The sequence below is a fragment of the Esox lucius genome, chromosome 22 (genome assembly GCF_011004845.1).
Source record: "Esox lucius isolate fEsoLuc1 chromosome 22, fEsoLuc1.pri, whole genome shotgun sequence".
Lineage (NCBI taxonomy): Eukaryota > Metazoa > Chordata > Actinopteri > Esociformes > Esocidae > Esox > Esox lucius.
Genome location: NC_047590.1, coordinates 16,350,441 through 16,414,261, shown reverse-complemented (window position 1 = coordinate 16,414,261; position 63,821 = coordinate 16,350,441). Strand labels below are relative to the sequence as shown.

Here is a 63,821-nt window from a genome sequence, read left to right as displayed (position 1 = left end):
GACATCCGAGACGGATCTCGTCAATCCCCGGAGCTTTGCCACTGTGGAGTTGTATGACTACCTCAGTGACTTCTGCCATGGAGATTGACGATGCTTCCCCATCAGCCTCCAGCTCTGCCTCCACTAAAGAGGGTGTGTTAGTGGGATTTAGGAGTTCCTCAAAGTGTTCCTTCCATCGCCCAATTACCTCCTCAGTTGAGGTCAACAGTGTCCCATCCTTACTGTACACAGCTTGGATAGTTCCCCGTTTTCCCCTCCTTTTCCAGGAATACCTTGGTGCTGACCGAAAGTCCTTCTCCATGGCTTCCCCAAACTCCTCCCACACCCGCTGTTTTGCCTCTTTCACAGCAGAGGTTGCAGCCCTTCGGGTCTGTCGGTACACTGCAACCGTCTCCGGAGTCCTCCGGGATAACATATCCCGGAAAGCCTCCTTCTTCAGTCAGACGGCTTCCCTGATCACCGGTGTCCACCAGGGTGTTCGAGGGTTACCGCCCATTGATGCACCTAAGACCTTTAGACCACAGCTCCCCGCCACAGCACCCCCTGACCCAACTCACCACCAGATGGTGATCGGTTGACAGCTCCGCCCCTCTCTTTACCCAAGTGTCCAAAACATGCGGTCTCAGATCTGATGACACGATCACAAAATCAATCATCGACCTTCGGCCAAGGGTGCTCTGGTACTACGTACACTTATGAGCATCCTTATGTTCGAACATGGTGTTCATTATAGATAATCCATGACTAGCACAGAAATCTAACAACAAACGACCACTCGAGTTCAGATCAGGGAGGACATTCCTCCCTATCACACCTCTCCAGGTGTCTCCACCATTGCCCACGTGTGCGTTGAAGTCCCCCAGCAGAATTATGGAGTCTCCTACTGGTGCCCCAGACAGGACTCCATTCAGGGTCTCCAAGAAGGCCAAGTACTCTGAACTGCTGTTCGGGGCAAATGCACAAACAACAGTCAGAGATTCCCCCCCCACAACCCGTAGGCGTAGGGAGGCGACCCTCTCATCCACTGGGGTAAACTCCAACATAGCGGCACTCAGCCGGGTGCTTGTGAGTATCCTAATCCCCGCCCGGCGCCTCACACCCTGGGAAACTCCAGAGAAGAATAAAGTCCATCCCCTATCTAGGAGTACGGTTCCAGAACCGAGACTGTGAGTGGATGTAAGCCCCACCAGATCTAACTGATAGTGCTCCACCAAGTTCCGGCTCCTTCCCCCACAGAGAGGTGACGTTCCATGTCCCCAGAGCCAGCCCCTGCCGCCCAGGTCTGGGCCGTCGAGGCCCATGGCCTTCACTGCCACCCATATGGCTGGAGAGGGGGGTGCCACGTTGCTTTTTCGGGCTATGCCCGACCAGGCTCCGTGGCAAACCCGGCCACCAGGCGCTCGCTGGCGAGCCCTCCCTCTGGGCCTGGCTCCAGACGGGGGCCCCGGGCTTCCTCCGGGCAGGGTATCTCCTCCTCTTCCTTGTTTAAACATGGAGTATTTTTGAACCATTCTTAGTGTGGCTCCTCCCCTGAGACCACTTTGCCATGGGAAACCCTACCAGGAGCACTAAGGCCCGGACAACACAGCCCTCAGGTTCATAGGAACACACAAACCTCTCCACCACGATAAGGTAATGGCTCCCAGAGAGGTACTGTTTTCTCATATAAGCTAATTGATATTAAAACAGGCAATCCATTTAATCTTTGCTTATTGGAAACAATGCCTTAATTCCTAAAACCTGTAATTAGCAATCCTAAATGTATTCAGTATTCAATGGCTACTGTTGTTAAAATGGGAAGTTCACTATAACATTTGCTTGCTCACCATGCTTGGTAAATAGGGATCTTTCTGCCTGTCTACTATATTGTACAGTGCTGCTTAAAAGTATGTTATCCCTGGAGAGATGGTCATTATCTTTGTATATACAGATGTGCCCATAAGTTTGCATACCCTGGCAGAAATTGTGAAATTTTGGCACTGATTTTGAAAATATGTTTTATTCAATGTTTGTTACAGACACACAAGGTGACACACACAGGTGAAAATGGCAATTAAAGATGAATTTCCCACACCTGTGGCTGTTTCAATTGCAATTAGCGTCTGTGTATAAATAGGCAATGAGTTTGTTAGCTCTCATGTGGATACTGAGCCATGGGGTGCAGAAAATAATTGCCAAAAGACCTGATTAACAAGGTAATGGAACTTGGGAAAGATGGGAAAGGATATAAAATGATATCCAAAGCCTTGCAAATGCCAGTCAGCACTGTTCAATCACTTATTAAGAAGTGGAAAATTTGGGAATCTCTAGATACCAAGCCAAGATCAGGTAGACCAAGAAAGATTTCAGCCAACACTGCCAGAAGAATTGTTCGGGATACAAAGAAAAACCCACAGGTAACCTCAGGAGAAATACAGCCTGCTCTGGAAAAAGACGGTGTGGTTGTTTCAAGGAACACTATACAATGATACTTGAACAAATATTAGCTGCATGATTGAGTTGCCAGAAAGAAGCCTTTACTGCGCCAATGCCACAAAAAGCCTGGTTACAATTATGCCTGACAACACCTTGACACGCCTCACAGTACACTGTAATTTGGAGTGATGTGACCAAAATAGAGCTTTATGGTCACAACCATAAGCGCTATGTTTGGAGGGGGGTCAAGGCCTATAGTGAACAGAATACCATCCCCAATGTGAAGCATGGTGGTGGATCACCAATGTTTTGAGGGTGTGTGAGCTCTAAAGGCATGGGGATTCTTGTGAAAATGTATGGCAAGATGAATGCAGCATGTTATCAGAAAGTACTGGCAGATAATTTGCATTCTTCTGCACGAAAGCTGCGCATGGGACGCTCTTGGATTGTCCAGCACGACAATGAGCCTAAGCACAAGGCCAAGTTGACCCTCCAGTGGTTAAAGCAGAAAAAGGTGAAGGTTCTGGAGTGGCCATCACAATCTCCTGACCTTAATATCATCGAGCCACTCAGGGGAGATCTCAAATGTGCGGCTCATGCAAGACAACCAAAGACTTTGCATAACCTGGAGGCATTTTGATGACTGGGTAGCTATACCACCAGCAAGATTTCGGGGCCTCATAGACAACTATTACAAAAGACTGCAAGCTGTCATTGATGTTAAAGGGGGCAATGAACAGTATTCAGAACTAAGGGCATACCAGACTTTTGAACAGGGGTCAGTTAATTGTTTTCTCTGTTGCCGTTTTGTTTCATGATAGTGCCATTCTGTTATGACCGACAGTTGAATGTGAATCCCATAAGAAATAAAATGTTTTGCCTGCTCATTCATATTGTATTTAATGGTACACATATTACCAATTCTCCAAGGGTATGTAAACAGTTTTTTATATATATATATATATAGGTAATGTAGGGGAAATACTTTCGAGCACAAGTCCCTATGTCATGTATGTGCCAATGGCTATCATTCAGTATTCAGTATCCAATGGCTATCATTCAGTATTCAGTATCCAATGGCTATCATTCAGTATTTTATGACTTACTGAGATGTAATAGTACTTCCACTTACAGCTCAGTTATGTGCAGCATTTTATACTTTTCTTCGTCAAATTTCTTCATTTAGAACTGGATTACACTATTATTAGCTACAGTAGCTACAGAAAGCAAAAAAAATAGCAAGGACATTTTTATATATATATACATTTTATATACACATAAAAGGAACAATACCTCTTTTTTATTATTGAAAAATAGATACAGGAATACAAGTACGTATAAAAACAAACAACAGTACAGTTTCATGTTACACACATTTTCCATAAAAAATAAGCATAAAAACAATGCAAGCGGAGCCGCCATCAAGAGGTATACTCTGTCCCCAGGCCATGGGGTTTCCTGAAGGTGGGCCTGTCTGCAAGCACAATAAGCCACGGGGATTTCTGTACAAAACTAAGAAATTATTCAACAGTACTCTCTCTGTACTATTTCTTAGGGCTACTAATAAAAAAATAGGTTGTCCCTCTTATTTTCGAAAATGATATATGAACAATATACTAGTACATTAAAATTGTATCAAAGGTTGTGAAACAGTACCAGAGGAACACTGTACAGTATGAACGGTCAGTTGCTTTTAGTTTCGTTAGTTGAAAAAATAATTTCTCTTCATATACATATAAATACATTTCTGCTGTGCAAATTGCAAGGGTGAAGGCCTCCCACGTGTAGCCACCTAATATATTAGGGCTAAGGAAGGAGAAATATCATTTTGCTACATGATGTCCTGTGTGTGAATGAGGTTGTCTTTGTTTATTTCTGTGTGCTTAGTTTTTCATGCTTGTTTTGGGTATCGTGAATATAAGATGGGAAAATTAAGGAGCACAAAACACCATAATTTGGTCAACATTCATACAATGAACATTATAGGATGTGTAAAAGAGTGGAATGTTTATATAATATATACAATATTATCTTCTCTGAATGTGTAATATGAACAAAAACTGAAACATTTTCTATGTAAAAATAATTGCACCATGAATTGGTCACTACCGATGAGACCATGAAATTCCAACTGTTCGTTTGATACTCTAGAACTCTTAATGTACAGCAGAAGCATTGCATTACAACTCATTTCCTAGAACTTAGATAATGGCATCAAACACTTTGATAAATAATATTATACACATTATCAAAATAAGTTTCAGGGAGCCAGCTTCCCCTATTTAAACAAAAAAACTAATTTATGTTAGTTACCTCACACTGTAGTGAGCAACAAATATCTCAATGTATCTAATTTCTCTTTTCATTAGTTTGCCCTTTGTATGTTTGATAAATAAGATGAGATGAGGCATTTGGCTATTACAAATCGACATAATATGCACTCAATAAAATTCCCTGACAAGTAAATCCTTTACAATTTTTTTTTACATAGCTGGGATTTAGAGGTGGATGGATGGAGGATTTAAAGAATCCAGAGGCTGATGGGATGCACGGAAAGACCCCTTCTGCCACCTTCCCAGCCGGTTTGATATTTATATTCTTCAGGCTTCTCCACACACAACTGTAGGTGGTTTCTACCATTTGCCAGGAATGGGCGTTCCACACTCGTACCATGACACATATGTAACGTGAGAGTTTCCTCCTATCTGACCAAAGTTGACAGGCTCTTGTCTCATGGCTCTGTAATACCCTGTACGCGACAAAGAAAATTAAGTGAGGGACTGAATTTGTAGTCCTTTAGGAGACATTAGGAGCATGTTTTATTTCAATGGCTAGTAAGCATACTCTTAACTGGTATAAATATCAAAATTTCATAACTAGATACTCATTACTATTGCTCTTACCTTCTCTTGCTGGAAGCTGATCAGCCCTGACTTGGTTTCCTGTCCTTCCATCAAGGAACGAGTCTACAAATTGGCAGTGGTCCTCACCATGACCAGTCTGATCTCCGATGTTATAAAATTTACCTGTAATGTTGCGAGGGAAAGAATGTGTCAGACGACACTGGCATTTTAATGTAGAAATTGACTAGCAGGAGCAGAACTGACCGTTGAGAGAGTCACTCAGATAGATCTTGTACCGAAGGGAGTTGCAGAGCTGAATGCCCACAAACTTGCGATACCAGGTCCTCTTTACGTATTGCTTCCCATTGCACTCTGAGTGAGAGTCTGTCTTGAAGGGAAACTGTGTCCAGATAGCATCTTTTCCTTGAAAATGTATATCAAAAGCATGAAACACCGGACAAATATAACACTTAGAGCCCAATAATATGTGTAAAATCCCCCAAAGCATATTTCCAAATAGTGATATTTTTTATTCTTAATTGTTAATTGGCCCTTTATTACCACAAATCGGCTGAAATGAAAAGAAAAAGAAAATCTCTGTTCATTTAGCTGTAAAAATGTTTGGTCTGGCATTGAGTTGGGTGTGGAAGAAGTGAACTCATAGGTATTGGATGGGGAGCAGTGCGCTGCTTCACTGGGGTAATGCCAAGCTAGCCAGGCCAGACCTTCATTAGATCGTCCATTCATTCAGCCTGGTGGAATGTGTCACCTGGGACAGAGATCTCAGACCAGCTAGAGGAGCTTACCTGAAACATTCTCGCTCACACGTGGGTCCGCTGCAGATAAGAAAGATCAAGAAAAAGAAAGAGGAACAGATGACAAAATCAGTTAGTTTGTCCTTATAGTAGCTCCTATTCTCAGAAAATACAATCTATAAAAAAAAAGTTTGAAATGTGTCAGTTATTGCCCTAAACCAAAGACCGCAAAACCCCTTCTTATGGAAAAGCCACCCAAAATGTACGGCAAGTAGTTTACTTGAGCTGATTGTGAATCTTGGGCACTGGGAATCCAGTCTAATGCAGACTCAGAGACCCAAAAGGCAATTCCTCTGCTTTCAGACTCATCCTCTATACAGGGTAAAGCCCCTGTGGGTCGGCGAGTATCAGCTGTGAGAGTCTTGCTATAAACGCTGTGCTGTTTTGTTGAGTTTGGTTACGTGTCCTGTGAGCTGCAAAGCAAGATGAGGAATAGCTGGTTCTAGAAAGCCACCCCCTTAAGCCCAACCCCCACACACACACACTCACACACACACACAGAGAGGCAGCAGCCAAGGTTATGACAAATGTGGGCCCATGCTGATATCATTAAGTTAATACTGCTAGTAAATCAAGGACCCCTCCAAAGGTAAGTGGGGGATTGCCAGACAAGACTGGACCTGGCAGACGTTGCTTGTGTGTTTTGTATGTTTGCAAATGCCTATGCTAGCGGATGGTTTGTTGTTTGTTGTATGCCATATGCATGACCTAGTCGACAGGTACGCCCAGATCAAAAGCCAGATGTGGCTCGTGAACTTTTAACTGGCTACCTAACAGGTAATTATTTAAGTCAACGATATCAACTCATGTTCCTTTCTAATGAAGTGTATTGGTACTGTGCCAGATCAAAGTGAGGTTCCAAGTGGTACCTGATTCAGTGTTGAAGGACACCGGCTCACTGGGTGGCCCCGCTCCAAGTTCATTCTTGGGTTTCACTTTAAACTCATAGCTGTGAGGTAAATGCAAAGACAAAGTCAATATCAAATAATCTCACCAACGTTCATTCTACGCAAATGCTCCAAATGTACATTTTCGCTCTAATTTCAATTGCTAGCAACCATTCCCACTTAATTTCTTCTAATCCTCACAACATTTAAGTGGACACAGTATCTCAGGGTATTTTGTTTGGCCTTGTTGCTACAGCAAGGAGACATTATGCTCTTGCATTTCCTCCCCATCCCCATAACAGTGACCCGCATGTGATCTATTTAGTGTGTTCTCCAGGCCATTCCAAGTGCCATTGCCTTAATCTCCTCCATATCAGATACTCAGAAGCAGGAATTAGTCCAAATTCTTCACTTTTTACAGCCAAAAGTCCCATATTCTGTGCATGTCCCCCTCTGCTTTCAGCCCACCTCAGAGGATCACAGGTCTGGAGCGTAACCAGACAAAGCTTGCTAATCAGTTCAATAGAACTAATAATACAAGAATAACAATTATTTCCATGAACTAGGGGTTTCTGAATGCTCTGAAAAAAGCTTCTGCCTAAGGACTGAGAGAATATGTAAAAGAATGCAATCTAAAATAAAAAATACATTATTTACCTGCTTTCTGGTTTGAGGTTCTCCACTGCAGTGTGAGTCTGGTTGGTGGTCAGGATGGAGACCTGGGTACCATCTGGTCCTTCCGTCGTGGAGATTACCTCATATTCTACAAGACAAACAAAAGATCTTGAATATGCAAGAATCCAGCAAGCATCACAAGTGTCCCATATTACAATGTATGTCGCAATGCCGTCCTTGACTTGGACTAAGAGATGTCCTGTACTCATATGTATAGAGTATATAGTATCTGTAAAATATTAGTGGACTTCCAAATGATTTGCCTTTGAATCTGTTTTAAGTCGGATTGCATGCTATAACCGTAATGGTCGCCCTAGCCAACTGCCTAATTCATAGTTGTTTCCATGGCTACAGAGGAGTCTACAGGCATCACAATCTTTCCATCTACACATCCCTGTGTCATTGTCAGAATGTACAACCAATCAGCTGGGACGACTAGCTGGAAAGTAATTTCTATATAAATTACACAGTGCAAGAGAGTTTAGATGTTGCTTACCTGTGGTGTCGTTATCAGTCTTCTCCCAGTCTAAAATGACAAAGGAAGGGCATCCCTCCACCGTTACCACAGTGAGGTTGGAGGGTGGAGATTTGGGTGGGGCTGTAACATTTGTTTCCGCGCCCTCATCCTCCGGGAAGTAGTTGAGAGAAGTGGTGATTGAGCAAGGCTCATGGGGTTTCTTGTCCGTCTTATAGACCACATGGGGTGCTAAGGACATGTAGAGATCATATTTAAAATGGATCCATACACTGCTGCATCAAAATGACAATTTAGTGACATGGTTCTCTCTACTGGGGAAAACAACGTGTTGGTATTAGTGTTTTTATAATTTGTTTTCTTACCAATGAAACGTTTTTTCCCCAATGCGTCCACTTCAGAGGCTGGCTGGGAGCTAAACAATGAAGAGTTCTCCCATGTTTCAAACCGACTTTCTATGAGAGAATAATAACAGACAAAGAGATGCTTGAGAGCAATATAAAATACTGTACTCACAATAGTTTTTTAGGTTGTCTTTAATTTGTTCTTTAGCTCTGAATAATGATCAGTCCTACCATTGACTGATGGCGCAGTGGTAGTAGTCTGTCTACGATCTTGCTTGGCAGGCTTAGCAGTCACTGAGGTAAACTTCAGAATGGAGGCCTTGTCTGTTAGCTTTAGGTCATTTACCTTATCTGTAGACAGAGAACGTTTGGCAAAGCACATTGTTTAAAACATGTTGTATACAAATTATTTATAACAATTAATTTGTCTGGGTTCATTCTCATTCAACTCCAGGAAAAGTGTATTTTGAGGGTATAAACATAAATTCAGCCAAATGATAAACCTTCTGATGAGAAAATACCTTTTCGCTAACAGCCTATTAATAAAGGAGGTTTGGAACTAGTGTATACAACACCATTTCAGCCAGTAAGGATATAGAAAACAACTGAATGTTGAAACATACTTTTTCTTGAGGGTATTATAAAAATCAAGCAGGTCTTACCAATATCGCCAGGTTTGCCAACCAAGTTGGTCTTTTTGTTGACAGGTATGGAAGGACGAGATCCTGTAAATAGCAAAGGGAACAACATTCCATCAGCTACTTACTAAACATACATCATTTCTAAGAGGACCATTTATTTGTCTCTCTGAACGTATGCTTTGGAGAGGTTGTCTTACTAAGAAAACAGTGGAACACTTTTCCCACCACATGCAGAATAATCCAAATACCTTGACCCTATTTAAAGCATAATAACAACCAATATCTACAGAACATCTAACAGCAGGATTTTATCAAGTTTCTGCCATCTGTCATATACTGATGACCATGAGAGGTATATTATTATTTTGGCATCTTTAAGCCTGGGAGAAACACTATATGGTCTGTATAAATAAACAGATGGCAAAATCCCATACCATATTCCCCTACGCTCAATGAACCTTTAAACATGAACAATCCCATGTAATTCCTTGAGGTTTTACGCATATTCCCAAAGTTACCCAGAACTAAATACTAAACCTGTTGCCAATTAGCTCTCTGTTACACTGATGCCAAATTCTTCACAATCAAGGAATTGTTCTCGATCCAGAAGAAAATATGCTAAATGCAAAGCCCCAGACCAAGCTGGTGTAGTTCTGAAGTATTTTCGCTTGTAATATAAAACAATTCCTTTCAATCAATTATGGGTAAATATCCATTATCCATGTTTGAAACATTGCCAGTTTTGCAGCTAGCACTGCCTTTTACAGTTTCTAGAAACATGTTTCTACTTAAAAAGAAGAAAGGCTTTCCTTACTTTTTTATTCTCTCATTCAGTAGAGATAATGTTATATGTACATTTATAAAACTGTCAGTCTAATGAAATCATAGTCAGCAAAGTTATTCTTGTGCCAGTGTTCTTCATAATCTTGAAACATTTAATTTTCTTGTCACGTGAAACTATCACAGAGAATCATGTTCAGCGGGGTTAATGCAATAAAGCATGATGAACTGACAAGCAACCAAGCGCAGTTGTTATTAATAGCTGACGCTGTGCCATTGCACAATGGTCTATCGATTTAACTAAAACGTTTGGTCTACTAAGTCTATTTTTATACAACACACATCTATATCTGAAAGTAAACATCGAATTCCAAAGATGATGAAAAAGCCATGCTCTGCTGATTGCATGATAGGTACTGTAGACATTGGCACCCCGTCAGTGATGCACATGCCTGTGAAGCTTTTCGTTCTTCTTAAGTCAGTACTTGCAATCAAAGGCAGAAGCAAACAGGTTTAAGCATGTGGACCTTACCCAGGAAAATAGATTAAAATAACATTTGTTGCCCTCAAATCAAAAGTTAATTACACGACGGCATGGCTATTACGGAACACTTTGTTCCTTGCGTCTCGTTGTGAGAAAGTGCAAAGCTTGGTGAGGAACACGCCAAAAAAGATTTTTAAAAATACGCTAACGACTTGGAGACGCAATACTTTCCAAAAAAGAAAGTATTTTCCAAAGGCTCGGCTGAGCTGAGGCATTTAGTGAAGTACACAGTAACTGCCGACCTGAGTTTCGATTGGAACATCTTTTTTTTTTTTTTAACATCCAACATCGCCGACTCATGCAGTCTGAGAAAAAATTATATTGATGGAAGCTTGCGCAAGTCACTGTGGGCGGGACTAGCTGGGTGCCGTTAACCTGGATTCATGCCTTTTTACCATAGGACTGGTCTTCAGTGGAAGGGGGGCCTGAACGGCCCAAAACACCAGGGATTATGTCCTCCAGAAGTGAGTTGTTTGTTTTTGCTGCAGGAAAAGTACTAATGTTAAAACTTTCTACACCTGAAGATATTAAAACTGTTTGAAGTTATCGATGCATCTCTTTATAAAAAACTACCTAATGTATTCCATTGTGTTGCATGATAATTTACTTTGGTTCAGAGACGCATTCATTAAAGTACATACATAGCCAGCTAACCATAACCAATGGATGATACACAATGAATAATGACAATAGACCAACAAACCACAGCTCATGCTCACTGAAGACATTAGAGAACTGACATGCATACAGTCATGCAGAGGGTGAACCCCAACCAAAAGCTATGCAAAAAACCTTGGATTCTCTAAAAAAGACAGGGTTTACTATAGCTCTACATTGATTTAACTTTGTTCATTTTTATAAACGATGCATTTGCCATTTGTGACTGAAAAACAGCACTGATGTAGTATTTTTTGTTATTGTTTTAGAGCCTGAACTCTCTAAAACTGCTCCAGTGTCTGTTTGGAAAATATCAACCAAGATTCTCCACCACCATACTTGCGCCACCTTACTTCCCAAAGAGAGTGATTGGTTAATGAACAGCAAATATAAGCATTTCAAGCCTGCAACACCAGTGTATCTGCAGAAGCTTGCATTAACACCAAACACGTTTGCCACAGATAACCAGACCGACAGATTGATGAATGGATTGATGGAGACAAACACAATAATGACAAACGAAATGAATGGAAGAAGGACACCAACACGGGTGGATAATGTCACCACAGCAGCGACAGACTCGATGGGTTAATGGGCGAGAGACACAGAGGAGAAATATCAGCTCTCTTTACCCATTCTCAGTCTGTTCCAAACAACTGGTTTGGGAAGGGCGAGTCCCTTGTGATGTTCGCCGTTGACTGTGGAGAAGAAGAGGGACTGTTATGGAAAAAGCAGCTAGCACTGTTAGTTTAGACTTCATTTCTCTAGGGAAGAACAGATCGGATATTAATCTCCCAGTAGGCCTTGTAGGGATGAAATTAGGGAAAGAAATGTGATTTTTGCGTGGAAAAGTAGGTAGTTATATGTAATGGGTCACTGTTAAGTCCGTTTAGCTTCTGAGCCTGGAGTGAGCACCTGTTTCCCAAAAGACACAAAGCTCTCTTTAACATGGCTGACCATGTTTAGCACAATAAAAAATGATGACATAACGCCAGTGTTTGACAGATTTTTCTGTGTCTTTCTTAGATGCTAAGAAAGACGGACAGATTGGATAGCCTTGACAAACCGCGACAGTGGAGCTGACAAGCTACATGTCGAAGCATGACCGATCAAGCTCCACATGCAGCACAACTCAGGTTAACACTAGGCACTCAAACCAAACAAATGCTGCAATCTTTTCCTAAACACAATCTCTGCCAGGTCATAACAAAGTTTGTAGTTTGTTTGGAGTAAAAAATGCACCCTGGTTACACAGGCTGTATGTAGGTATAGTGGATTTCCAATAAACCAAAAGATCAGATATGGAAGAAGAAGAACTAAGAGATTCAATTACCCCCTAGTGTCCCCAATGTCTGGGACGAGTTACTGGCCCTATGAAGAAGGGATGAAGAGGAGGAGAAGGAGGAGGACGAGGAGGACGAGGAATCTTGTCTCAAGCCATTAGTGGGGGGAAAGAGAGAGTTTCTGGCAGATGACTTCATTGTCCTGGCTATCACTGTGACGGCTGGGCCATGGGGCTGCACATTTTGCTGGCTGCCTTGACCTAGAAGACCACAAAAACAATTTAAACCTGTTACTGAGTAGTCTTAATGTCTGCTGTTGTGAATTCTGTTATGCCATTCAGGTGTGAAGGGAGTGACGGCAGAAGCCCAGAAGAATAGGGGGGTTAGTGATGACAGTTTAATCAACAGTCTCTCAAATGGTCTGCAGCGTTCAACAACGTAGTTTGATTGAGTGCATCTACTGTACTTTCCTAACATGAGCTGGTCGGAGCTCATGTTAGCCTTGTTGCTATTAGTGTTGATTGGTCTTTTCATTATCATTATCTTTTAATTAGTTTGTTTACTTAATATTTACTACCAAATTTTTGTAGCATTTTTCATCCTGAAACTTTCACAATCTTGAGAAATCCAGTCATGGAAGCTGATGAGGCGCAGCACTACGACATAACCATGACTTTTCGATTGTGGTTGTCAAGCAGATCTGAGTTATCCAGATAATGTGGTTGCTAAAGTGTTGAATGGTGCAAAAAAAAAAGGGCATTCATTCCAGCTCCTGAACAAGACCTGTGGACGAGAGGGGCCTGCATTAAAGCTTAGAACACTGAGGCTGTGGACAGTGTTGACGGTGACAGACGTGGCAAAGCGGACAGACAGTGGAGTGGAGTTGGACAGCCCAGGATGTGAAGCATGACCCAGGTCGGGGCATTCAGATGATGAAGTCATCGTTACCCAGGTTATTAGCATTGGCTGTGTCCCTGACCCGAGTGGGTTTCAGCAGTGATGTTCCTTCCCATGGTTCAATCAGAGCTGTGTGGGAAAGAATGCTTTTATCCGTTTTTGGAGGATTGGGTTACAGTAGTGTAAATAGAGACTGAAGAGAGTGCCTATCATTAATCAACAGCACGCGTAGACTTCCCATTAGAGTAAAGGTAAAGAAAAAATACCCCTAACATTTCATAGTATGTATAAATATGAAAATACAATATGAATATATGTGTGCAATTCATTGAAAAATGCTTAACACTGTTATTTCTTTTGGACGTGGTTAAAACATTTTAATAGTTTGGAGCATCAGAATTATCTCTAGTGCAGATGCAACTTCAGTTTCTTTTGCTTGTTTGTCAACACATAGCTGACGCATGCAGTGTGAATCCACAAACCATTATGCATGCATCCTCTGCGTTTGTGCGCAACAGAAGTCCAAATGTCTTGCATTGCTACCATTTCTGCTAAGACAATTCCCAGTACAACCTACGTTGTCTATGAGGTGCATGCAATAGTAAATCCAGTGCATGCAGCACACAGAAATTAACTTCCGATGTAACTAAGTGCATTGATGCTATAGGTGTGATCAGAAGGATAGCTTTGCAGTAAATCATTAAGGTGCATCCAGCTAATGGAATAGATAATAGTTAACCAACTTAACCAGCTAGCCAGCTAACCCTGTTTCCCCCAGTTGCTTAAAGCAAAAGCTAATCTCGTTCCAGCAGCTAACTACAGTAGCCTCTTTATGCCTGCGTTGCAAACAGTCCGGGTACAAACAAAACTATCACCAAAAACAGTCTTTTAAATTAGGAGTTAAAAGTTGTTAAAAATATGAAATGATATTAAAGCACAATATGTCAAGTTTGAGCACATTCTGATTAACGGCAATTAACCACAGACGATAATGCCATTAATCACAGTTCATTATTTTAATTATTTGACATGTATACATACTGTATAAATGTTTTATATTCTATACAGTATATACAGTGCCGTGAAACATATTTTGCCACTGAATGTTTCAAGATTTTCAACTAGAACCTAATATTAAATAAAAAGAACCTGACCTAACAGAAGATCCACATACTTGCATGCACAAATAATGTTTCATTGCACTTTATGCTATATATACACTGAACAAAATTGTAAATGCAACACTTTTGTTTTTGCCCCCATTTATCATGAGCTGAACTCAAAGATCTAAGACTTTCTCTATGTACACAAACGCATTCTTTAGAAATGTTGGCCCATATTTATAGGATAGCATCTTGCAGTTGATAGAGATTTGTGGGATGCACATCCAGGGCACGAAGCTCCCGTTCCACCACATCCCAAAGATGCTCTATTGGGTTGAGATCTGGTGACTGTGGGGGCCATTTCAGTACAGTGAACTCATTGTCATGTTCAAGAAACCAATTTGAAATTATTCGAGCTTTGTGACATGGTGCATTATCATGCTGGACGTAGCCATCAGAGGATGGGTACATGGTGGTCATAAAGGGATGGACATGGTCAGAAACAATGCTCAGGTAGGCCGTGGCATTTAAACGATGCCCAATTGGCACTAAGGGGCCTAAAGTGTGCCAAGAAAACATCCCCCACACCATTACACCACCACCAGCAGCCTGCACAGTGGTAACAAGGCATGATGGATCCATGTTCTCATTCTGTTTACGCCAAATTCTGACTCTACCATCTGAATGTCTGAACAGAAATCCAGACTAATCAGACCAGGCAACATTCTTCCAGTCTTCAACTGTCCAATTTTGGTGAGCTTGTGCAAATTGTAGCCTCTTTTTCCTATTTGTAGTGGAGTGGTACCCGGTGGGGTCTTCTGCTGTTGTAGCCCATCCGCCTCAAGGTTGTGCGTGTTGTTGCTTCACAAATGCTTTGCTTCATACCTCGGTTGTAACAAGTGGTTATTTCAGTCAAAGTTGCTCTTCTATCAGCTTGAATCAGTCGGCCCATTCTCCTCTGACCTCTAGCATCAACAAGGCATTTTCGCCCACAGGACTGCCGAATACTGGAGGTTTTGCATTAATTGCATTAATGGGAAATTGAACAGGTATTCCTAATAATCCTTTAGGTGAGTGTAAATCTGTGTTAGTGAGCACTTCTCCTTTGCTGAGATAATCTGTCCACTTCACAGGTGTGGCATATCAAGATGCTGATCAGACAGCACGATTATTGCACAGGTGTGCCTTAGGCTGGCCACAATAAAAGGCCACTCTAAAATGTGCAGTTTCATCACACAGCACAATGCCACAAATGTTGCAAGTTTTGAGGGAGCGTGCAATTGGCATGCTGACTGCAGGAATGTCCACCAGAGCTGTTGCCCATTAATTGAATTTTCATTTCTCTACCATAAATAATCTCCAAAGGCATTTCAGAGAATTTGGCAGTACATCCAACCGGCCTCACAACCGCAGATCATTTGTAACCACACCAGCCCAGGACCTCCACATCCAGCATCTTCACCTCCAAGATCGTCTGAGACCAGCCACCCGGGCAGCTGCTGCAACAATCGGTTTGCATAACCAAAGAATTTCTGCACAAACTGTCAGAAACCGTCTCAGGGAAGCTCATCTGCATGCTCGTCGCCCTCATCGGGGTCTCGACCTGACTGCAGTTTGTCGTCGTATCCGACTTGAGTGGGCAAATGCTCACATTCGATGGACTCTGGCACTTTGGAGAGGTGTTCTCTTCATGGATGAATCACGGTTTTCACTGTACAGGGCAGATGGCAGACAGCGTGTATGGCGTCGTGTGGGTGAGTGGTTTGCTGATGTCAACGTTGTGGATAGAGTGGTCCTTGGTGGCGGTAGGGTTATGGTATGGGCAGGTGTGTGTTATGGACAACGGACACAGGTGCATTTTATTGATGGCATTTTCAATGCACAGAGATACCGTGATCAGATCCTGAGGCCCATTGTTGTGCCATTCATCCACGATAATCACCTCATGTCGCAGCATGATAATGCATGGCCCCATGTTGCAAGGATCTGTACACAATTCCTGGAAGCTGAAAACATCCCAGTTCTTGCATGGCCAGCATAATCAACGGACATGTCACCGATTGAGCATGTTTGGGATGCTCTGCATCGACATATACGACAGCGTGTTCCAGGTCCTGCCAATATCCAGCAACTTCGCACAGCCATTGAAGAGGAGTGGCCCAACATTCCACAGCCCACAATCAACAACCTGATCAACTCTATGCGAAGGAGATGCGTTGCACTGCGTGAGGCAAATGGTGGTCACACCAGATACTGACTGGTTTTCGGACCCCCCCGGACCCCCCCAATACAGTAAAACTGCACATTTTAGAGTGGCCTTTTATTGTGGCCAGCCTAAGGAATAACTGTGCAATAATGCTGTCTGATCAGCATCTTGATATGCCACACCTGTGAGGTGGATGGATTATCTCGGCAAAGGAGAAGTGCTCACTAACACAGATTTAGACAGATTTGTGAAAAATATTTGAGAGAAATAGGCCTTTCGTGTACATAGAGCAAGTATTAGACCTTTGAGTTCAGCTCATGATAAACGGGGGCTAAAATTAAAGTGTTGCATTTATAATGTTGTACAGTGTATATCACATTGCAGGCACTGCTAAGAAGGGAGTGGTTAAAGAGAGCTGAAATATAAAAATTACCAGAAGAAGAGTATTGTGGCTTCTCTGTGGCACTAGAAGGTACCACGGGGCTGGTCTTTCCTTGATGATTTTCACCACCACGAGGAGGTGGTTTGTTAGGTACAGGGGTGGTAATGGAGGCAGGGGGGGTTTTAGTGGGCAAGACTTGGGGGGAGGCAGGAGGAAAGTCCACGAGATGAGAGGAAGAATTTCTAATATTGTTTCCTCCATCTGGATGAGAGACAACATGGAGGCACATTTTGATAATGGGAGCTAGAAACTATGTAGTCACTTGAGTATATACTTTATGGAGTGTTGTGTTGCCCAACAGTTGTGTTCTGTAACTACAGTTCATAGACAAGCATTCAGATCCATCTCTTTGTTTCTGAGATGAATGTCTTAGAATGTCTGTCATTGAACTTTCAAAATGTGTCATTTGTTGATTCAGATTGATTTAACCTAGTCCCATCATCTAGTTTTACCTCAATGAAATACACTTAGAAAGTCTTGAAATTAATCAAACAGAGTTTTCAGAGGAACGGTAGAAGTACAAAGGGACTGTGTGCTGCCTTTCCCTAATGGGAAATGCAAACACGTCTGCGTCGTTTACATGCAGTGTTGTCATGCAGACTGTTTAAACCCAGCTTTGCCATTTGCCTGAGCAACAGCTCGAAAATAATTGAATTCAGACGGATGAAGAACGAAGAGGGATGACTGTCAAGAAAGTGTGGACAGAAAAATACGAAATAATGAATTCTGGTGAAAATGAATGGAGTGAGAGATGGAGGCAGGGAGGGGGAAAGGGACAGAGATTAATAAAGTCTTTGTGGACAAACATGGATTACAAACGCATAATAAAAATCGGATGGGTGAGGTTTGGGTGAGAAGAAAACACCAAAGAGAAAATGGAAGATAAAACTGAACTAATACAATATGGTGGGCAAGGATGCGAAACAGGCAGCCAATCTTCTCGCAACGCTTGAGGTTTTAGCTCAGAGATGTGGGTACAAACGCAAAGACAATCGAGCCACCATGCGTGCCCTCACGTTTGATCTGGCAGAAACTTACGCACATACTTCCAACACTGTGGTTGCACCGTCCAGGGACTTTCTAACTCTTAGTGAACTCAAGGCATGCCAACATGCAACCAAACACAACCAACAGCTGCCGTTGAGTTCTTCCAGCCCGACCCATTCCTGCCCGCGGAGCAGGGTGGTAGAGATAGCCAAGCCATGACAGACTGAAAATAATCCTTGACTCATTTGTATGTCTCTGTTTACCCAATGGGGACTGTGGCCACTGAGGCTCATTTGAACTGGGGTCAGGTCTAGATTCCGGGTGAGTTTCTGGTGGCGCTGTAGAAAATAACATCAGTTTTTATAAGTCTGAAAAAGGAAAGATGTGCAAAGACAGCTTGTTGGAAAGAAAAGGTGTTTGACCCCAGGAAATGTATGTCTGAAAAGTTTTTTGTTTTTGGTCACAGGAATACTCATGCTGCCTTAAGTAATATAATATTAAAACTAAAGTGCTTTAGAATGAGAGTGAAGAGAGAGTAGTCACCAAACGATGTCTTTGGAGCTCCTGGGAAAACTTGTTTTTTGGTCACAGGAGAGGGTCTGGACTGAGTCTTGTTGTGAATAGCTGAGGGGGAAAGGGAATCAATGATGGATTACTGAGGTGATAGGCAGTTTTCCACAGCCTTATTACATAGCTGAAACGTATTCATATTATGTGAGGATGAATATGAATATCTGGGGATGCTGTGAACAGACACTTTACATTACATAGGCCCTATACAAAACTGTAAAAGACTCTGCAGCTAACGCCTCAGAAAACTGGTGTAATAGGGTAGGTAGTTTAGCTGTGTTGACTTATACACCTGGAACAAGATAATTACATACAGTGGAATATTTCTTATGTAATGGAAGCGCAGGCTGTGAACATATACAGTCGTGGACTAAAGTACTGGCACAATTATCTCTAGAAATACGTTGAGATTGGCCGAAGGATTTGGTCTCAAATTCTTTATTTCACTGTTAATGTTACAGAACACTTGGTTTTGTAATGTATCCTTTTGAATAAAAAACTGAACATAAATGACATTGACAAAATTATTGACACCCTATTTTGTAGCACAGCCTATGACAGATATCTGCACACAAGCACTTCATAGTCATGGATAAGTTTCCTGAAGCTCTGTCCTAGCAGTTTGGCCCACTGTTCTTGTGAACACAATTCTGAATGGTGCCTCCCAACTGCTGTTTTTAGGACTCCCCTTTTTTCCATTCAAACTGGTTGAATAAGTTATATTCACAGTGCAGTTAAGGACAATAACTGGGTAAAAATGTATAGTAGGGAGAACAAGTATTTGATACACTTTTGCAGGTTTTCCCATTTACAAAGCATGTAGAAGTCTGTCATTTTTATCATAGGTACTCTTCAACTGTGAGTGACGGAATCTAAAACAAAAATCCAGAAGATCACATTGTAGAAAATCACATTAGAAGCAGAACTTAATATTTGGTACAGAAACCTTTGTTTGAAATTACAGAGATCATACGTTACCTGTAGTTCTTGACCAGATTTGCACAAACTGGAGCAAGGATTTTGGCCCACTCCTCCATACAGACCTTCTCCAGATCCTTCAGGTTTTGGGGCTGTCGCTGGGCAATACAGACTTTCAGCTCTTTCCAAAGATTTTCTATTGGGTTCAGGTCTGGAGACTGGCTAAGCCACTCCAGGACCTTGAGATGCTTCTTACGGAGCCACTTCTTAGTTGCCCTGTCTGTGTGTTTCGGATCGTTGTCATGCTGGAAGACCCAGCCACAACCTCTTACTGAGGGAAGGAGGTTGTTAGCCAAGATCTCGCGATACATGGCCCCGTCCATCCTCCCCTCAATATGGTGCAGTCATCCTGTCCCCTTTGCAGAAAAGCATCCCCAAAGAATGATGTTTCCACCTCCATGCTTCACGGTTGGGATAGTGTTCTTGGGGTTGTACTCATCCTTCTTCTTCCTCCAAACACGGCAAGTGGAGTTAAGACCAAAAAGCTCTATTTTGGTCTCATCAGACACCATGACCTTCTCCCATTCCTACTCTGGATCATCCAGATGGTCATTGGCAAACTTCAGACGGGCCTGGACATGCGCTGGCTTGAGCAGGGGGACCTTGCGTGCGCTGCAGGATTTTAATCCATGACGGTGTAGTGTGTTAACACAGGTTTTCTTTGAGACTGTGGTCCCAGCTCTATTCAGGTCATTGACCAGGTCCTGCCGTGTAGTTTTGGACTGATCCCTCACCTTCCTCATGATCATTGATGCTCCACGAGGTGAGATCTTGCATGGAGCCCCAGACAGAGGGAGATTGACCGTCATCTTGAACTTCTTCCATTTTCTAATAATTGCGCCAACAGTTGTTGCCTTCTCACCAAGCTGCTTGCCTATTGTCCTGTAGCCCATACCAGCCTTGTGCAGGTCTACAATTTTATCCCTGATGTCCTTACACAGCTATATGGTCTTGGCCATTGTGGAGAGGTTGGAGTCTGTTTGATTGAGTTTGTGGACAGGTGTCTTTTATACAGGTAACCAGTTCAAACAAGTGCAGTTAAATCAGGTAATGAGTGGTGAACACGAGGGCTTCTTAAAGAAAAACTAACAGGTCTGTGAGAGCCGGAATTCTTACTGGTTGGTAGGTGGTCAAATACTTATGTTATGCAATAAAATGCAAATTAATTATAAAATAATCATACAATGTGATTTTCTGGATTTTTGTTTTAGATTCCGTCTCGCGCAGTTGAAATGTACCTATGATAAATATTACAGACTTCTACATGCTTTGTAAGTAGGAAAACCTGCAAAATCGGCAGTGTATCCAATACTTGTTCTCCCCACTGTACTTCTAGAAGGTGCCAATAATACTGTATAGTCCATTTAAGATGTATTTTTGGAATCAATTATTTAGATTATTTGTTTTCATTCAGTGCATGTTGGACTCCGGCAGGGCTGCCTTTTGTCGCCGGTTCTGTTCGTAATTTTTATGGACAGAATTTCTAGGCGCAGCCAGGGGCCGGAGGGTGTCAGGTTTGGGGACCACACGATTTTGTCTCTGCTCTTTGCGGATGATGTTGTCGTGTTGGCCCCTTCAAGCCAGGACCTTCAGCATGCACTTGGACGGTTTGCAGCCGAGTGTGAAGCAGTGGGGATGAGAATCAGTACCTCCAAATCTGAGGCCATGGACCTCAATCGGAAAAGGGTGGCTTGAGGGTGGCTCAATCGGAAAAGGGTGGCACCCACTTCAGGTGGGTGGAGAGTGCCTGCCTCAAGTGGAGGAGTTTAAGTATCTAGGGTCTTCACGAGTGAGGGAAGGATGGAACGAGAGATTGACAGACGGATCGGTGCAGCTTCTGCAGTAATGCGGTCGATGTATCGGCCTGTCGTGGTGAAGAAAGAGCTGAGCCGCAAGGCAAAGCTTTCGATTTACAGGTCAATCTACGTTCCTACTCTCACCTATGGTCATGAGCTTTGGGTCATGACCGAAAGGACAAGATCCCGGATACAGGCGGCTGAAATGAGCTTTCTCTGCAGGGTGGCTGGGCGATCCCTTAGAGATAGGGTGAGAAGCTCGGTCACTCGGAAGGAGCTCAGAGTAGAGCCGCTGCTCCTCCACAGAGAGGGGTCAGCTGAGGTGGCTTGGGCATCTGTTTCAGATGCCTCCGGAACGCCTTTCTGTGAGGAGACCCCGGGGAGGGACTATGTCTCCCGGCTGGCCTGGGAACGCCTCGGTGTCCCCCCGGAAGAGTTAGAGGAAGTGTCTAGGGAGAGGGAAGTCTGGGCATCTCTGCTTAGACTGCTGCCCCCGCGACCCGGCCCCGGATAAGCGCAAGATGATGATGATGATGTTTTCATTCATTCATATGCCCACTTAATCAATGCATATTGGGGTACAAAAGATTTGTAAATTTTTACATTTATTTTGCATTTATGCATTATTTGGATTGTGCAAGGGTGCCAATTATTTTTTCCACCACTGTATATAATGTGTATAAACATGTTGTTCAATTTGATTAAAAGGGACATTTTCGAACAATTAAATAATGGCTTACCTGGATGAGGTGGGAAAAGTGTTCGAGTTATTGGCAGTTTCTGAAAAACAAAAGCAATCGACTGTTCATGTCTTCCATTAAGTGTTACATCAATGAAAGTCTAACTTGTTGCTCTCAGCATTTCTAATGTGCCCCTCCACCCCCTAATGGTACACACCAAGCCTGACTTCTATCTGGAAGACACATGTCACACATTGGAAATATAGATTTAGAGTGACCATTTCACGTTTTGCAATGTTTTCGCAAAGGTTCTGCGTTTTTGTGATGCCACAGCTGGGTGTGAGGGTGACCCTCGTTAACCCACTTTAAAGAGTCTTTCAGAGTCTCTGTCTCTGGGGTCAGAGGGGGAAAGCAGAAAGCAGATGTTTGCCTACTCTGCTCTGGGCTTATAACTCAGCCCTGCTTTGCTTCTCACCCTCTCTCTACTCTTGGGTTCTAGTGTGAGAACAGAAAAAATAAATAAAAAATATTGACATGTTTGGGTCAAATAGTAGTGTGACAATATGCATGCTTATCAAAGCAATTAGGCAAGTATGTCAGTGACAGCCCTATAGGTTGTGTGCTGCAGGTTTATGGCCTAAAAAACACATCACATACCACTGGCTTCCCAATAGAGATCCGATGCTTGTAGGGTTTCTGGATGCTTTTGTCTGTAAAACAAGGAGAAGCAGATGTTAACAGCCGCCACTCTGTGGACAGCATTTCGACAGTGTTGATTTGCTATATGCCTCTTACAGCCCAAAACGGAGAGGTACTGCACTCATTATTCTAAGTGCAATGTACATATTACCCATGTTGGTGTTGTGAGTAATAGGCTTGCTCCAGACACCACTGCGTTCGTCTTTATTGGAGCGGACCCCAAACTCGTAGGGGGTGTTGGGCTTCAGGTTGTCAATCACTGTGTCGCTGGTTGGACAGGTCTGATAGAACCACTTCCTATTCCTCTCTCTGTATCTGACTGTATAGTATCTGTTATGGACAAACAGGCAAGGGACAGTATACAACATGTGTATTACTCTTTTCAAGAGAGCTGCTGAATTATTGTACTGTAAAAATATGTACAGTACCAGTCAAAAGTGTGGACACCTACTAATTCTAGTGAATTTCTATATTTTTGCTATTTTCCACATTGTAGATAAATATGTAGACATCAAAATGATCAAATAACATATGGAATTCATTTATATTTCAGATTCTTCAAAGTAGCCACCCTTTCCCATGATTTGTCTCCCTTGTAAAAGAGATGTGATTATCTCAATGGGACATCCCCTGGTAAAATAAAGGATAAATAAAAAATAAAATAAAAAAAAACAACAGCTTTGCACACTCTTGGCATTCTCTCAACCAACTTCATGAGGTAGTCACCTGGAATGCTTTTCCAACAGTCTTGAAGGAGTTCCCACATATGCTGAGCACTTACTGGCTGATTTTCCTTCACTGTATGGTCCAACTCATCCCAAACCATCTCAGTTGGGTTGAGGTCAGGAGATTGTGGAGACCAGGTCATCTGATGCAGCACCATCACTCTCCTTCTTGGTCAAATAGCCCTTATGCAGCCTGAAGGTGTGTTTTGGGTCATTGTCCTGCTGAAAAACAAATTATAGTCCTACTAAGCGCAAACCAGATGGGATGGAGTATCGCTGCAGAATGCTGTGGTAGCCATGCTGGTTGACAGAGCCTTGAATTGTAAATAAAACACTGACAGTGTCACCAGCAAAGCACCCCACACCTTCACACCTCCACCTCCATGCTTCGTGATGGGAACCACACATGCGGAGATCATCCGTTCACCCACTCTGCATCTCACAAATACACGGCGGTTGGAACCAAAAATCTCAAATGTGGACTCATCAGATCAAGGGACAGATTTCCACTAGTCTAATGTCCATTTCCTGTTTTTCTTGGTCCAAGCAAGTTTCTTCTTCATATGGGTGTTCTTCAGTGGTGGTTTTGTTTGCAGCAATTCGACCATAAAGGCCTGATTCACGCAGTCTCCTCTGAAAAGTTGATGTTGAGATGTCTCTGTTACTTGAATTCTGTGAAATATTTATTTGGGCTGCAATATGAGGTGCAGTTAATTGTTGTTTTCTTATGGTGGTAACTCAAATGAACGTATCCTCTGCAGCAGAGGTGAAACTAGGTCTTTCCTGTGACGGTCCTCATGAGAGACAGTTTCATCACAGCACTTTATGGTTTTTGCAACTGCACATGAAATGTTCCGTATTGATTGACTTTTTGATGGACTGTTGTTTATTTTTGCTTATTTGAGCTGTTCTTGCCATAATATAGATTACTACAGTACAGGTAAAAAGATGGTCTTCTGTATACCCACACTACCTTGTCATCCTCTGTGTACCCACCCCAACACATTAAGAAGGTGAGAAATAAAGAAAATCCACATACTAAGTTGTTACAAGATACACCTGACTACCTCATGAAGCTGTTTTAGAGAATGCCAAGAGTGTGTAAAGCTGTCATCAAGACAAAGGGTGGCTACTTTAAAGAATACACAATATGAAATATATTTGATCTCTTTAACGCTTTTTTTGGTTGCGACTTGATTCCATTCATGTAATATAATAGTTTTGATGTCCACTATTATTTTGCAGTGTGGAAAATAGTATAACTAAAGAAATACCCTTGAATGAGTAGGTGTGTCCAAGCTTTTGACTGTGTATTTAAAAATATTTGAAGTAAATCCAGTCTTTTAGAAAAGTGTAAATGATCCAGGCACAGACAGCTTGGGCCACAAAATACATTCCCATATGTATTTTAGCTCTGTGGCATTTTGACTATGTAGAACAACCTTCAGATATTGTTAATTCTGGCTCCAGTATCTCACGTCATCTCATCAGTGTCAACCGATTCCTTTTCGTTCCCTCATGTATTTTATTCATCTGTAACAGTACAGGCAGTAGCCAAGTAGTAAACAGAAGGAACTGACATTAGCTTTTAATGAGCGACTACATGGAAGGAGACACACTCAGCTGTAGCTTACTGTAGGTCAAGATTTCCAGTGCCTAGTCCAGCTTTCAGAGAGAGAGAGAGAAATTATAGAACCTATTAAAGCCAGAGCGTGATGAGGGTGGTGGAAAAGCGTGTCAGTTTGTGTCCCAGCAGTACGGCCCATGTATCCTCACTCAAGTCCCTTACACACCTGCAGTGGAAAAGGCCTCACATGCAATTTTCCATAGAAAAGTCAGGACACACTTCCTTAAATGTACTCTGTCGAAATGCTGTGCCTCATAAATCCTCCAAGGTTTGACGGTACAGCATAGTGAATACACAAAATTAGTTCCAATGTCGTCTTCAGGTAACGGGTTTCTACATAGCTGGCATCAAGTTTGGTATTCGGCTCTCGGTGTGTGCACATGACTTCAACGTTTGTAGAGAATCCCTAAACTGTGTGTAAACATATTCACCTGTCATCCATTTGGATCTGAGTGAGGCTGTTTCTGTGGAAAGGCTAGGTCTGAAAAAACAACATGGAATGGGAACCAGATGTTTCATTGGCAGTAAAGTAGGCCAGTGGTTCTCAACCTTTTTTTCGGTCACTGTACCACCAACTGAATAACTGCATTTTGTTATGCCCCTGAAGTACCCCCTCCTCTTCATTTTACCAATAAGCCTATGGTGTCATGAGTCTTCTCAAGTAACCTCTGTGTATAGGCCAAGTACCCACAAGGGAACTACTGCGGTTGGTTATTACTCACCCGTCCTCCAGACAGTCGTTCATAATGTTGCCAGCTTCGTAGGGTGTCTTCAGGAATGTTCCCCAGGACAGTAGCACAGATGTAGGGGTGATGGTGCCAACCACTAAGTGGAGTGGCTTTTCCAGGTTGACCTTTCCTGTAAGCACAAAGGTCAAGAGTAAAACCCTATGTGCAAAATGTGTTGATTAGTCTTTCAGGGTTTAGAAGACAGTCACGGGTACCTGTGCAATGTTTCTTCACATCGTTGCTTGGGATTGGCTGGACTGCAACCAGATACTTGGGCTCAGCATCTGAATTGGTTAAGAACAGTTGACACATGATACTATGATTTCTCTGGAATGAAAATTATTTTCCTGGACAGTAAATAAGGGAGAAAGACAGTGCCAGGTGCTTGGCTTTAGGAGATGGCCTGGGAATATTAAAAACCTAAATGTAAACAGAACAGGAACACAGATAAAAGAGATTAACTTTTAGCACAACAAATGAAAACATTCAGTCAGGTGGTAAATTGAAACACAACTGCGTTGCTTGATTATTATTTATTTTTTACTTTGTCTATCCTGGAACGTTAATACAGCAAGTGATCTAAGGCCACAAACTAACAGTCATGTATTGTTATAACTCGTATAAGCAAACAATGTCCAGTTAGGAGGGGCAAAAAAATATGGGGATAAATCTGGAAAACTGTTAAGACACATCTGGTCACTTGGAATCATTGTGCTATAAAAACAGGGTTCCAAAAATATTTTTTGTTTCTATTGCTGGAGCCACAAAGTAAAAAAAAAATGCTGCTCATTAATGAATACAAGGCACAAATAGTGAAGGGTGGAGCGCTGAAGGTCTAACCATAGGCCAGAGTACGACCCGGCATTGAATGGATTAACATAAAGCCAGCGCACATGAGCTATCGTGCCAGGAAAGATGGAGTAGGAGTAGTTTGGCCCGGATCGAGGCTGACACAATGTTACGGGTGGGGCGCTGGACAAATGATGGCCATTCGATGAGCCTGAAAATGAGCAAACTTTTGGGGAAACGCATCAAATCAATTTCAGTCACCACAGAACCAGAGCATGACACTATGCACCAGTCACGTGACGGTGAACTCTTCTTTCATCATTGCTAAGATGGTTTTGTCTAAACTCTCAAAGGATCTCCTCTCTCTTATGTGAAGCTGGTTCTATCAGTTCTTCTGTAGCAGCACCTGAGACCAATTTCGCTCAGCCCTCAATATTGACCTCGATATTTTTTTATGGTCACGTGGCCAGGTCAAATCTTGTACCCGTGATAAATGTTGTGTGAACATTTATGTTCTCCCTCCCACCACTGAAAGGGCTCAGGGAGTTGTTGGACCCTCTAAGGGCTAAAAAGCTGTTATGCATTGAACAAACATTGTTCCTTTTGCTGATTAGGGAGCCGAGGGAGGTGTCCGATTCTTTTTCCCCCCCGGTTCCTTTTTTTCACTTCCCCTTCAAAGCCCAGGATTTACACAATGGCTGTGGTGACCTTAGCCCACATCAAGAAGGAACATGCTCCTTATCTGCCCTCGGGTAGTGCCAGTCAGTGCCAGTGACAAAGGAAACCCAGTGGTTTGGACTGAAATTGCTTATTTGACTGAAGTATCAGTCCAAATAAGCAAGTGGGTTACGCTCAATGGATTGTCTACACACGCTGTGAAGTAAACTTTCACTGGCCCTGTGCTGCTCTGCTCTGCTATGATGTTGTAATGTGCTGGGTTGCTGTGATTATGACGGCATCCCATGGGGGACTGTGGCTGATGATCAATGAAAACCACTGAACATCTTTTTTTCTTATTTAAGAGGAAAGTAAACAATGTGAAGTGCTTAGGGTGACTCCTGCCCTTTTCACCCGATCTTGAGGGGAATCTCTGTTAGTCACCTTTCAGTCAAAGACAGCTTGCAAGTTTCTCAGAGGAAATGTTTCTCGCCTGGGTTGTCGGGTGATTTATGTTGGCGTTACCATATCCACTGTTTTGTTATGACTGTCCGATGAGTGACGGATCCCTGAAGGGCAATAGCTAATAGCTGTGTGTCTTACCAATCTCAGTCTCGAATGCCTCGCCATTCTCAGGCAGCTGGATGAACTGTTTGGAGAACATGCTGCTGCCATAGCCCAGAATGTAGCCTTCCAGCCTGACGTCAGGGTTGGGCCGGACAAACTTCATCACAATGGTGTCGCCGGTGGCGTTGATGCGGACCTTCATGTTCTGTCTTCTCACTGTTGCGGAGAATAAAAAATTGAAAAGATATCTTTAGTGGCATTGTGGTTTACTACACTCTAAGTTGCTTGAGTATAAATTCCGAGCAGACTTCCCACACCTCGCATAGACAAAAGCACATTGCAGAGTAATTGTGAATTTCCACTGTAAAAGCCGTGATCGAGAGACTTTATGGATACATTTGGGTCGTTCTGCAAGGGAAAAAACACTTTCCTCTATCTAGGGAATATTACTTGAATGTATTTTTAAAGGAGTTCGGACACTTGATCCTCTCATCAGTCATAACATTTGACTTTTAGTATGAAGTATATGAATGTATATGAAAGTATATCGACATACTCAGGATTGAGAGATTGAGTAAAGGACAAGTTCAGGAATTACTCCTTATTCAGGAACAGGGACTAGAAAGCTGTCTGGGAAATCTCCTTAACATCAGTTCTTGATCTTATTTAATCCTGATAATAAGCCTCTTCAGCTTTGGAGAAGGCTTTTTCCCACCAGGTTCCCATTCCCCACAATCCAGGAACTTGACTGATTATGCTGAGTTAAGAGAGTCTCCTAAACAGCCTGAAAATCCCACATTAAAGGGCTCAAGATAAGCTTTGGAAAATGATATTGTGGCAGTTTTGTGTCATCACATACATCAGTCAACAGCCTGCCCTTTCACACCCATGTGGGCCAAGAGGCAAGGCAAGCATTCAAGTACTTCAACTTGCCCTAACCACTCAGCACGTTATTTAGGCTTTAACTATAACCTAATCACTTCGATTGACAGACCAAACTCTGAACGAACCCTGTGTGGATACAACAGCAGTTCACTATTGATGACGAGCACATTTCGTTAATCGGGAGAAAATTTACAACAGGCCAACCCGGTTTATTATGTGGTGATTTTGCAGAAGTTGCCAGGAACTATTGGTTTGAGAGAACTTGAAAGGCTACTGAGTTTGCTGAATCAGCACAACATCGCGTAACTTACTCCACAGTTTGAGCAAATGAACTGTTTTCTTGGATACCTGTGACCCTGTGCTTTTCTGCTAATGCCTAATGGTTATCCTGGGTTGTGTTTTGCTTTGAAGTATCTGTCAGTATCTGTCATACATGAAACGTATCTTCCCCACAAACGTGACAACCTCCGCCTTTCTTAAGACTCGTGTACTCTTATTGCTTCCTCCCTTTAAATTTAACAAGAGATGGATGTTTTCACTCTGGACACTGCAGAAGTCTGGCATACACCCGCTCTACTAGTCCCATTGACTAGAATTCGTGCTGTGAAGTCATGTAGGTCTTATCATCCAGGGCAACTTGGATGATGTCCTTAACGATCTATAAATGTTACCTTAGGCTATCAAAGACTGCAATCTGTTATCTTGTAGATATAGAAGACTGTGAAAGATATTAAGATGATACATATTCCAATAAAGCTATGGAATAGTCTAGTCATTAACAATGGCTGCATTTACCTGGAACACTAGTTAGCTATGTTGTTTGATGTTGTCTTTCAGATTCCACTGCACTTCACAAATGGGGTCAAACACTCCAAGTGTTCCCTAAAAAGCCCTGGAGTCCATTTAAATACCAACTGCATCTTCATCCAACCTGTAATTATATGTATCGTCCCTGGAAACCCTCTGTCAAAATAAAGCAAATCCAGTTCAGTGAAAGCTCTAGGTGGATTTTACATTTGGCCAACACTGAGTCTCCCCGAAAGATCATGTGGTATCATGAATATGTCAATCTTCATTGTCTTTAGCTATCTTTGGCCTCTTTGTTCTTCAGATTGGTGTTTGCAACATCTTGCTTTCTTGAACGGTGGGAAAGCCTTGATGGTTGTCATTTAAGACATGTTTAATCATGCAAGCTTGATTCTTGGCAGGGATGTGTTATTTCACAGTTGTTGACTCCAACTGCAGCTGAATGACCCAAGAGATGTTATCGTGTGATAGATAACAGTTGGTTTAGTTCCATCTACCTTAAAGAAAGCAATGCCAGCCAACAAGTTACTGTATTTAAAGAAGAGGTCTATCTAGCATTACATATTTTGTTAATTATTTAAATATGTTTTGTATCACATTTAAAATTAAACAACTCATCTTGTATTATCCCATTTCCTTGTGTTTGTTAGCTGTACACATGCAGGATGGTAATTTGATAATTATCTCAGTGAAACAATAATCAGGGAAAATTCTCCTGTAGCAGGTACATATTGTAGAGGTTTTACATTAGGGCAAATATAGTGGAAATTACAAGGCTTTTAAACCTTAAAAACTTTACCAGTTTGGACACTTTATGAAACAACTAAATGCTCAAGTTGAGATCCTACATCTGAATTTTCAGCAAGAACTAACCAACTATACTCAAAGCAATTAAAAACCCTCCAGTGCTCCATTTCTCAAATTGCCTAACAAATAACTGTTACAAAAGTTTACAAAATCTCGAGGCAGCACTTTTTAGATTCGACTCAACAGGAGCATTTTACCTCATGGTCACATAGGGGACATAAATCGTCACTCCTGGCTTCTCTCTGCTCATATATAGCCTAGTATAACACCCAGTCACATTTAGTGGATGGATGTGATCTCAAAGCTGTACAGCTCTGGATGCTTTCAGGAGCTGTAGGGGCTTTCAGAATATAAACGCATGCACGTAAAGAAAAAAACTTACCACATTCCCTTTTAGTATGTGCCAATCTGGCACAAGTCCAACTTTACAATTTCAAACTCAACATCCATCCCCATTCACGAGAGCCCGCCCTTCTGCCATTCCTCCAACCTGACACCAGGGTGGTTAAACAGTGGGCCATAGAGGTCGGGCATATTTGCGCTGTTGTGCAGCTGTTGACTGGCTCGGTATGCGAGACCCTCAGCCGTCCCTCGTTCATTTCTTCGAATGAAGTTTTAGCATGCGTGAAAAGCCGCGGGGGGAAAACATATCTCCAGCTGCCTAAACGACCACAGCTATAACACAAACACACGCTCTGCACATGTATGCACCTTCGTTTACAACGTACACCCCCCCCTCGCCCAACGTCCGGTCCACACAGAGAGCGGAGCAGGCGTGGGTACACACTGAGTCATATACATGTAACAGCTTTGCGACGTACGTGGGCACCACACGCCACCGCACAGATAGTGAGGCCACTGGTTACGGTACACAGCACTGTAGCAACAAGACGCTTGGGTTCTGATATGCTCACATGTGCAGAGGGGAGGATGTTGGCAGAGCCCGATTCCAAGCCTAACAAGATCCACTCCCGCTTTGTCGGAGTGTCATTGATCGATATAGCCCTGGACACTGCACACGCGGTGTATGTCAATAAGACGTTCCAAGAGGTCCGCTGGACTGCAGAGCAATTGTTGTTTAGATACGGTTTCTAGGCTAAGCTTGGATTTGCCTTTGTCAGACAAGGTTTTTTTATCTGTGGAATTTCTCCAAGAAACATCCCAAGGCAACCACCTTCCAAGTAGAGTTTTCCCTGTCCCCCTGATGATATAGGAGGCATAAACATTGTAATGTGAAACTCCACAGTTACAGCACTCAGTGAAAACAGTTCTTAAGTCGACAGATCCCAGGGAGATCAAACATGCAGCTACAACAATGACATGTTTACAGTTTGGACTGGACAGATGTTCAGAGAATCAAGGGAACCACACACACACACACACAAACACACACACACTTGTGCACACACACACACACACAACATTAGAGAGGATAAGATACTCAACACACACACACACACATGTACAGATGCATACACATTGCAGCTCAACGAAAATGTTGATCTTGGCAAGTGTTTTTATGTGAGATAATACATAATAGCGTCCATACATTGTTTTAGACATTAAATTGCTTGACTACCAATGTTGAAATGGTTTGCTCACCACAGACTACAATTCTACAGTCATATAAAATCGAATCAAATCAGAAAACATAATCTATGTACCAGTAGCAACTAATTGTCTCTTTTTCATTGTATTGGCTTATTTTACACAGTCAGGCCTACACATTATGAGACATTTACAGCACAATGCTTTTGCACCTGAATCTATTCAGATTAAAGCTTTTGGTAAATGAGATAGTGTATTATTTCTTTTTGAGGTTGCCATGGACAGTCTACAAAATGATGTACTAAACATGTACTTTTGCAGGACTTCCGAAACTGGACTAACCGGCCCGTCATTACATGTTCATGCAGTTCAGTTTTGGCAAAGCAATCTGTTTCGAAACAACATTGAATGGCGTTAGGTCTTTTTGCAGAGTCAGCCAAACAGCATGGTTCACAATGCACAAAGAAAACACTTTTTATCCACAAATGCATGGACGGAAACGTGACTTGCATGCTCAGCCCTATACGTTACAACACACAAGACCATGGTTTGCATTAACGCGTTACACCTGACGTCGCAGCATAGCCGATCCGTGCACTTGCCTCTTATCCTCTGCGCTGGGATGCAGCTGAGCAGGATGGATCCGGCGAGGAGTAGGAGGGAGCCTCTGAGAAGCACCGTGCCTGCCATAGAGCTCTCTGGACGGGGACGCTGGACAACTTCACTGAGTTAGTAGCCTAACTTTGGACTTGTGCAGCTCTCCGTGGGAAAACTGGAGTGAAGCGTACCACTGGACCACAGAGCATCTATACTAGAGGGAGAGGAGAGGGTGGGGTGGGGTGAGGGTGGATGGGAGGGAGGGAACTGCTGATGTCACTAACCCCCACACCCCACACATACTGTGACACACACACACACACACCCTTAATGGAATCACCCTTATTTCACACTCCCTCCCATGCTCTATTTTTCCCTCTGTTTTTGTGTCTCTCCCTGTTGTCCTTTCCTCCTCTTCCTCCTCTTCCTCCTCTTCTGTAGTTCTTTTCTGATCCTTTGTTTCAGTGATATTTCCATGTAGACGGGTGGCGCCAGTGTCGTCAACCAGTCCAGAGGGGAGACCTGGGCAGGCATGGGGATATCCGAGTGGGTGGCGGGTGGTATCAAAACCATCAGTACATCAAAGTATCCAACCTCCACTGGAGCGCTTTGGGAGGCGGCGACCAGGCTCCCCCACCAAGGGAGTCAAGCCCCTGGGATAAAAGGGCAAACGGAGGATGGGCCGGGTGTAATCAGGGGGGATATCAACACACTTCCTTCATGCTGATTGTGGTAGCTGCTCCCTCCTTTCCAGCCACACGTGACATCCCATGCGACAGGATACTGAGGCTGGTGGATACAGTTTTCCAGACAGAGCGCCTGCCCGCCCCAACCCTGAGGAACTAAATAAAGGCATGCTCATGATTCATGCTACACTCCACTAACTCACTGAATCCAGGTTTATGAAATGGACAGATCAACGAATGACTGACCGACTGCCAAAAGTGGGAATAACAGAAACCAATGAAAGTGCACATGTATTCGGACCCAAACGAAGGGGCTGTTAATGGGGGAAAAAAGAAAAAGTTGAAACTTGGAAAAGACGTTAACCCCTCACGCTCCTGCGTTTCGTGAAAGATTTTGTTGGATTACTCCTGCCAAAGACTCTACACATGGTGACTAACAAGCATTGACACGCAGGTAGCCAAAGTCAACAGCCAAGCCATGTACGGTTGTGAAACTTCAGGCTCCTTTATATCCTCTTGGCTGCGTACATACATGCTGTTATGGCCTAAACCGGAGGGCCAGGCTGGCTCCAAGCCCAATCCTGTTAAAGTGAAATGATACCACATCAAACAGAAGCTAGAGCCAAGAGTTCCGAGTGACAACGGCTTGTACTAATTAGGACAAGGTTTGGACACACCGTAATAACACGTTTTGCCTCGCACAGCTTCCAGTCTCCCACATTGTTCTACAAATTAGTACGATGACTCTGTCATCGAGTGAACTATTAACATTTCGCCAACTGCAAAACGTGTGTTGTTTGTGTGCTGACGAAGGGTGTGGATCGTGGTCCCTATAAACGTGACTGATAACGATGTTCATTTGTTCAGTTTGATTTCTAATTGATTTCTGAATATCCAGAGTCACTTGAAATTAGTGATAAAGAATTGGTGTTTACTGGCTTCACATAATAAAACCCTGATTGTTTTGTTGTTGTTACTTTTGCTTAATAGAGCTCATTGAGGACTAACAGCCACAGCTTGACATCTTGTAAACCGTCATTAAAACAGCATGTCCGAATACGGGAATGCCCCTACATTATGACTGAATCGGACCACAAAAACAAATCCCAAATATAATTCTTCTGGGAATCTGTGAACCAGTTCTGACAGGCTCAAATAGAAAGGAGCAGATGCTTTTGGGAATGAGGAGTCTCTTAAAGCAACTGAAACGTTTCTTCAGCCAGGGTCCCAACGTCAGCCGGGCCGTCAGAGCAGCACCTGCAACACATAATCATGATGAGTGTTGAAGCCACTGGAGAAGCTGGACCGTGCCAACACACGGAGACCTTTGCTCGATTTATATAAGAACACAGTATTTCTATGATCTAGCCTTTGTAAAAGAAAAAGAAAAACGTCTCTGCCTTACAGTACAATGCCCCCTTTGTCTCTCTTTCAGCTGTCGGGGCAGAGCAACAAGACAGTGAGTGAGAGACAGACGGACAAGCACGAAGACAGAAAGAACGATGACCTTAAACAATAAACATGAAAACGTCTATTATATTCATTTATATATTTTGGCTTGGGGGGTGACAGAATGCATGGAATCACAATGTATTGCTTGACATGCTAAAATATTGCAATCAAACAAAAGTAAATTTAGAAGAATTGTGTTACAAATAAGTACGACAACTAGCATGTTTGATCGGGTTTCTAACATAGGCCTTAGGAAGTGCAATAAAGGATTTTATTAAGTGGATTACTGTAAGGTGGTCCCACAGTCTAAGCGCTGCAAAAGAAACTCTGCTTTGTCTTTCACCACTATCTATATCAAATAAAGCATTTAAAGCGAAAATTTATATATCTACAAAAATGTAATCCTATAATGAAGACTGATTTACTTTGTTTCCAGCAACAAATTTGCTAAACATTTTGAGAATGTATGTATGGGCAGGATAGGCTATGTATATATATATTTCATGCATTTATTTTTCTCCTAAAAATAATAATAATAAATACTATTTTTATGCATTTTGTAATGTATTTAAATGTGCAACGTTTGTTAGTGTATTTGGAATCCAAATTTTACTTTTTTGTTTTATATTGCACAATTTCATATTTATTTTTAGACACTGTTTACAATTATCTACATTTTACCTATTCAACCCAAGAATGGTTGAGATGAAGAACTGTAGCAAAAACTGCCTTTCAATCATTAGTTATTACAACACTGGGGAAACATGCACTCTTGCAATATTTTGGATCCCAGCCCATATGGAATGTACAAGTTTGAGGTAATAGCCTACCTTCTAAACTGATCTGTCAACAAGAAACAAGTTTAATTCTCCACAAGCCTCACAGACACAAGGTAATCAGACTTAACAGTTAGAACTATTTACATATTAACAACTTGTCAGTCAAACAATGAGCATATAAAAGCAGCATATTTTACATTGATTTATCCTGAAATAGATCTCGGTCAACCTGTATGATTCAGTTTTGTCTTTTAACGCCTTAATAGTAAAGCTATCTAAAAGCAATGAAGAGTAATAAGAATGTGTTCCTTTTAAATGTGAATGGGTTGAGGTTAGATTAATTACTGCACCTCTCCACACAAGACCATATCAGCCACACCATTCCTTTTTTCTTTTCAACATAACGTAAGTTTGGGTCTCAGGTGGCTGACCACTAATTGGGTAGTTATAGAATTTATATATTTTTTTACAAACACCATGTTGGTTTTTATTGTTTTCCGTATGCCATTAATGGTACCGTACATGAGTATACCTTCTTCATAACTCGGCATGTATTTTTTCTCACATAAAGAAAATATTAACACTAGGAGTTCAGAAGTTAAACCTAAAAATATGCACAAATTGCTCAAATGACAAAGATCTAAATTCACACTTCAGTTTCGACCCCCCCCCCCCCCACCACCACATGGAAAGAGAATTCTATAATGACTTCCTACTGTTTCTAAGGTTTGTCAATGGTGCTGTTTTTTTTTTTTTTTACATTTTTCCTTTCCTTGTCCTATCCCATCTCACTCCTCCGCAAAGAAACCAATGGCCACCTGGATTTCGTCAAGCTACGGATCCCAGTTCAAACACTCTAGTGTTGAACACACCCTACAAAAAAATCCCCCAGTAACACAGTCTAGCCAGTAGAGTGTATAGTTTTGCATCTGCTTCTGTTAATTAAGCGCCAATTCATGGCTCAATTCAACATCATTATGCCAATCTGCACCTTCAACTGAGGAGACACTTTTTTAGCGGATCTATACTTTGAGTTCAGTAATGAATGTCTTGAGTCATGCCCAGAACATCATATCTTGGTTCCCAGGGGCACCAAAATCCAATTATAATTTTTTTGTTCTGGAAAATAGCTAATTGGAAACATTTTGCCACATTGAAAAGATAACAATTTGACTAGTATACTATGGTATACTGCACATTTTGCTATGAAACTAAGAGAAAAAGTTTCAGTTTCAATGCAAATTTTCTGCAATCTACACATTTGGCTCTCATGCTTTCTAGGGGCCCCCTGGAGGCTGCGTGCTCCGGGTCACATGCCCTGCATGCCTGTTCGTTTATCCAGCTCTGTCTGGACCTCCCTCATCACTGCTACAGCAAACCGAACCCGGACCACCGATCAACAGCTGTTTCTTTTTCACCCATGGCCTCAATGGCGCATGCTTTACATCTGAACTAGATGAATACGGGAAAGAAATAGATTGCCATGCGTTGGCTTCTAACTCCATGTCTTTGCTTCACATCTCCCATCCCCTGACACTTGTTAAACCCGCAGTGGTTAACGGGCTGAAGGGAGTGGACTCTCCGGGGGGGGGGGGGGACTTACAACCAGCACCTACAGGACAAACACATCAGCCCATTTCAATCCATCACCACGGATGGGGAGCCTGTTTTTCCACTTCCCATAATGCCCTAGACATCCTACTCAACAATTAAAATAATATGGCCCACATGCTCTGCTGACGTGCATTGTTGGAGTTGAGTTGAAGAGGAAACCATTGAGGAGTTTTATTTCTAGTGAAGACCCTAAAGGCTTAGACTTTTTTCCTTCCCCCAGGTTAATGGGGAAGGACAACAACCCCTCCATCGTAATCTAATTCCACCCCCCCACCCCCCCACTCAGCACTATCTCACCACACCTCACCATATCTAACACCATCACAGCCCATTAGAAGCAGATGTGCAGCGTACGCATCCCTCTATTCAATTCCTGTTTTCTCCGGCCATGTGCTGGGCTAGGTTCTTCCCTGGCCTCCTCCCCCTGACATTGGCAGACCCAGGTGATGGCCATCAACACAGAGATTTACAAACTTTTTACGTAGCCATTTTTGAGATAAATGACCTTGAGTGCAATGGAAATATGGCTTGCGAACCAGCAAAATGGAACCCACCGCCAAAATACCAAAAACATATCAAATTAGGAAGTCTTGAATCTTTTTTTTTTTACCGTTTTCAGTGATTTGGAAAATGGTTGCAGATGTGGACCACATGGTCCAGCCCTCACAACGGCACACTATGTTTATTCCCCAAGTTTGACCATCTAACAGTTGGACAGTTGGAGGACAAAATGATTTCAAATCGTCCACCCCTCTGTGCAATCCCCTCAATTAATTTGTCGATGTCTGCTGGAGGACAATGTAATTATCATGATCTCTTCGAAAGGGTTTGTCATGGATAATTTAATCGGGTTGTTTTTTAAGAGGTTTCTGAGATTTTGTCAACTTCATGTATTCACGCTGTGAACATTATTAAACCACACATTAAAGGAATATCAGAAAGTCAATACTGCGTGTAGTACTGGACACGATTACATTGTGAACTTGCACACCTTGTCATGCTTTCATCTCTCATATCACATAACAAGCTCTTATTGCCTGTGAATGAGATTCAGGAATCCAGGTCTCTCTTTTTAGTTCATTGACACGTGTTGGCAGTGTGTGTAAAAACAAATAGCATGAGGAAGCCACATTTGCTGCGAGCTTCACGACAGCGCCATGGAAACAGTGATGTATGGAATGTTGCCTGAAATATTGACACTTCATCCCCTCAGTAAAGTCAGGAAAGAAGTAGCACTACAGGATAGTGGTGTATCAATAATATTACATAGAATCAATCATAGACACACTTACCTATGATCTGTGATTGTAAGGATTTGTAGCCAACCCAAATTGAGGACGTTGTCAAAGCAGCACTTTTCTCTCATAAATCTAAATTGACTCAAACAACCAATAAACAAAGACTCCTAGTCTCCCTTGTACATAGTGATGGATGCATCCTTCAGTTCAAGTCATGGTTGTGAAGATTATTAGAAATGTGAGACGACTTCATGTTTTAGTTCTGTTAAGCTTTTAACCCTACTCTGTTATCCATCACCATTCACTCTCATCCATCCCCATTCCCACTCATCCATCACCATGCATGGTTCGCTAAAGACAAGACACCTGGACTGCCTGCCATTGTGTGGGATGGGAAATGGAGATAAGGAAGTTGTAACTGGAATGTTTCCACATATGTCTAAGGACACTGAAATTATAGTTGCTTTTAAGAGTACTTTTTCTGCCCCTTTACCAGTCTCTACCGCCCACACCTCCAACATCATTGTAGCAGTAATCAAGTTACTGAGGACATCCTAGCTTCAATTTGTTAAACAGAAACAGGGCAGACGTTTATTTAGCTAAACCACTTGTTTTGAATTTTAATTTAGCTAAGGTTCCTGACTAACATTCCAGTTTCTGATGCCCATTATTATATATATCTTGGACGGTTATGAAAACTCAAAAAATTATGAGTTCTGAATGAAAAAAAATGAGTGTTTTGCTAATTCACCATGAGTACATGAAACAGGGTAACAGCAATGTGCAACAGAGATCATGTTTGAACACTTGTGCTTAAGACATATACAGTACCATGCACCCTAAGACACATGACATTTGTCAACGTCAGACTTATGTGTAAACCAGTCTAAGCCTAAATGACTGATGAAATGCAATCCTATACTCAAGATCACCTCCCAAGAACTGATTCCATCTAGAGACAAACAACATTTATTCAACTTTTTTGTCGTCTGCGTGATGGGACCACAAGGGGGTGCTGTTTTTTTTAAATTCTTTCTTTTGCTCAATGTTCTTGTGTACATTACATGTTGACCAGTGTCTACAGGAGTCTCTTCATACACTAAGTGACTTAGCCCACTGCAGTGACAGGTTCATGAAAATAAATAAAAAATCTTCATCTAAATGTATTTTTACAAGTTTTTTATTTGTAAGCAGATTATTAGGCATTGTGATTTCTCCATAATCACATGGTTGCCATGTCTCCATTGGAGGTCTGGAGAAATGCACAATTTTTTTATTGGATGTTGAATTTAAAGAGTGCTTGTCAAGATGCCAGTTGGTGATACATGTTGTGTTTGTCACTGTTTTCAAACCAGTGGGATGCATTTTGCCAAGAGTTGTTCCATTTGCAGCATTGCAGGATATGTGAGAATCACTGAACTGTTTTTCCAGGAGTTTTCTCCATAAACCAAATCGGCTTTCCATAAAATGTTTTGATGCAGCTTTAATTAGCGATTTTCTGGATATCCTTATGCACTGTTTGAATTTTTTTTTGCATCCACTTCTCCATTATTTTTGCCAGAGAAGCAGCAATTATTCCTGGGTCCACCAAAAAACCTTAAAGACAACAGAAACAAAACACATTGCCAGCAATTTTAATGATTGACTGTCCGTTCATTGTGATGACAGTGCTCCTTTACAAACATTTATTCACTTCATCCAACCTGTATTCCCCAGGCCAGGCTTTAAAGGCAACAAAAAACGCTTGGATCAAATGTGAGTGCTATCGTGAAAATTGTGTTAACTGTTTCATGGCATGTTCCTTAAAAATAGGGCAACTCTTTTAAATGCATGTGGTACTGTTGGACATTAATTTGTTCACTAATAAATATTTTTATGAAAATCTTATTTCACAACAGAATCTAGACTGTACAACCCTGTTTCCAAAACAGACAGGACACTGTGTATAATGTAAAGAGAAACACAACGCAGTGATGTCATTTAACAGTCTGAGCTCCTTTAAGATGGACTGAGGCGAGGTGGAAAACAGTCCTGTGGTCTGATGAATCAGAATTTGAAATTATTTTGGGGAATTATGGACACCGCATCCTCTGGGCTAAAGAGGAGAGGGACCATCTGGCTTCTTATAAGTGCACAGTTCAAAAGCCAGCGTCAGTGATGGTATGGGGGTGAATTAGTGCACATGGCATGGGAGACATGCACATCTGTGAAGGCACCATTAATGCTGCACAATATATACAGGTTTTGGAGCCACATATTTTGCCATCCAGACAACATCTTTTTCAGGGAAGGCCTTGCTTATTTCAGCAAGACAATGCCAAAACACATTCTGCACGTATTACAACAGCATGGCACCGTAGTAAAAGAGTAGTAGTTAAAAGAAGAGGTGATGCAACACAGTGGTAAACATGCCCCTGTCCCAACTTTTTTTTAAATGTGTTGCTAGCATAAAATTCAAAATGGGCAGGTGTTTCCAAAAACAATACAATGTTGTCTTTATACTATTTTCAATTAAACATAGGGATAAATTATTTGCACATCATTGCATTTTGTTTTTATTTGCATTTTATGCATTGTTCCAACTTTTTTGGAAACAGGAAAATACGTCCAACAGAAGCTGGGCTGGCAGGCCAAGCCATATGAACCCCTCCTCTGAGTTATAGTTTTTTTATGCTATGAGAGAAGGCTAAATGTGTAAAATATCAATATTGTTTCATTTACTTCGAACAAACTGGTTGGTTGAATCTGTTGCACAGATCAACAGTAGCCCATCTACGGAGCTGCTGTGTGCACGCTTTAGTTAGCTAGCGAATAAACATAGCCTAGAACATGGATCGGTGGCTTCTCCGCAGCTCTACAAGACGTTAAATGACAGCCTCTTTTTAACAGCTGATGCGAGCGTTGCTTCAGAAAAGCAACTTCCAATGAAAATAAGCCTACAGGAAATGAGAAACGCAAGGGTAAGTCCCTCCATCCCGACAAGCCATCCAAAGGTCAAAAATATCAAGAGGAATTCATTCTTTGGATTCACTTGCTTTACCATTAACCATGTGCATCATCCCCAAATCCCCAGAACAAAAATGTTATTTGCACAGAGGTTCTTGCACACGAAAGTTTAAAGCCAGTGAAAGTGAAAAGACATTCAAACCATGCATCACTTTCATGTCGATAAATCAACATGTTTTTTCAGCCGAAAGGAGGCAGAGCAACATCTACTAAAATAGTAAACACCATTAAATCACGTCCGATTAACAACAGGCTGTTCGACACCCTCGGCCAAGAGATGGGCTCGGAACATGAAGCTCTGCTGTTCCTTACCGAGATCATGTGGTTTTCGCATGGGAAAGTTCTCACCCGCCTGTTTGAGCTGCGTGATGAGGTGTGCATTTTCCTGACCGAGCCTGGGTCCCAACTTGCGGACCACGTGACAGAATAGTTGGTAAATCATCACTACAAGGCACGAATACAAATATAGGCCTTGTCATTGTCTGATAAAATCGATGCATTCACAAAAAAGTTGGAGAGATGGGCTGTTCAAGCTAAAGGAGGCAATGTCTTAATGTTTCCCGAGCTGAAATAATTTGTGGAGGACAATAAACCGCCTCAAAAACATGACGGAAATGATAATTTCACAACTCCAAGGTCTTCTGCATCACTTTAAGAAGTTCTTCCCAATTCCACAACGATATGACCGGATATGATAACCGTTCACGGCAACTGGGGATCACCGGTCATCCGACCTATGGACAATGTTTTTCCATAACGACACTTGATGAATTCTGAATTTCAGTTGCAGAGAAAAACCCATTATTATCCAAACCAAAGCAGCGATGGTTGTACTGATCAACCAATTAATGTGAGGCAACATTTTCCACACTGACATGTATTTTAAACGAATACACATCACGTCTCAATGTGGAGGATGATCTCCGAGTTGTCATTTCGACGATCAAACCCAGGATGCAGCTGTTGTGCAGGCCATCCCATCTAATTAAATGAGTAAGTTGCTCCGACTTCACTTACCAATGAATAAACATACCTGACAGAACAGGTCATTAATATGCAGGCTAATAGTTTATAATGTTTATTTTATTAGTTATCTTAATATGATCTACTGCACGTGTCTACGTTTGTTCGTGTAGTTTGATGCCTTATGTGCGCATGCGTGTGCGGGGGTCGCGATATTATGAACATTTGTTTTTGGGGGTCGCGAGTGAAAATATTAAGAACCCCTGCTCTGAATGACAGGTATATAATGGTGTAAGTGAGCTCAGTTTCTTTAAACACATCTGTACTGTAACAGTGTCAGCCATGGGGTCTCCTGAAAGCTTAGCCTGTGTCCGGTCAAAAAAGGTTGCTAGATTGAATTTCCCCATACAAATTGCAAAGGCTGGACTGTAAGGTGCAGATTAACCAGTTAGCCTCAAAAACAGAATTGCCAAAAAAAGTAATAGATTTTTACACGCTGGACTTCTACAGATGTCACACATGTGGAAGCCTTGTTTTAAACCTGATTGGGCTATGGTGCTAGTCAGGATTGGTCCTGGGTGAAAAACCAAACCTTGTAGTGAAGCCAGTGATACCAGAGGGACACTGGTCAAAAGCATACTTAATTCATACAAATATGTGACATATTTCCAAAGCTACTGTAGGACAAAGACTGTTAGTGGGTGTAAACTCTCTAAAGTAAGCCAGAACTTTTTTTCTGTTAAAAGTAAACGTGGGAACACACAGTTGAGAGTGAATGAGCATTGGTAAGTCTGGCTTATCCCTGATGTTCCGGGGATGGGTAGACACAGCTGCTGAAACTGGCATGGACCACCTTATTATCCAGATAGATACTCTTAAGGAACATGAAGAATGATATCAGAACAATATAGGAAATATATTTACATGTCAATTGTTTTTTGAAAAAATAAAACAAAACTGTGCACAAAACATAGGTTGGAAAGCAAATGCCTAATGTTAAAAGTAATTCATATATTTGGAACAACTTAAGTAGCTGAGATAAGCTACACCATGAATTCACGATGAGTGCTAATAACTGACACCAGGGCTACGTAGTGTATTGTCTCATCATAGACACAGAGGATGTCAGCTATACAACACCTTGGGGACCCAACGCTGTTCAACACAATAAGGTATTAGCAGGATGGGGGACCTCTCACAATCACCCCTGTGGAAGGACTGCCTCATGTTGGACGTGATGGACGCTGGACTTTGCATACCCCAATTATAAGGTTTCAAGCTAGGTAGCTACATTTTAAACCAGGTTTATTTGTCCCTATGATTGAGATTTTGTGCTGTTACCATTAAGTGACATTGGGGGTTATTATCTTAGTAATATTAGATGGTGGTTGAACTGTGTTAATGGATCCCAGTGTAACCGAATGATAGAGGTACACTGAACATTGGGACATAGGTCAACCCTTCTTCAAGGGTTAAAAGAGCTTTTAGGATGTGGCTCTCGCCACTATCTGGCTCAGACAAAAACTGCTGATACGATCTGAATGGTACCTTTATGACCAGCTGCAAGTTCTATCACAGTCATGCGAGTAGGAGTCTGAACCAATTTCACCTGCGGTTTCCCCCTGGCACTACACCACGTCCTGCTTCCAGCTGTTGACACTGTGAGAAAACTTGTCTCTAGCCAGGCTCAGCCTATGTGATTTTAGTTTTATAGAACAGAGCAGTGCCAACTGTTGTGTGATACCCAACCACCATGGGGCTCCTTTCACTGATGGCCTATCAGATTTTAGCAATCCACAGCTATGCAGCTGCTTAGCTCTGGCGTTTCCAGAATGCTTTTGGAAATTACCCTCTGTTATTGTAGAAACGATGAAACCTGTGTCTAAAAGGGAAGGGACATCAATTTCATCCATCAGTACATTCACATGCAAACACTGCCCCAGTAGCTGATGCAGAACTGGGGCACAGAGTGGTTTAGATCTGGACCCTGAGTGAACCCCTTTTGAGGGCTGTTATTTTACGACAGCTCAGTTTTAGAATGTACTTTTTGTTTTGTTTTTAATCACTGGAGATTTGTACATGGCAGTACCAAGCAATGTGTCATGTCTGGTTGCAATGTTTCTGATTGGGATTGGTTGGGATGAAGAATCACTTTGAAATACTTTTGTGTAACATTTGCATATCGGGAATGTACTGTAACAGGTGGGACATGAGGACCTAGCAGCGACAAGACTAGGGCAAACCAATAGTTTCACTCTAGATACTGACAATTCTACCTGCAACGATCTGTCTTTTAGCAGGCGAAGGGTAATGCAATTGCCTGAAAGTAAGGCCACAGCATCATAACTTTCAAAATAATACCTAGCTGACTTGTTTGCTATGCCCAATTTCTTCCCCTAACAGTCTGAATTAAAAGTTAAAAACAATTGTACCTCTCAGGATTTATGTTTTCATGGAACTATTTTGTAAACTGCAGTTACGTTCACTATCGACATATCTCCTGTGCTATTGGTCCCTAATGACTGATTAACGACGGACTGAAAACATTCCTAAAGACAAACTGACAACACTCATTCCTACTTCAAGGCAGCATGTCTACAACTTCAAGAAAGCCAATCAGCCACAACAAGTTACGCTTAGCAGCTAATTAAGACACTTGTAACCCAAAGTGTTTCAAAGAGAGAGTTCAGTGATATCAATCATTAGGAATTGTGTTTAGATGTTTTAATGGCGGATGCATTATTTCATTTGACATTTTAGTCCCACGTCCTATAGCCTTATTGCCTTTGGACATAAGACTATGGGGTAAACCAAGTGCAGATTTAAGGACAGTAAATGTAAGGCACACGGTACAGTAGATGGGTGGAGTTGGGCAGAGATGGCGGAAGTTAAAGCTGTTTGAATCAGGCAGCGTGTCAAGCAAAAGTGGATGAAGATGTGTGTGTAACCGTTTACAATCAATAGCAAGTTAGTGACAAAGGCTGGGACCATTTTAATTGGTGATGTCACTCACTGAGAGGCCATGAAGTAGTTGACCTTACTTCACTGCGGTTTCCCTTGCCCGTGGGTTTTTTGGGGCGAATTGCCGAAGTAGCCTGTCAAGAATAAACACATGCAAAATGTGATCCATACATGCACAGGAGCTTCAGGAAGATCACGAAAATGGTTGGATCCTTGGCAAGTGATATTGCTATACAGTATTGCATGCACTCATGAAATCAGTGATGTATAATACCTTTTCATAATTTAAATGAGGACGTTGTGTATCACAGTGCAGGAACGATTCCTTGGGTCTTTCATTTTTACAGTATCTGTAAATCAGGATTAAGAGGATATCATTACAGAACCGAAGCCATGGCTTTCATAATGACTGTTGACTGGATCCCGACAAAATATGATAGTTTAACTGAGGCTGGAGGGAGAAAAGATTCTAAGGGGCACTTGTTTTCACATAGGAAAACTGTGTTCCACATTAAATGATTTACGCAACATCAAAATATTTTCCAATTACTGTGAGAGGAATTTTAGTTTAACATGTCACACCTGTTTCTGTTGGCTAAATGAGATTACCAATTTCACGCAAATTTAATAGAGATATTTTTGTTAGACCAATCTTGAGAGGGTCCACTATTTTAAAATTTTGCCCTAGGGAAAACACAACTAAATTAGCTGCCCTGGTAGTAAATCCTAAATGTAGCTGTCTTGGTGGTAAATCATAAATGTATCTGTCCTGGTGGTAAGGTCAATCTGTGTCAGCTTTAACAGAAACATGTTGGGCATAAACTTGGAGGCATTTGATTTATAATCAGATTGTTAAAGTCTATATTTTTTCTTTGCTCAAAGCACTTTTTGTGGACTGAGGGAGTGTTAGCCATGTGTTAGCCATATGACCGGCATATTGTACAGTAAGTGACATGGATGTGTTCAATATCGAGCAATTCATACCAGATACATGATAACATCATTAATGTCATCAGATCCCAAATATTGTGTTTAACAGGCAGACACCTCATTATACATGTATGCTTGTTGCACAGAAATGGCTATTGGGACCATCCTAATCAACCTGTTTAAATCTTCAGATACCATCTGGAATATTAACATAAAGTAGACATACTATGTGAACAATCTTGTATACTCTGAGACATATGTTGTGGCGGTTTCCCAGACACAGATTAAAGAGTAGCTATCCCTAAAAATCTCATTTTTTTCCCTCCAGGCAAAGCCAGATGTTTTGGGCTTAGTTATAGTGAAACATAAATTCTGGTCTTCGTTTTGACAGTTTCATGCTAAGGTGATTTATTTTGGACTTTCAGTCGTAAATCTAGCCAGTCTTTGCCCCTAATAGTTCAAGTCTGCTATTGAAATGTTTGATGCAAAGGTGCTCCATTCTCATCTCGAGGAGGGGATTCAGGTGACAGAAAGACTGTGATGTTGCTGTTTCTTTTCCCAGGATGAATAAAAGTGAAGCCCTGTTGCACATGGAACAATTCCCCCTACGCACAACTTCTCACCTCAAGGCATTTTTTTTATGTGAAGGAGCATGTATAAGGCGGACACTGTAGAGAGGCCTAGTCAGGCTTCAAAAACATTTACAATGAAGGTCAGATTTCAAATAGAGGTTCCCTCTCTAGTTTTTGTTATGTTATTTATTTGAATATGCATACAACCTGTAGAAAACGATATATATACATACACACACATAAACATACAGTGGAGAGAACAAGCATTTGATACGCTGACGATTTTGGAGGTTTCCCCACTTACAAAGCATGTAGAAGTCTGTAATGTTTATCATAGGTACTCTTCAACTGTGAGGGACGGAATCTAAAACAAAAATCCCGAAAATCACATTGTATGATTTTTAAGTAATTAATTTGCTTTTTATTGCATGACATAAGTATTTAATACAATAGAAAATCAGAACTTAATATTTGGTACAGGAACCTTTGTTTGAAATTACAGAGATCATATGTTTCCTGTAGTTCTTGACCAGGTTTGCACACACTGCAGCAGGGATTTTGGCTCACTCATCCATACAGACCTTCTCCAGATCCTTCAGGTTTCGGGGCTGTCGCTTGGCAATACAGACTTTCAGCTCCCTCCAAAGATTTTCTATTGGGTTCTGGTCTGGAGACCATGGACCATGAGATGCTTCTTACGGAGCCACTCCTTAGTTGCCCTGGCTGTGTGTTTCGTGTCATTGTCATGCTGGAAGACCCAGCCACGACCCATCTTCAATGCTCTTACTGAGGGAAGGAGGTTGTTGGCCAAGATCTCGCGATACATGGCCCCATTCATCCTCCCCTCAATATGGTGCAGTCGTCCTGTCCCTTTTGCAGAAAAGCATCCCCAAAGAATGATGTTTCCACCTCCATGCTTCACGGTTGGGATGGTGTTCTTGGGGTTGTACTCATCCTTCTTCTTCCTCCAAACACGACGAGTAGAGTTTAGACCAAAAAGCTCTATTTTTGTCTGATCAGACCACATGAACTTCTCCCATTCCTCCTCTGGATCATCCAGATGGTCTATTGGCAAACTTCAGACGGGCCTGGACATGCGGTGGCTTGAGCAGGGGGACCTTGCGTGCGCTGCAGGATTTTAATTCATGACAGTGTAGTGTGTTACTAATGGTTTTCTTTGAGACTGTGGTCCCAGCTCTCTTCAGGTCATTGACCAGGTCCTGCCGTGTAGTTCTGGGCTGATGCCTCACCTTCCTCATGATCATTGATGCCCCACAAGGTGAGCTCTTGCATGGAGCCCCTGACCAAGGAAGATTGACCGTCATCTTGAACTTCTTCCATTTTCTAATAATTGCGCCAACAGTTGTTGCCTTCTCACCAAGCTGCTTGCCTATTGTCCTGTAGCCCATACCAGCCTTGTGCAGGCCTACAATTTTATCCCTGATGTCCTTACACAGCTCTCTGGTCTTGGCCATTGTGGAGAGGTTGGAGTCTGTTTGATTGAGTGTATGGACAGGTGTCTTTTATATAGGTAATGAGTTCAAACAGGTGCAGTTAATACAGGTAATGGGTGGAGAACAGGAGGGCTTCTTAAAGAAAAACTAATAGATCAGTGAGAGATGGAATTCTTACTGGTTGGTAGGAGATCAAATACTTATGTCTTGCAATAAAATGCAAATTAATTATTTTAAAATCATACAATGGGATTTTCTGGATTTTTGTTTTAGATTCCGTCTCTCACAGTTGAAGTGTACCTATGATAAAAATGACAGACCTCTACATGCTTTGTAAGTAGGAAAACCTGCAAAATCGGCAGTATATCAAATACTTGTTCTCCCCACTGTATATATATATTCAGGCAATTGCATTACCCTTCGCTAGCTAAAAGACAGATCATTGCAGGTGGAATTGTCAGTATCTAGAGTGAAACTATTTGTTTTGCTTGTCGCTGCTAGGTCCTCATGTCCCACCTGTTACAGTACATTCCTGATATGCAAATGTTACACAAAAGTCTTTCAAAGTGGTTCTTCATCCCAACCAATCCCAATCAGAAACATTGCAATATATATTCTATTTCCTATACAATCACATTCTGTAACGCATTTGTTAAACACAAAATATATAGTCCACAAATGTGTCAAAAGATCTTGGTGGTGAATGTACTTTACTATATCGAATAGGTATTAAAATGAAATTTTCCATGCTTTTTTATTGAAAATTATTGGACATATCTACCTTCAAACAGGTCCTCTTAAGCCATTGGATCAAATTCACTGCCAATACACTGTGTGACATTATTCCTTTATAATACAAAGTGTTCAGTTCCAACCTTCGTTTTTGAAAGAAGACATTTAAGAGAACATTCCTTAAATACAATGTGATCATGCGAAGTGAATGTCTTTGATGAGACCAACACCATACCAGATCTTAGAATCCCTGCTTTATTTTCTGTCTCACAGTAGGGGTGTAACAATTTAGTTTGATTTAGTTTGATTGTCTTACCAAGTCTTTTCACTCTGATAAAACACTGTGATTCATATCTTTACTGCATTCATGCATTCTTTGGGGTCTGACTTAACTGTGCCAAAAAGTCTCTAGTGTGACACCTTATAACCAACACCAGCGAGTTTAACAACAAATAAGGTACAAGAAACAGGTTGGTGACAGCATGGCCTTGGGTCTCTGTTCCAACGGAAATTCAATGGGAGAGTCTTGGGCAAATGTGAAGTGCTTTACTGAAACAATAACTGCTGACAGGAAACAGGTTTCAAGGGAAACAAAAGTGTAATTTGCAGCATTAACACTTCAGGGGCTCAGAGGTTTTACAGTGGATACTAACACATTTACAGTGGATATAAAAAGTCTTCACACCCCTGTGAAAATGCCAGGTTTTTGTGATGTAAAAGAATGAGACAGATGAATCATATCAGAACTTTTTCCACTTTTAATGTGACCTATAATGTGAACAATTCAATTGAAAAACAAACTGAAATCCTCGACGAGGAAAAATAAAAACCTTACAATAACCTGGTTGCATAAGTGTGCACACCCTCTTATTACTGGGGATGTGGCTGTGTTCAGAATTAACCAATCACATTCAAACTCATGTTAAATAGAATTCATGACCCACCTGCCATCATTTAAAGTGACTTTGATTAAATACAAATAAAGTTCAGCTGTTCTAGTAGGTTTTCCTGACATTTTCTTAGTTGAATCTCAGAGCAATAGCCATTGTCCGCAGAGAGCTTCCAGAGCATCAGAGGAATCTTATTGTTGAAAGATATAAGTCAGGAGAAGGGTACAATATAATTTCCAAAGCATTAGCATTAGATATACCATGGAACACTGTGAAGACAAGTGGAGAAAATATGGCACAACAAAGACATTACCAAGAACTGGACGTCCCTCCAAAATTTATGAAAAGTCAAAAAGAAAACTGGCCCGGGAGGCCTCCAAGAGGCCTACAGCAACATTAAAGGAACTGCATGAATTTCTGGCAAGTACTGGCTGTGTGCTACATGTGACAACAATCTCCTGTATTCTTCATATGAATGGGCTATGGGGTAGAGTGGCAAGATGGAATCCTTTTCTTACAAAGAAAAACATCCAAGCCCGGCTGAAGTTTGCAATAAACAAACATCAAGTCCCCCAAAAGCACGTGGGATAATGTGTTATGGTCTGATGAAACCAAGGTTGAACTTTTTGGCCATGATTCCAAAAGGTATGCTTGGCGCAAAAACAAAACTGCACATCACCCAATGTACCCCATACCCACAGTGAAGCGTGGTGGTGGCAGCATCATGCTTTGGGGCTGTTTTTCTTCAGCTGGAACCTGGGCCTTAGTCAGGGTGGAGGGAACTATGAACAGTTCCAAATACCAGGCAATTTTGGCACAAAACCTTCAGGCGTCCGTTGGAAAGCTGAAGATGAAGAAGTTCACCTTTCAGCACGAAAGCACCCATCGAAATCCACAAAAGCATGGCTTCACCAGAAGAAGATTAACATTTTGGAATGGCCCAGCCAGAGCCCTGACCTGAATCCAATTGGACATCTTTTGGGTGATCTGAAGAGGGCTGTGCACAGGAGATGTCCTCGCAATCTGACAGATTTGGAGCGCTTTTGCAAAGAAGAGTGGGCAAATATTGCCACGTCAAGATGTGCCATGCTACCCAAAAAGACTGAGTGCTGTAATAAAATCAAAAGGTGCTTCAACAAAGTATTAGTTTAAGGGTGTGCACACTTATGCAACTAGGTTTGTTTTTTATTTTATCTTTTTCCCTCTCAAAGATTTGTTTTTTTTCAATTGAATTGTTCACGTTACAGGTCACATAGAAAATTCTAACGTGATTTATCTTTTTCTCTTTCTTTTACATCACAAGAAAAGAAAAGTGTGGACTTTTTATATCCACTGTATGTTTGTCTGTTACCCGCAGTGAATGGCCAGCTTATTGTACCACTCCTCTGTGGACACAGATTTTCTATCAAACCCACACTCAATGGATTGCAAGCCATTTCAAAGCCTCATGAGCTCCATGAGACTTTCAGAGTCTTACTGTCTTTAGAATGAGTCTCTTTTTATGTTCAGTCCCGCATTTATCTAGACAAAATTGGGATACATAAAAAGTGCATTTGTTTTCATATATCTGATTGCGGCATAGGGATATTTTTGGCTACAAGAATGATCACGTTAAGATCCTACATATGTTAAAAAGAATAACAAAATAAAATGGATGACCACCTGTTTCTCTGAACCGTCAGCTTAATGATTATGGACCAACTTATATTAAGTATAAGTTTCTTTGCTCATCGGAGTGGTACAGTTTCCATTTACTAATGGTTACAGTAATTATGATGAAGAGAGTTATCAAATAATAATAAGTAGTTAATGCATTGACTTTAAATTAAGATATATACAATGGAACTCTTCAAGGGCTTATGGACATCCTGTGAAACCTCATAGAAATACCACAGGGGCTTTTGATACCACTACTTCATTTTGAGTGGCCTCTAAAGTAAACTCGGAAAGCATTACTATTCCCCTCTACAATACAATTTACCGCATGCAGTAGACTGTATTACTGCAGCAGAGGCCAACGAAAACAAGTCGCAATAAAAAGCCAACTAGGGATTGATGTTAAACAGATAAGTGGAATTTGGTTGCGTTTGATTTTGGAGAAGCTTCCGCTTTTCCAATAAATCATAATTCAACCACTTAATCTGCTGTTGATATTTTGGTTTTTCTGTGGTACTTCCCACTGTTGATTTTGTATTATTTTCTCTCACTGGATAGTTTAAGTGTTCATGGTCTGGTTATTTAGGGAAGGAGTGTTCTCTAGAAGGCTTACATCGAAATGGACCAAATCCAAATGATCAAAATCAAAATGGTTGCATGTTGCCATTTATAACAGTTCATCAAGTGGACAGCGTGTCCTGGATATTACTTCAGGGTATTCTGCCATACTCTCTCCAATGACTTCTTCCTTTTTTGTGTATTTATTCATGGTTCATCAATGACAATCCATGTTTAGAAAAAACATGCACAGAGAAGCCCTGTGGCTGTACATAAAAAAAAAAGAAGCTTGTCTCGTGTTTCTGCCAGATCTTAGACCTCCAGCCTGGGTTAAATAAGTTGGTATTCAATCAAACTCAGGAACCGATATGTGTTAGGTACTGGCACTCGAACAAATTACTCCCACTGATGTACTCTGGAAAAGAAAGTGCCTTCTATTCATTTCAGCATCCTCAGTCGTTAGCCTTCTTTTTTCCTCTCTTTCTTCCATTGTTTCTTTCCTACTCTTGTTTTCCTGACAGGACCGATGTGCCGCCAGCACAGGCTGGTTTTATCAGAAACTCCAGGGGCCCGGCCAGGCTGACCTGCCAGTGGAGAGAGTGAGTGAGGGCTGTAGGAGCCATTATAGCGAGTGGGCCCCAGGGCAAGGTTCCAAGGCTGTTTTGCAATTGTGTACCGCAATACTCCACCCAATATCGTACAAAATACATGAGGTTTTATAGTGTTGAATCAAACCTTCAGTCCCATGGGACTTACAGAGCCAGTGAGGTCCTCCAGTTGAGGGTGTAAGGTTCATTTTGGGGTCTAAATTCATGAATGGGAAAGCTTCCCAGGGCACATACTATAAGTGACCAAACTTTGTGCTGTAGGACTTTGTGTGAACACTTTCTGTTTTGGGTCTATAAAACCATATACAGCTCCAGAAAAAATAAAGAGACCACTGCACCTTTTTCTTTCCTTTCCAAAAAAGTCTAAAAGGTTTTGAGTGAGGAACAGCAAACGGCAAAATAACCACTGCAAATTGAACAGTTCTGTTCCTCACTCAAAACTTTCCTTTTCAAAATTTTTTGGAAAGGAAAGAAAAAGGTGCAGTGGTTTCTTTATTTTTTTTCCAGAGCTGTATGTACTAGATTATTTCAGATATATTATTCTTCTTGTGCTACAATTTAAGATATTCGTGCCATGTTATTGAAAATAAAACTCTGAAATACCTGAGACTTTGAGTCTCCTTGGCTATGCCCTTACCACCTTTGCGCAGCTAGATATGGGCAGTTTCACCCTTTCGTCCTTGTAGATCGTCTGAAGCTCTATCATTGGATGGGGAGCATCAGGGGACTGGGGTTGAAGTCCGCGCTTTGGCATGGCCACTCAAGGACATTCACAGACTTTCCCAAAACCACTCCAGCGTTGACTTGGCTGTGTGCATTGGGTCATTGTCGGGCCGTAGGATTACTTAGTTTGCCCGGGACGGACAGCTCTAGGAAGAGTCATAGCGTTCCCCAACTTCTTCCATTTCACAATGATGGAGCCCATTGTGCTCCTGGGAACTTTCAATAGATTTGGGGAAGGTAGTTTTTTTTTACATTCTTCCCCAGATCTATGCCATTCTATCTCAGAGATTTATGTCTAGTTCCTTGGACGTGGACTTTGAAGTGCGAGACATTATACGGACGTGTGTGTCTTTGTCATTTCTAGTCAATTTAATTGGCCACAAGTAACCAAGTTCTAGAGACATCTCAAGGATGATCAAAGAACACAGGATGGATCTGAGCTCGATTTGGAGTGTCAAGGCAAAGGATTTTACCTTGGCATTCATGTACATATGTATTATACATTTTATATTTTCATTAAATTGACAAATAAGTTTTATTTTGCTTTAACACAACAAATGTGGAGAATTTTCATTGAATACTTTCAGAATATGCTGTATATATACTGTAGTGTCTTTACTCAACAAAACCATTTTCCATTCTGTGCATGAAAAATCATATTTACGAGCTAACTCTGCAAAGCCTGATACTACCAGGGCCTATTCAATTGAATATGGCCAGTAATGTAGTGAGGTCAGATGAAAAGCATGCAGGCCCACCGCTGTTAACATTAACCATCCAAAGAGATTGGGTTGCACACCAATTCACCTCTTCCTCTCCCCAGAGAGGATTGAGTGGAGCCCCAGCAGCAAGAATGTTGGTTGGGCTCAGAGACAGAGAGGCCTGGAAAATGCCTGAATCTATAGCTTCCCATATGGTTTGTATTGAATTAAAGTATCGTCGCCATTACCTAACCAACAGTTTGCCGTTAGGGTTGTGGACAACATGTTTCCTTCGTTTCCATGGCAAAACTTCCCAAAATAAAATCGGAGCAGTCAGCATTATGGGAACCAAGGAAGCACCTGACTATCTTGTCTTCAGTCATGCACCATAAACATCATGAAGACAAAGTCTTAATTCGGGTGGTTCCAAAAACTCTTGGAGCACGTTAAACAACTTCCCCACAATTATATTGGGTTACATAATCAAGCGAATAGATAATGATATTTTCAGTTGACTCCGCTCTCTACTGGCAAGCTAGAAGAAGCATGTATTATATCAGGTTTGTCATTTCTGGTCTGGTTAGTATTTAGAAAACATGATATACTGATGGCGTAAAAAAAATGTTTGGAGTCATTCCTTACGTTGAACCACCAAACCCTGAAAATATTTGGAGGAACATTGTATTATGCAGGCGTGTGTTTCACAAAAACTAATCTCTCCCTGTCTCTCGATATCAGATGGAGACCCTTCCAATGAACACACATAACAGACAAGATTTGTGTAATATTCACAGAAAAATACGTTTTCAGATCCAGAACTGAAATCCATAAACTGTCATCACAGGAAACCACTTACTTATGAAATGTTAGCTGCTAGAGAGTTTTTTAGAGTCATGATATCTCACGGTCACCAAAAATGCAGAGAACCCAGCTAGCACACTTGAACCCAGTCAAGAGTTCCTAGAAGAATGCTATCAATCACTGACAACATTAGTGAAAAACTAGCATCCGAAACCCTCCCGAAGGAAGTGAAAGTTTACTAAGTCCCTTTGTAAAAGGTCATAGAAACAGGTGCTTTTAAACCCGAAGGGTCGGATTTAACATCAATCACTTCTTATAGCCATCCGTGAAGTGGGAGAACTAAAGCACGCAGACAGAACACAGCAACGGCTGGTTGCGTCAAAGCCCAGCAGTTAGAGACAGTCTCTCTCCCTGGATGTTGTTGTCTTGCTTAGCCAAGATGCAGTGGAGTGTAACTCCTCTTCCTGCACCGTTTGTTCTGCGGCAGCTGCCTGCAACCTCATCCCTGTGTGGTTCTGTTTTCCATGGAGCATTGGGAGCAGCACTCCAAGGGCTCCGGTTGTCACAACAGCCTGTAAACTGTGGTGCATCCTCACGCGGACGGACAGAGCCAGAGTCGGGTTCACTAAGGGGAAGGAGGAAAGGGGCAGGCTTTGGATAAGTGCAAGGGAAGGGTGACGGACGTTTGAAAGACATGACAGACCTACATAACATAACAACAGGTTGTGCACAGTTGGAAAACGCACAACAAATATATGTGCTTCTTGTTACTGGAAACACTAGACAAATCAACGTTTTACTTATTACTGAAAACACCACACGAATTAACTTGTTACTGAAACCAAATGGGGCCCTGTAGACGGAATTGACAAAGCAAGTGCAAAGCTTTCTGTGTGCCCAGTACATTTGTAAGTCACAGCATATCACATGAACAACTACAAAAACCTGCATGTCACATCTTTCTCGCTAGCTTTGGTCCAAAAGATCTGCAAAGCTGTTTGGGTTAGACAGCATGCTTAAAGAGATGGGATAGATGGGATTGATTTGTCTGCATAAACATTACAGCAAAGGAATCCCAGAGATGATATTATAACCACTAAGCAGGCATTTTTCAAGCCTGAACAGATTATGTAATGCTAATATGTAATATTAAAGTAGTTAATAGAGGATAAAATAACCTTGAAGTGAAATTGTAAATTCCATAATGTGGCCTATCCATTTTCTTGGGCCTTGCCAAAGAGGGGATGAACATCATCAATTTCCTATGAGAAAAGGGATTCAAGGGAATCATGTTCCATGGTACTGAGCCAATTGTCTCCATAGATGTATAAAAAAGTTTAAATTCTGTGCATTTTACATTGTATATCTGAAATGGCTTAATTAATTTGGTCATACATTTGGGGCTGTGTGGCCTACAAGCCTTTATTCACTACTTTACAGACTGGTAAGGGAACTACATTCTGATGTGATTTTGAAAATGTGTCACCGACATTAAACTTGGCCCCAGCACAAGCATTTCTATACACCCATTTCATTATAATTCAACCGGAGTCCAGTTGTTTAAACAGGCCCTAAACAATATTCCTGCAAATATTCATTATACAATTCTTTGAAGTGCTTTAGAGAATGAATGAATCTTCACATATGCGAGGGCATGACGAGGCAACACAGGCTGAGAGGACATGGTCAAACAAGGAAGTAATGACTGGGTAAATGAAGTGAAGGGGGTCTTTTATGTTCACCCCACTATATCAATAAACCATTACCTCTGTCAAACAACACTTTTCCCCAGTGTCAAGTGGGGTAGATGGGGCGGGGGGGATGCAAACCAACGCAAAGCCTGCAGTCTCTGACTCTCCAGTTTTTTTTTAAATCAAAACAATGAGGGAGTGGTGCTGGAAAACCAAAATAGCTCAGTTTGATGGTCAGGATCAGGTTTTTCACACATTTGACACAACCTAGGCGGGAGTTTGTTAAAAATGTTGAAACAAACTTTCCGTCCGCCCTGGTATGGAAATTTTATCACTATGGAAATAACATTTACACTGGGAGAAGTAATAGTGGTTGTTCTGTTACCTTATCTTAGGGGACCGCCGTGTTACAAGTGTGCCTCTGCCAATAGGGCGAGCGTCACCACTCTCTCTTTAAGTGAGAGAGAGCCCAGTGCTATGTAATCCACCCCCCCCCTCGTAATGTGGTTTCTATTAGAAGTCTCCTTATCTCAACCCGGCCTGTTCTAAATCTGATTTGAAGGCTGGGGCTTTCTTTTTATCCAGTTCAGCAACAGGGAGAAAAAGAAAAAAGAGGGCTTTGCCTACAAAGGGGTTTGAAGTGTCAAAGTCTGACACACTCTCCCCAGGGTGAGGCCAGTGGAATATTTATTAGAGAAGGGAAAACCTCACACCAAGATAACTAAACCAAAACATTACCGAAAAAAACACATCACGTGACCAGAGAAAGAACAGATCGAGAGCCTCCCTGCTGGCAGAGGGTGAAGTCGTTCCTCGATTGAAAAGGTGGTAAATCCTTCCATCGTTCTGATTTGTCCACCACCCTTGTCTCCAATAACAACAAGGCTTTGGAAAAGGTATTAGGGGGAAGAAATTGTCATCAAGGGCGATTTATTGTTGGGGATTTCCAATTACACGGTTCTAAGACCCATGCTGTCTTCGTCGCACATTGAGCTTGATAGTATTATGTAACACGAATAGTCTGGTTTGTTCCATTGTGATTAAGGCCTCTGTTTTGTTTCTCAGCATACAACTATAGTGCCCTAAACAGCGACAGCATTGTTGGCAGCCTCTCTCTCACCATTTCTGAGATTGTGATATCAAAATCACAAGTTATTCCCTTCCCGATTTACAATGATTCAGCATCTTTCTCTCTCCCTCCTTTCTGCATTGTTTAGCAGAGTTTCAGTGCTCCCATGATGCCTTCTATTCACGCACGCATGATTCAGATGTACCCTGAAGTTGCAGAGGGACATTCCAGTCATCTCCCTCAATTTGTGTCTCACTGTTATTTTTTTAAACTTTCTATTACTCTCTCTTTAGGAGATCTAATGCCGTCTGTAGCAAAGTTGCATCACGTCTGTAGTAATACTTCAGTGGTAGCGGCCCTGGAAAAACTCTACAGGTCTATTTCGGAGAGTACCTTTTGTTCCATCAGCTGCTGTCTGCATTTCCAATCTATACAACTATATCTATTAATAGTTATTATTATAGTTTGAAGTCCTTTCAGTGCTCTTACTTTGCAATTTCTAATAAGCACATTTTTGTGATTGCCCATTTGGGTGGTAAACCTTTTTTGCAGCCTTATATATTATATGGATAATAAAACTTGTGTGCGTCTTACAGAAAAGCCAGGGATTAAAACGTTAGGTCACTTTGTTGTTATGACAAGAAGCCGGCAATGATGAACAAAATTTGAATGTAGCGCCTGCTGTGTCCTCAATGAAGATTGAGGTAACGTTTGGGTATTACAGTTGTTTTCAGTTTTTTTTTTTCAATTTTCATTTTAGAATGCTCAAACATCGCATTTCACAAGACCTATGCAATGTAGTATATTACTGACATAATTGCGGATTCAAGAGAGCTAGTAAAACACAGTAAGAAACAAAAACATGAAGTCTCTTGCAAAAACACACACGCAGCTATCTATAACAGGCCCGATGACATCACATAGTAGACGTCTTGAGGTTTTAATCAAATGTAAAGTACATTTGTTGTCAAATCCTTTCAGCATAAATGAATGGACAATTTGAATGGCTAAACTCAATAGATACCAGGCCACCTTCTAAAACATGACAGGCTTTAATTCAAAACAAACTATTATTACTACTATGAACTCACTCCTCTCTAACACCCCCCGATTCCTAGCAGCTAATGGGCAACAGTGTTTTGGAAGTCTGGGCATCCCAGAGTCTCACTCGCCGTTAGAGCTCCCTGCTTGGGCATCCGCCACCGCCATTACCACACTCTCTATGGCCCGAGATCACTCCACATTCTTTGTGCGGTTTTCAAATGAAACCTCCTTCAAAGGGCTTCACCATATCTGCACTCACTTCACCGTAGCCAGTGTGGTGCCGTTCCTTTAACAAGAGGCATTAGTTTTACAATATCTCAGAGTTTGTAAATGAAAAATAGGTGATATTGAACTGCCGCTCTCCATCAAAAACGTTTTTTATTCTTTGTCCGTACACTGATAATGTATTGTTGGCATACGTTTGTACTGTTTAATGGTTCCCTCGTGGACCTCACTCAGTTTGCTCACTTTGGATAAAAACAGACATTGAATGTCCCTGATGTTCCTCTTTGAGGAGACTCCGCGGGACCACACCACACCAGAAACATTTTATGACCGGGATCCAACTAAAGGTTCTGAACTGCACTGTTCCCCTACAACTGTGCAATGCCAATAATATATTGTAATTACCAACAAAATTTCACCCACTACAATTTTTCCTGTCATCTAAGCTCTTAAAAAAAAGATTCTTCCCAACTTTTTTCTCAGAAGAAAACACGAGGCAAACACTTTCATAACGTGGTTTTGTTTGACATTCATTGGAGCGTGTGGTCGTGACAACAGTGGCTCTCTCAGCACTTGGATCATGGCAGAGGGGAGAATGCTGTTGTTTTAGCAGTTCCTCTGTCCTCTCTGCTTGCGTCGGCGACATGTTGAGAGCTACCCCAAGATGAGTGACAGGCCAGGCACAGTCCCAACTGAATCCAAGCTATCTGTGTACACACATACTGTACATGCACAAACAGAACAAAGGTTTGCAGACACACAAGCACACGGAACACACACACGCATACATGCATACACGCATACAGTAGATACACTCACACCTACTGTACATTCTCATTGTCATTCAGTGCCTCAGTCACAGCCAGTTTAGCCAGTGATCATGCTCGTACCATTACTCTTCACAGTGCACGTGCTGTGAAAGTATAGCAGCAGCCCAGACACGTGCTACTCACCCAATTCTTAGGGTCTACTTTTCAGCACTGCTAAATATCAGATGTGGAAAAGGCAATGAAGGAATACATGTTATGAAAGAGGGGGTGGTGGGACCTGGCTTCCTGATGAGAGGGTAGAGGGGCTTCAAACCCATGGCACCGGGGACTGCCAAACCCCCTAACCATTTTAAGATGCACCGCATTCATTCCTTACTATGGAAACACTATGCAGGAGCTTTGACTAAACAGTTCAGTTCCAGACGTAGACACAGACCAAGACCAGCATAGGCTGGAGGTGACTGGTATAAATGGTAAATAAATGGGGAATTTTCAGACCTTGATTGGTTGAATGTGTTCTGAAAGTTGTCGACCTGAAGGCTAATTATTACCTGTCACAGAATTATTTCTGGATTGGATCAGATCCCTGTGCACACGGAGATGGGAAACTGAGTCCAAATTTGCCTTGTGTGTGTTGTGTCATGATGACAAACTAGTTGATTAGTACAGTGCCTCTGTGAAGAGACTAAGACTTAGCACCTGACCCAGTAAACTGCAATGTCCATCTTTATCTGTACACTTTGCTTCAGTTCTGAAGTGAAAGTTGTAGAGAGCCCTTTAGTGATTGAGAGTGTTGGGACCCAATGCGATTTAAAGGGCACACCTACACTAATGTTATGATCACAAGTGTGGCTGTGTAGTATACGGATGTTCAATTAAACCTTAATTAATCGAACCAATAACCACTCGCAAAACACTTATCTATGAAAAGGGCATGGTTAGGCTGTTGATGCTAAGTTATTGCAATATGACCTTACATGTCATATCAGAACAATAGAGGCTTGGCTTATTAGAGCAGTGGTTCTCAACTCTAGGCCTTGGGACCCAAAGTACTGCTGGTTTTCATTCTAGCCCTCTAAATATTGACTCATTTAGACTTGGAACACCCAGTGAATGCAATGAACTATCAGGCAGAATAGAAAACAAGCAGTGGTCTGGGTCCCCAGGCTTGGAGTTGAGAAGCCCTGTATTAGAGGAATGGCATTAGATTAAAAAAAAGGTAATTCATAGCCGTCCCAGACTGCATCTTTAATTGGAGGTATTCGTGTCTGGCAAAAAAGATTAGACAGGTCTTTGAAAGTAATATTTATATGTGAAGGAAGTCTGAGGTTTGCAAAGCATCAAGGAAGGTCAGGCAATAGCAGTGTAGCTTCTGTGAAGAAAATAACATTATCATGAATCCAGCATAGAACACTATTTATTTCATTTTCTTCCTAAATAATTTTGGCAAATGTTCTCTTTGTAAAGACTACAACCAGACAGGATGCCTGTCCGCACCCTCGAGGGTAGGCTTTTCAAAACAAGGGCAGTGCTAGTTTTTTTTAGATTCTCAGGAGCCCCCCTAGCTAGCTAGACACTTTCAAAGTCTGATGAATCCTCAAAAGAAGAAGAGCTGGACGTCGCTATGAATTCTGGATAGGGTGGTTTGCTTAAAACCAGGAAGTGTAGATGGTACATTTCCTCCAGTGTAATGCAGAAGCCTAGGATGAGGAGCATCACAGATTTGATAGCACGTAGTGTATGACATGTTAAATCCATATTACACTCAAATAGGTAGATGGAGCAGCGGTGATATATGAACACTAACAGTTTTACACTTTCATTGAAATGATAATGAAATGTTTTCGTTGCATATCCCAATGTTGGGAAATCTGCTTGAATACAGTAATGTTATTGTTATTATATTCAAATATTTAGTCACAGCAGGCCCAAAACAACTACCTGAAAGCCACGAAAACCTCAAATAATCTGTTCCCCCTGGGAGAAAAAAACGGTAAAAAGAACCTAACTGTGAAAACCAACCCAACAGATTGTTAATTAATTAGCCAATACATTAGTAATTGAATCTTCCTTGGGGAGAAATCAGTCTGGAGTATTTGCACATGCAAAGTATCATCACATTTGTGCCTCTGTTCTGTGTCATAGTAATGCATGAAGCAGATGTGACTGGGTCCGGACCCACATAGCTGTTACATAATCCACCTGTCTGAATTCCCAGTAACCACAGATGATAATCGTCACGTACGGTACTCTCACCACCATTCAGGGAGATCTACAAAAAAGCCACCCCTCCCCCCGTCTTCTAATCTCAATGGGGTTGATGGACGCCTCCTTGACAGAGTGTTACAACAGTCAGTTGTCAGCCTGGAAGAGGAGGAGGAGCATACTGTAGGTGTCAGTTGCCTCCCTCCGCTCCTCTTCACTCTTCATGGCCACCCATGCATGCGTGCAAAAACCTTGACTTTGGGGTGCCTAACAAGAGCAACGTGTTCCCGTTGCTTCAAACATTTCCCTGAGTAAATGAGCGTTGCGTGTTAAACAATCATCGCGTTTTTCTGCTTTTAATGGTATTTTAAGGGTGTGTTTTTTTTTACTTTAAGGACTTTGTGTGTGTGTGTCTGCATTACTTGTAGTGACATGGTGTACTTTGATGTTGGTAAGGCTATGGGCCGAGATGGGATTAGCCCTGGACAGGGGATCTTAGTGCTGCATCTCACCCTGATCCAAATGTGTAAAACCCCAGTCCCGTCGAAGCAGACAGGCCAATCAAACATTCTATATTTTTAAAAGGAAATACCATTTATGTGACCAAATTAATCAGGATATTGCTTTAAAGCGTACAGTGATATCATTTCAAAGGTGTGAGCCATGTGAGCTCGCATTTCCTTATTTCAAGTAACCACAGTCATCCAGTGATGCCTTTCTGTGCTATAAAGGATAAGGAGAGAAAACTGTCTGAGGGAAAAGTGAAATCATGTGATCCATCAAAAGTGCCATTCACTTTTCTATTGGTGTTCTGTTATTCAGATTATTGTAAAAGCTCTAGGTGACCAGTTTTGTGCTATCCCATAGTCCTGGGTCCTAAGCACATGCACAGCTGGTTAACAAATCTGCTATTTGCATGGTAACACAACAGACGTGCACGTCATTCTGTGACTCAACTGTGTCCCAACAGGGACTCTTCAGTAAGAGGTGATCACACTGTTTTCTATGGGCGCTATGGAGACTTTGAGACAACGCGTGGGGGGAGCTGTTATTAAAGCCATTGTGGTTTTGGAGGTAGAATGGCATACCTAGCATTTTATCCAGTGGAAGTCATTTTCCATGTCGCTGGGATCGAGGAGGCCATTTAATGTGCTGTAATTCCTTATTTTCCCATCCATGCATGGGTTCAATTGTTTGAGGGTTCCATAAATTATCTAGGCAGGAAACTGGCTCCTTTGAAGAAGAGGAAGGACCATACAGAAACAAATATATTGCCTTATTTATTAAAAACATACCATATAAAAACTAACATTTTAGAAACATTGTTCACTGGTCAACTGTGTGACACCTTTGTTGTTCCTTGCATCTAAATATTCTTATAAAACATAAGATTGAGATGTATTTGATCCCCTGCTGATTTTGTACCTTTGCCCACTGACAAAGAAATGATCAGTCTATAATTTTTATGGTTGGTTTATTTGAACAGTGAGAGACAGAATAACAACAACAAAAAATCCAGAAAAACGCATGTCAAAAATGTTATAAATGGATTTGCTTTTTAATAAGTGAAATACGTTTTTGATCAGACAGATTTTTTGCTTCCAGGTGTCTTTTATACAGGTGTTCAAATAAACCTACTATTAAAATTATAGACTGATCATTTCTTTGTCAGTGGGCAAAGGTACAAAATCAGCAGGGGATCAAATATATTTTTCCCTCACTGTATGTTCTAGTTTTCTCTGCCTATAAGGTTCTAAAATCACATTTGATTTCTAGAACCTTGTTTTTATATTGTTCTTGTACTCCATCACTATTTTGGTCTGAATCATCCAGGAATATCCATTGGCTGTTGCCTCCAGCATGGGGCATGGTAGGAGTGCTGGACAAGTGCAAGCACAGCGATTTTCTTCCCCATCAACACACTTATGGAAAAACCTCCCTCTAAACTAGTTTTTTATTGTTCTGTTCTGTTCACAAGCAAGTTATCTATGGAATATTTTAGAGTGAGTAGAAATAGTGTTACATTCAATATGATTAAC

The 63,821-nt window shown here is 41.7% G+C and overlaps 1 protein-coding gene across 8 annotated transcripts; it reads right to left on the bottom strand.

Annotated features, from left to right (window-relative positions):
* Positions 1-3,730: 3,730 nt before the first annotated feature.
* abi3bpb (ABI family, member 3 (NESH) binding protein b) lies at positions 3,731-32,652 on the bottom strand. Of its 8 annotated transcripts, XM_010900390.4 has the most exons (23): positions 32,460-32,652; positions 27,847-28,026; positions 26,013-26,081; positions 25,792-25,927; positions 22,869-23,047; positions 22,676-22,728; positions 22,079-22,118; positions 18,538-18,618; positions 18,258-18,332; positions 16,999-17,208; positions 13,308-13,385; positions 12,410-12,619; positions 11,709-11,774; positions 9,117-9,179; positions 8,686-8,805; positions 8,476-8,565; positions 8,132-8,341; positions 7,618-7,723; positions 6,943-7,022; positions 6,065-6,094; positions 5,523-5,681; positions 5,319-5,441; positions 3,731-5,164 (listed from the first exon to the last, which is right to left on the bottom strand). In XM_010900390.4, exons 1-23 carry the CDS (start codon positions 32,545-32,547, stop codon positions 5,049-5,051), a joined length of 2,562 nt encoding a protein of 853 aa, XP_010898692.2. In that variant the 5' UTR covers positions 32,548-32,652; the 3' UTR covers positions 3,731-5,048. The 8 variants fall into 8 exon arrangements, with proteins under 8 accessions (XP_010898692.2, XP_019897607.2, XP_010898693.2 ...); XM_020042048.3 differs by lacking the exon at positions 11,709-11,774; XM_010900391.4 differs by lacking the exon at positions 18,258-18,332.
* Between the last annotated feature and the right edge of the window lie 31,169 nt (positions 32,653-63,821).

Excerpts from the sequence above, each read along its gene's own strand:
- abi3bpb (XM_010900390.4), bottom strand. The coding sequence starts at position 32,547 with ATGGCAGGCACGGTGCTTCTCAGAGGCTCCCTCCTACTCCTCGCCGGA. Across the intron at positions 18,333-18,537 it reads AGCTCCAAAGACATCGTTTG|CGCCACCAGAAACTCACCCG; the intron begins GTGACTACTCTC and ends TATTTTCTACAG. Across the intron at positions 12,620-13,307 it reads AGCCAATGCTAATAACCTGG|GTCAAGGCAGCCAGCAAAAT; the intron begins GTAACGATGACT and ends GTGGTCTTCTAG.